Source organism: Perca fluviatilis, chromosome 1 (assembly GCF_010015445.1).
Source record: "Perca fluviatilis chromosome 1, GENO_Pfluv_1.0, whole genome shotgun sequence".
Lineage (NCBI taxonomy): Eukaryota > Metazoa > Chordata > Actinopteri > Perciformes > Percidae > Perca > Perca fluviatilis.
The window spans coordinates 39,254,705-39,315,652 of record NC_053112.1 but is presented as its reverse complement, the minus strand read 5'-3'; the positions used below and the strand labels follow the sequence as shown (position 1 = coordinate 39,315,652).

Genomic DNA, 60,948 nt, shown 5'->3' with positions numbered 1-60,948 from the left:
GGCCTGCCATGTTACACCATATTCAGCATGTAGCTTGCTATCTCAAAGTTTTTTGTTGTTTCCCAAAGTGAACAGAGTTTGAGAACGGCAACACACAGAGAGCGGAATGTGAGGAACATCTGGAAATGTACTTCCGTTGATCCAGACTTTAATTGTACGAGGTACAATTCCAGTGCTATCTTATCCCATCAGCCCCTTCAACTTGTGCATGATTCATCATAAAGCAGTCTGCTGAGCAGTCAGACCGGCAAACGAGTCACCCAGTTGACTCCAGGATCCAGCTTGGCGAACGGACACCACTGCTCCCGACATCTCGCTGGAAACTAATGGGGGCACGGAGGCCACCCAGATCACCGTCCGACGCCAGCACATTGGCTACCAGGTGCCCAGCAGAGAAGTCGCAGTCATGGTTCCAGAGAAATTCTACCACACTTTCCTCGGTGCCCCCTCTGATGTATGATGGATGCAGAGATAGTCTAGCTTGTCCATTTAGTTGGGATCACAGCCATAGATCGTAGTACAGCCATTTACTTTTTCGTCTGTGTTCCTCTGATCTTGTTAACATTTAAAAACCTCGAACATCCAGGCTAGCAGAGTTAGTCTCATATGCCATATCTAAGAATAGCTTTAACTTGTCTGTGTTAAAGCTGAAGCCAACTGTATAAAATATATGATGCTGTGAGGCACTTATTTGTCAACTCTGAACAACTGTTCAGGGGGTGCAGAGCTCTATTAAAGCTATAGTGCATAGTTTCTGCTGCCCCCATGAGGAATTCTAAGTAATGACAACAAAACTGTCAGCACGTCCACGTGATACAAGCCTTCCATCACCGCACATATATATATATATATATATATATATATATATATATGTCATATCTTCCAGTACCTTTACGACAAGTGGCCTATACTACGAAGCAAGATTTCAGGTTACAGAGGTAACTTCAGGTTCAACCCAGGGTTTTGTGTGTCATAACTCTGGGTCACTAACGTATGCTGAACACCTAAAGTGCTCGGGAGCAGGTTATGTTAGAGATTAGAGATTAACCAGTATAAAAGCACCACCTTCTGACCAATTAATCCTTGATTGATAATGGCGTCACCATTCTTAGAAGATCCGGTGGAACTCGGTGCGCAGATAGCATGGATGTATTAAGAGAATGGTAGATAGTGAGCAGACGTGTATAAAGTACTAGAGACCCAGACTTGAGTAAAAGTACAAGTGCTCTATCAAAAAGGTGACTTGAGTAGAAGCTGAAGCGCTCTTTAAGCACAACACTTAAGTGGAAGTACTAAAGTATTCAACATTTTTTGTACTTAAGTATTGCAAGTAGTTTATTTAAAAATGTACTACTCAAGTACTGAAAGTAAAAGTACATGTGTGATGTACAGGAAAGTTAGCAAGCTAGCAAAATGCAGATAAACTAGCAGCTTCACATCACAGGGTTAACGTTCAGGACTCACTGCAGACTGAAACAACTCAGGAATAGATTAATCTGCTGCAACAATAGCTAAATAGAGAGAGTACAAACTTACATCGTCTCTGACTTCTGAACGGGCAACTGTAATGAAAAGAAACACGACGCGATCTCTGGGATTTCTCACGTAAATTACATCATTGGCGTACGTAACTAATGTACACACACTGTAACCTACACAGTCTCCGTAGCGTGAGGAATTCACAACAGTAATGAGTAACGATGCAGCACATAAAAAATTTATCGGAGTAAAAGTATCTCATTCATCGGAAATATGTAAAAGTGGAAGTAGGAGAAAAAAAGAATAGTCCAGTAGAGTACAGATACAGCCTTTTAGCACTTAAGTAGAGTAGTGAAGTAGTTCTACTTCGTTACTATACAGCTCTGATAGTGAGAGGTGCGATCTGAAAAAATAGAACATTTAGAGACCGACAAAAGGGTCACAACTGAATAAATAGGTTACAGCAACGAAAGTTTATGGAATGCACGCAAGTGTAATTATGGTCAGATGTTGTTGTGCCTGATTGATGGAGCAGTGCTATTGATAAGCCTTGTAATTTACGCATTTGCAGCGTCAGCTGTAGGATCATAGTTTGCTCTTTTTTTGTAAAATCCTCTGGTAGACTTGTCCATGTTTGCGATGGTCATATTGAGAAAACACCGCCCCCTTTTATGGGAACACGCTCGTCGCAAGATTGGGAAAACCTGGGTTGATTGAACAAGTTGATAACCGTTTCACAACTTATGCAGGTTGATGAAGCTGGGTAATGGAAGTAAATCCTGGGCATGTTGATCTTGCTTCGAAGTATAGGCTTCGGGTTTATGTCATTGTCTGTTTTATGGTTTATAACAATCACCTTTTTTTTTTGAGAGTATGATACCAATCCAGTCATAGAAGTGCTTCTCCCCCAAAGTTCTTATGTACACAGGATAGTACCTACAAAGATCCAGATATTTTCTAACATAATTGTTCACCCAGGAGAGTTTGATGCCAATCCAAGTCGTAGTGCTTCAACTGTGAGTCCGTGGGACTTTTACTTATAACTAATCTACAGAATCTCAAACTCTGACAGTGAGCCAGCATGCACAATACCAGGACCCTGAAACCAAAGCAGCTAATTCTCATTCATTTTATTATTTACACTTTTACTATTGTTACCATTCAAAATGTCTTCTGCGAAGAAGGATTATTGCTGAAACCAATTAAATACTAATGACAGTTATGTTTAAGTCCACCTTCAATATCTGTTTTGTAAAGCACTTGGCTGCATCCATCGATCTGTCAGCTCTTGCTCTGCTGAGCCCTTCCCTCCTTTCTTTGGCAGAAGGGTTATTATGTGAATTACAGCTTATTAAACACTATACCAAAAGTCTGTTCCCATCGCAGCTTTTTCACAGTAATTCAAATTCACAACAAATCAAATCAAGCAAAAGGTTCTCCGGCGGGTGTCATCTTTCTTTAACAGATAAGATTAATTTGGTAATTGGCAGTTGCGTCTATAAAGTCCTTTATTCAGGAAGCGCTCAGCTATTCATGGATTTGTTTCTGATTTGTGCTTGTTAGCCGGACCACATTTAGTACAAGCATTTTGTGAGAAAAAAGTGGTAAATCTACCACGAATTGCAACAGAAAATGTGACAAATGTACATCACTCATAAAAGTCTCCTCTATAACATATAAAAAGTCGTAAGAGATCCAAGTGTTGGAAAACCATGAAAAATATTGAAATTGGTGATGCCAATTTTCCATTGGCACCCATCTTAAGGGGAGAGAGTGAGGGTGAATAGGACAGAACAGAACAGAAATCACCATGATTCTTCACTTCACTTCAATCTGACACTATTTTTTACTACAATACCCATGGGCCTCGGCTGGCGTTGCTACGGAGATGCCAAAGATGCCAGTTGCAGATTTGTTTTAGGCACAGATTGTGTTATCAGTTTTCTCAACACTGTCATCTTTAGCCTTCCCCCGCGGTTAGTGACAAATTCTTGCATAAGCTGTGTAATTGAAATTTCATGGATGCACAACACCAGGACCCTGAAACCAAAGCAGCTAATTCTCATTCATTTTATTATTTACACTTTTACTATTGTCACCAGTCAAAATGTCTTCTATGAAAAAGGCTTGTTGTTCAAACCAACTAAATAATGAGTTATGTTTGTTACCTTCACTTTCACTATATCTGTTACTGCATGAAGTTCTATCGACCTGTCAACTCTTGCTCTGCTGAGCCCTTCCCTCCTCTGTTTGGCAGAAAAACTGTTCCCATACCACATATTAACAATATAACAAAGTTCTCAGACTGGCATTGTGTGTGTGTGTGTGTGTGTGTGTGTGTGTGTGTGTGTGTGTGTGTGTGTGTGTGTGTGTGTGTGTGTGTGTGTGTGTGTGTGTGTGTGTGTGTGTTTTACTAAGGGGAGTGGTCAGCTGTCAACTCTCTCCTCAGGCTGATGTTTAAATCCAGCAACTTAGAAATTCAAACAACCACACCCCTACCAATTACTAAACAGGCGAGTTCAGGCCCAGGGGCCTATGGGGCCTAGGGGGCCAGGGGCCCTGACTCACAAAATGCTTCTGAAAAAAACAACACAAAATGACTACAGAAAAGCAGACGACCACAAAGGGACGCTAAATGACTTAAAAATACCAAACACAAAATGACCAAAAATACATACAACCACTAGAAAGAACTCTGACTACAAAGATACAGAAAGCGACTAAAAGTAGATGCAACACGACTATTCAAAGAGACACAACACAACCTTCAAATGACACCCCCTCTGCACTTTGTAGCGCTTCCCATTGCTTTCACCAAATGATACCCCCACACACACACACACACACACACACACACACACACACACACACACACACCACCTGTTCCTGTTTTAACATTTCTTAGGCTCTCCGTCTGCTGGCTGTATGTGTGCATGTTTATGTGTGTGTGTGTGTGTGTAGGGTGTATCATTTGGTGAAAGCAATGGGAAGCGCTACAAAGTGCAGAGGATTAAAAACCCAAAAGTGTGCCATGTAAAAAGACAAGATAGGTGTTCAAGTGCCAGACACTTGTTTTGTTTATTTATTTTATATCAATTAAAAAGACAGCTAAACATTTTTTCCTTGTGCCTAAACACGTGTGTCTTAATGAACTAGCATCTGTGTGTGATTGCAATATTTACAGGGGGAGAGGCCAAGAGAAGAGGGGGATAGAAGCCGACAGATGAAAAAGTGAGTGATGGATGCAAATATAGGAGGAGGGATGAGAGAAGGAGGGGCAACAACAGTAGGAGATATGCCTCAGATTATCAACCAGTGTCAGATGCTCCAGAGACAGATAAAGAGGAGTGGACCAAAGCGTGACAGCAGGAGAGACGGAGAGAAAGAAAGAGGTCGTCTCTGTGCATGCAAGCTACGCTGAAAAGATGACAGACTCCAAAAGCGTATTATCGGTGGAGGTGCCAGAGGGGAAGTTAGTAAAGAAGGTCAGTGGATGGATGCCAAAATATGACTTTGCAGTGTCCTAAAATCTGCCACTGGTGCTCTTACAAACTCAATGTGATGTACTGTGGGGACCGAGCATTTGTCTTCTGAGGCCTGGCTGGCACAGACATTATTAACTTTTCTATTAACAAAATAAAAGATTATGTTAAATGATAAATGCTGTTTTTGTGGCTCCAACTGCGCCTTCAGTAGGTGTGTGAGTGTATCTGTGCTGCTGTGGCTTCTTTTACCTCAACCGTTTTCTGATGCTGTCCTTTCCAGGAATTCATTCATAATCTCTTCTCATCTCTCACTCAGTCCTCTTTCTCTTGCATTTCTTGTGAGACAACGTTCCCATTTCATGTTCTCTTTGTTCATACACCGTTCTCCAGGGTTCCATCAAGAAGAAGATCGAATCATTAAGGCGATGGAGTTCAGCTAGTATAAAGAGGCCTCCAAAGCCTAAGGCCAAGACCTTGAGTCTCTCCTCCCCCGTGGGAGACCCTGATGACGTCTTGCTGCCAGAGGGAGACAAAAGGAAGCTGCGACCCATCGTCGACTCAGTCTTCGGACAGGTAGGACACAGAGCCGGGCGTAACATGTACCCCAGGTGTCTTTGTATGTGAGTGCATGTCTATGTTGTGGTGGCGTTCGCACGTTTGGCTGACACACGTTACACTATGATTAAAATGTTCTTTTGAATACTGCTCGCTGCTAAAAATACATTTAAATAGCTACGAGCACAGGGCCACATGTCAAGGTGTCTCTGACCAAGACACCCAGCTAGAGCTGGGCGAAATGGAGAAAATCAAATACCACAATATATATATATGATTATTTTTTTAAGATTATTTTTGGGGCATTTAAGCCTTCATTTATAGGACAGCTGAAGACATGAAAGAGGAGAGAGAGAGGGGTAATGGTATGCAGCAAAAGGCCGCAGGTTGGACTCGAACCCACGGCCGCTGCATCGAGGAGTGAACCTCTGTATATGGGCGCGCGCACTACCATGTGAGGCGCCCAAAACCACAATATTTTTGACCAAATACTCAATGTCAGTATTGCGGCGATATTGTAGGGTTGACTATTGGTGCTTTCACATAATATTGACATAATGAGATTTTTGTCAAATAATCATAAGTAATGTGGATATAACTAAGTGGTTAAAGGCATATAAAAGAGCAGCTGGAACAGTCTGGTAAGTTTGGAAATGACATCACTTTATGGTAATGCAGCCTTTAAAAACAGGAAAAGACAACACTTGTGTCATATTACAATATCCAAAGTATCAGATGATATCTAGCCTCATATCTATATAACATCGATATATTGCCCAGTCCTACACTGAATCCCAAGTTGGTCCCTGGATGCTGTATGTATAGCTATCCATTGTTCCTACCGCTTAGGATTGGTTAATTGCAGTAATTGAATTTCACTACATTGCACTGTAAATTGTATGTAATGATTAAGAATAGTTTTTTGTTTTTTATTAGAGGAAGTTCACACTGGACATTGGTTTATTTTTATCCCAGAAAAGGTGTGTGTGTGTGTGTGTGTGTTTTGATGAGTGGGTTCCCATTTTGTTTGTATCTCGTGAGCGCATACGCAGATGCACATGCACACATGTGACACAACACATACTGTCGTCCAGCTACCAGGTTCATGCTCTTCCACTGTTAAGCCCCTTTAGACATGCACTTCTTTTATTTATTTTTTATTTTAAGATTTGTTTGGGGGGCATTTTAGGCCTTTATTATTTAGAACAGCTGAAGATGTGAAAGGGGTTAAAGAGGTGGAGTGACATGCAGCAGGTCAGAGTTGAACCTGCGGCCGCTGCGACAAGGACTGAGCCTTTGTACATGTGGTGCACGCTCTACCAGGTGAGCTATCCAGGCGCCCCAGACATGCACTCCTTTACGTAAATGGGATGGCAAGTTTACATGTTGGTCTCATGTTTGAATAAGCACGTAATTCACTTCTACATATAAATCACAATGGCAGTCTCTCTAGGTTGGCCTAGTAACAGCACGCCCTATTCATTCATCCACTGAGCTGTAAATGAATATCCAGTAAAACACTTTACCTACAGAAATTACGTGTAATGTTTGTGCACTGTCAGATGTAGAACAGGCAGCAGAATTTTCTCTCTAATAACTTTAAATAATGAAATGAATGTATCAGTGAATTCACTGTGAAAATGGGTGATGGTGGTCATACAAATCCATCAGTGATGCACCCTGCGAGAACAGAAAATGGTCTTCTTCTTTGCTATGATAAGATCTTTAAGATCTCACCGCTGCTGTCTCTTGCACAACTGGGCACTTTATTAAATGTCTAAATAAAGCCTTAAGGAACATTAACGTAAAGAACAACTGTATTTGAATGACAAATAGCCACAAAATTAAGCCAGAAATGTGACCTATTCCGTGTCTGACAAGGGCTATTGAAATTCATAGTGACCTGCCAAGAAATGCAAATGTTGTATGGGGAAGGAGACACACTTAACGTGTTAGGCGTCACAAATACACACAATCGCCTTTGTTTATGGCAAAACATTGCAGGTTTTTTTTATCCCAAAGAAAATAAGAGATGAGAAATTGAAGGATTTTCCCTTATTAAACTTTTTTCTCATGTCTTGAGAAGAAATGAGCTCATATGGGACCCTTAAATATGAGAATGTGAGAATATGATGCACCCAAATACAATAACGTAGCTTTCTTCAGTTTTCCAAGATGATAATCCAGAATGATTTATGTAATAACAACAGCACAATAAGCTATGATTTGTAGATCACAGTTATCACAAGCCAGCAGCAATGAGGAGTGCAGGGGTATGAACCGTAATGTCCTGACAACATTCCTGTGCCCTGAGTGTGATCATGTAGAGGGAATAAAAACATACGAGCGGTAAGGATTATTTTTTCATTTCAAGTCAAGATCATGTTAAGAGCTGAGGGGATGAACACGTAATTAGATTTCTCATAGGCTGACGCAACAAAGCCATTTCTGAGGATCAGTCCTGCGTAATACGGTGAAAGAGGAAAAAGGAACAGCAGAAAGGGGAAGTTCATTCTAAATGTGAGTCAGAGAACTGAGCGTTCACACACTCATATTTGCAAAATGATTATTGCAATATTCAAGGACGTCATTGTATATGGCATATTTTCCTCATATTGTGCTGCCCTAATCCCTGCGCAAGATAATTTTAAATCTTGACATATATTTGCAATAATGTAGTCAGCCCCATGTTCCTTTCTCCTGTGTGTGTGTGTGTGTGTGTGTGTGTGTGTGTGTGTGTGTGTGTGTGTGTGTGTGTGTGTTGTGTGTGTGTTGTTTCGTCATTTCAGCCTTACACACCTGGCCACTATAATCAATCAAATTTATTTATCACATGATGTCTTAACACATTTAGAAGAAAGTTACTTGCTAGATTTAAAGAAGAAAAGGTTAAAAGATATCTTGTAAAGACCAGGTCTTTATTTTAAATTGTTTTTAATTATAACAGGAATCTTTCCTCTGGCCCTTGAGTTTGGCAGATTCTGTGTTGTCTTCTGTATTATCATTATTATGAGTTAACAATATCTTTATTAAGTGAAATGTCTTTTAAAAAAAAAACTAAATTGGTGCGCTGACGCTGATAAAATGGAATGGTTGTTTAATTTGAAAGCAGTTGGCTACCTTTCTTTTTTTTGTCACAGGAAATCGTGCTGGCTGGCAGAAGGTACCGTAGTTTAGGGCTGCACAATTAATCGCAATTTTATGGAAATTGCAATATGGACTAGCGCAATATCCAAATTGCAGGCGGGCACAAACTTTAAGGGCAAAATATGTGTCAAACCATTCTGAATTAAGTATTGTGGTGCTGCAGAGACGTTCCGGCCTACAAATCCACAAATCCTATCCTACAGACTACATGGACAATCTTTGTTTGGTACAGAATACATGGTTATTAGTACTTTGTTTGTATCCTTCGTTTACACGCAAACGGAGAATTCGCCTCTGAAACAATTATTTCTAAAAACTCCGGCCACGGTGGAGATTTTGGAAAACTTCTTTTGCACGTTTGCATGTAAACTGAGAAAAACGGAGGTTTCATCTTTGTTCAAAAGAGAAAGAGGAAGTGATTTGTTGCTGTTGTTGCTATTTTCGGGATTCTGTTTGGCTAACGTGGGCTTGAGCTTCTCGTTACACTGCCACCTACAGGTTTGGCATGTTCTTGATGGCATATACTGTACATGGGTTCGTGTAAACGAACCCTTTTCTGAAAACTGACAGGTGTGCATGATGTGAGGGTGAAATGTCCGTTTATGAAAATAGCCGGCCACGTTTACACATAGCCTGAGTGAGGCGTCACACTTCTGTTCCATCTTTGTTGGGAGTCGCACATGCGCAGTACGTAGGTAAGGACTACTAGCCAGTCAGAAGCAGAGTATGAGGGCGTGCCCTGACAGTAACTAGGTAAGGACTACTAGCCAGTCAGAAGCAGAGTATGAGGGCGTGCCCTGACAGTACCTAGGTAAGGACTACTAGCCAGTCAGAAGCAGAGTATAAAGGCAGGCCCTGATAGTACCTAGGTAAGGACTACTAGCCAGTCAGAAGCAGAGTATGAGGGCGGCCCTGACAGTAACTAGGTAAGGACTACTAGCCAGTCAGAAGCAGAGTATGAGGGCGGCCCTGACAGTACCTAGGTAAGGACTACTAGCCAGTCAGAAGCAGAGTATGAGGGCGCGCCTGACAGTACCTAGGTAAGGACTACTAGCCAGCCAGAAGCAGAGTATGAGGGCGGCCCTGACAGTACCTAGGTAAGGACTACTAGCCAGTCAGAAGCAGAGTATGAGGGCGCGCCCTGACAGTACCTAGGTAAGGACTACTAGCCAGTCAGAAGCAGAGTATGAGGGCGTGCTATGCTAGCAGCTAGCATTATAACGTTAAAATAAAAAATTTTTTTTAATTTTTTCTGTTGGAGATGGTAAGTCCCTTTGGGGGGGACGTTGGGCTTTTCACTTTGTAAACCTATTACATGCACAAAAAAGATATATAACACAATAAAGGAAAGGGGAAAAGCCAAAAAGCATAATATGAGCACTTTAATATTTTTCAATGAAAATGAGAATAATGATACAAAAATGATCATTCCCTCTCATATAGTGAATCATATCACAATCGCAATATCAGTAAAAAATGATCACGATTAGATATTTTCCTCACATTGTGCAGCCCTACCGTAGTTCCTTTCCTGCTTCTTCCCAAAGTCCATTAAGATTTATCTCTTTATTCTTGCTGACATGAGTAGGTTGGTGTCCTGACACCTGAGGGTCAGATCCTCTACTTCCTTCAGCTATAGCCCTTCCCCTGACTACGTTCACAAACTACGTTTTTTGCCCTTATTCCGAAAAAGACGATTTTCTGACTAATCGGTTTACATGAAAGTGAATATTCCACTAATATTTCCGTTTTACATGCAGCCGTGCAAAATATGATTTTTACCAGCAGTGGTGGACTTGTTGGACCATGCAAACCTTGCAAAGGTTGGCGTAGCGATGTGAGCGCATATCCAAAAACCTGTTGATATCCAAGTCTTTGATAATGTTTAAAAGTAGCTGTGTTTCTCCTTCTTATAGGGTCTGCAGCCTTGCAAACTGTTGGCTGGTTGGTTTGTGTACAACGCACAGAGCTAAAAAATACTAAAACTATATTTTTATTATAGATTTATTAATATATGAATGTCAATTATTTGAATAGCTTGGTGTTCTATAAATTAAAAAGGTATGTAGTCTTTAGGCCGCCCACATGTTATTGTAGGCCCAGTTTAATATGCAACTTCATTTTATACAATATATGTAGTAGGGGGCTCCTGATCCGCTTAAGGATTCACTCTGCTACATGTATGTTTAACATTAAAATATGATTTATTAATATATGAATATGTCAATTATTATTTTAATAGCTTAGTATTGTACATACCATCAAATGGTATGAGTAAAGGCTTTAGGCTGCCCTACACGTTATTGTAGGCCTAGTTTAATATGTGAATCAATTTAATACAATGTATGGTGGGGGTCCCTGCTCCACCTCTCTTTCAGCTAAGGGGTCCTTGGCCTAAAAAACGTTGAAGACCCCTGGTCTAGAATGAAGCATTTTCTGATCTTTTCCGGTGCTCCCAGCCTCATTGTAACGAATGAGAAGGCTGTGTTGTAAAATCTCCAGCACAGTCATTGTGTTAACTGTTTATGAAGCGTGCAATCTTTAATAAGATCGTAATATCAATTTTCTCCTCACAGATGTAAAATAGCGGGCACAAATTGAATTGAATTTATAGACAATGCATACAAAGCAATGGGAACTAAATACAAAAGCAGCTTTAGTAGACAGATGTAAAAGTGGGTTAGTTGATGAACCATTAACACTGAGGCACTCTTAGCAGCAACAGTTGTGCCCTATACTCATGGAGGGAGATAAAAAACCATGCTGCAATTTTCTATCCCTTCATCCTATTTTTGCAGAGAATCTCTCTCTCTATCCATGGACCTCATAGAAAACTTCACTTTTAGTTCACATGAAAATGCTTAAACAAACTCTGGACAGATGCAAAAGGCATTACCGTCCTTTTAGGAATGTGGGACAATCCAAATCTGTCAGGTTGAATTGAAATCCTCCGCTGACTGTACCAGCACTTTTTCTTTAGATAAACTATTCTGTCTGGGGTTTTGATCTGTAAGTTCAGGTCTGATGAAGGTTTCATGAAGTAATATGAAAAAATATGGATAACTATTTCATTTATGGTTCATCTTTCTTTAATGTTTATTCCCGTCTTTCCTCATGGTCTCACTCTCAAACTGTTTCTGGGTCTTACACAGAAAGACCATTTGCTGAATTGATGTTAGATGGTCGGTCCACCTAAAATAGTACTTGTTTCTGATTTTATTTTGAACTTAGAAATTATGAATCAGCTTCTATTTGTCAATGGTTGGCTTTGAATGCATTTTCCCCATGTTCCACTTGCAGTTGGACTTAAAGCTGCATTCATAGATTTGTCTCTGTCCACTTGGGGGGCAGCAGAACAAGCTGTTAACACAACATTGACATATTAGCAAACAATTGCCTATTTACACAGACACAGAGCAGCAATAGCATTCATTTGGTGTTGTGTTTCTAATATTCTCTCTCCTTGTTATGTCTACTTTGGTCTCCACTAAGTCCTGAGTAAATATTTGTCTTGTTAACTTGCGAAATGCTCCTCTATGTTCACCAGCTAGTTGCTAACTGTGGATGGAAACAAGACTGATGACAACTAAAACCAAAACACATCGTAGAGCCAAAGGTTGTCTCGCTTTGGTCCACATAGCATTACTGGATGGGAGAAAAACGTTCTCTGGTTTATTGGCATTTCTTTAAACCATTCACACTCATCATGGGTGGCGCTATGCTCCTCACGGAGCCGCTGTAAAATAGTCGTGCAAGCGAAAACTCAGATAGGACAGATAGTCTATCTAGCTGTCTGGATTTACCCTGCAGAGATCTGAGGAGCAGTTAACCATAGTCCTGATAAATCCACCAGAGTTTAAAATTCCAACACAACATAACACAACACGACATCGGCGAAAATACATGCATCCGGCGGAATTATCGACAATGAAAATAATCCTTAGTTGCAGCCCTATACCCTATATCTCAGATTGGATTCTCTTTGGGCTTGATCACCCTCCCTGCAATTTATCTCACAGATGTCTTAGCAGATATAGTGAATACATGCATTTGCTAGAGAGATCTGCACACGTTCCATGTCAAAAGGCATGGATGGTTTAGAGTATAAGGACAAAGACTAAATAAGGGGATGAGCGCTTTATATTTCTGACGTCAAACAGGCTCAGTAGGCTTTACTACACATAAGAGCGTATGTACCCGTCTTTAAAGCACTGGGATTATGGTAGTGGGAGATGCAAGTTGTGGCCATTTGATATCACTGTGATATATCTGTGCAAGCTGTAACTTGTGCATCATCACAATATAATTATGTATGCAGGCTGTCCTTATTCTTTTAGGTTGTGGTTGGTTGAAGACAGTATCTGCATAGGTTTGTTTGTTACCCCAGTTGTCCGCACATGAACTGATTTACAGCATTTGTGATACATTTGTGTTTGTGTGTCAACGCGCATATGTAAGCATGCAAATACACATGAACACACCCCAACTCAGCCAAATTGTTTCCCCTGGCCTACACCAAAGCTGTTAGCCTTGCATGGCATGCAAAATCCTGACTTTTGGAATGTATCCATGTTGTTTACTGGATTTTCTGTTGGCCTATCTTCTATCCTTGTCTTTCAGGCATCTGGTGTGCTTCCTGTTGTCGAGTAATAGAGCACAAATTCTCACCCAGCTGCCCTGTTTTGGGTTTTATGGCTGAAAAGCTTTGTGTTCACTCCGGGCTGTCGATTGCAAGAGTATCTGCCTGCAGTGGGTTTTTTTTTTTTTTTTTTCACTGAGCAAGACATAAACTATTTAGCTTTTTCTTTCTGTGTCCATGTGCTTTACTGCAAGTGCATATGTCTACATTTTATGTTTCCCTTTGTATTTGTACAAGAAACAACACGCTGCTCTACCACCCTAAGGCATTGTTGTAGTTACATGAAATATGATGAAATTAATGTAAAGCATTCTGGCGAAGTGTGGCGTGGACCGCGGCCTTGGTGTTTGGGATCTCTACTACTTTTTTGTTTATTTGTTCATTTTTTAGCTGTCCCTCTCTGATCACGTACACCAGGGAGGAACATCTAAACCTTCACCACCCACTAGTCAACATTTAGTTGTTGAAGAAGCAGCAGCTCTTTATAGGATTACCAGGAGACGCTGACTGGGGAAATGAGCTGGAGCGCTCTTTGAATTGGGACAGCAGGGATTTCAAACTGCACTACCCTCAATTCATTTGGCGAGACCCATCAACTGGCTGACGACCTGGATGGGTTTTACTGCAGGTTTAATAAGCCAACATTTACACCCTTCAACCACCCTTCCAGTAACTGTAATATTGCATGGCCGCTTAATCTGTAACTCTTAATGATTTTGCGTACACTCAACTGAAAAAGTGTGATCTTTGTGGCAAAAATCGTCTCCTTGGCCTATGTCTTCGTCTTGCTCGGATTACTGCTGCCATTTCATCAGGACGCATATGCGAGGAAACCCGCATCCTGGTTTACACCTGCTTTTAAGAGGCGGAGAATTTTCACCGCAAAATAGAGGCGCACTGTCACAGGCGGTTTTTGTACATACCGCGGAATACATAATAAGGTGCACTTTACGCTATCCCTTCCCATCTCTTTATGGGAAACTCCCACTTTCCCCTTGACCTAACCGTGAATGACACGGAAAAGCGCAATTTGCAATTTTCAGTCTGCTCGTTTACCTCAGTGCGCCCTGTTTGTACATACTTCGCCATTCTTTTACGTGCACATTGCGAAACAAATACGCCTGAAGTGGGAGCAAAAGCGTTAGTACATCTGGCCCTCAGCGTCAGATACCGACGCAAAAATCACCCTTTAGCGTCTGTATGGGATGCACCGGGCAGAGCAGTAGCTCGACCGCTGCGCTGTAAGATTACGTAGTATGAAGAGCAACAGCGGTAGAGAGTAGTATGAAAGACCTAAAACCTGCATAAGGAGGCAGGTTGGAGTGGCGGATGGGTCAAACAACACAGGACTTTCACTTGAATTAGTTGAAAGCCCCGTGCATCTGACTGAGACGCTAAAGGAGACTTTTTGCATCAGTAACTAACGCCAGAGGCCCCTGACCAGGCATCGTTTTTTTGACGCACTGGGAGTGAGGCTGTGTCTTTCGACCAAACAACCAGACACAAGAACAGTTTCTTCCCACAGGCTGTCTCTATAATGAACACCAGTCCACAGTGACAGGATCAATCCCTGTGCAATAACTCTGTAAAACCAACCATCCACCTTTCAAGTAAATGATATATTTAATAGTGTTAAACACATACTTTAAACATGTAAATATCTATTAAATACACTTTATTTACTGTCATATCCACCTACCTCAGATATATAAGCAACCGGTTATATTAATATTTATTTATTCCATTTGCACTATTGCATTGCCCTATTGTCTTACTGATTTATAAACAAACTTATATCTGTACATTGTAGTCGATTGTTTATGTCCACCTTGTCCAGCTTTGGTGTCCTCGTTTGAAGCCGTATGTCTGTTTCTGTGTATGTTCTTTGAGAGCAACGAAAAGCTGGAGTCAAATTCCCTTACTCGGACATTAAAGCAGATTCTAAAGCTGATGCTGATTCTGTGCATGTCTGTGAAATATATAATGGGAAACAGTGCAGGAAAAAAACAACATTACAGGACTAAGGCTTCCATTTGCTAATCTGGTGGGTGTCCAGCTGGATCAGTGGGCTAAGGCACATACTATTACGTAATCGAGACACTGGATTCAAATCCTTTGTTGCAAGTGATCTCATCACTCTCTGTCCTCTTTACTTAATAGATTCTCAGTGGATTTTTTTTTTAATTCCCCCAAGTCTATAGATAGGTCAGACTGCAGGGTCAGGTGGAGAATCATGTCTGTGGAGCTGCTAGATTCAGTGATCGTGCCATCAGCTCTTGAAATCAGTTTCCCCCACCGACTCCTCTTTATTTCTCTTTTAGTGCTCTGTCCAAATTTCAGTTCCTGAAATGGGCCAGTACTCACCAGTACTAGGTACCAGCATCTGTCCAGAGAGTACCCTTACTTCTAATTGTTTTAACAGTATTATTAATAGGCTGACATGTATATCAAAATGGGCTATATATCATGATTTATTGGGGAAAACCAAGCAATTCCATGCAAAATCAGACATGAAATCAGCCCCCCCACATAGCCAAAATGGAATGATCATTTGTTTGTTAACCAGATTTTTAGACACTGCAACGATTCGACTGTGAGAGTGGCAGTCAATACAGGCTGCTTAGATCGAATCATTGAATAGTCGTCTGTTCAGGGTCACCCCTACTAGATATAAGTATGAATATAAATATATCCAAGACACATGTCATGCAACCGCTGAATTAAGGTACTGGCACCTTTTCTGTCCAATTGAGGCAGTGACACAAATGTTTCTGTAACTAAAATGGATGGACTTTTTTGAAAGCAAGGCAATAGGCTGACATCTGGTGGTGGTGCATACGTATTACAGCTGAGCACAAGTTAAGCACCAAGCAAAGCTTTGCTGCACTCTTGTGGTGATACACTGACCGTGTAAAGCAGAGATCTTCAACAGGGGGTCCGGGACCCCTAGGGGGTCTTTAGATTCACTGCAGGTGGGCCTCCAAATTATACATTTTTGAACGTTTTTTCAAATAAAAATGTCTTAACATGAATCTAACGTATTATTAGCAAATATAAATCCCCACTGATGATAGGCTTACTGGCTTATAGGTAAGGTAGTCACTAAGCAGGCTATCCACAGATCCAGTTAATCCTGAGGAGTCACTGTGCCACATGTATGTGCAACATTAAACAATGATTTATAAAAACAATTAGCCTATTATTTTAGTATTATATGCACTAAAGAAGTATGTAAAGGCTTTAGGCCGCCCTACAAGTTATTGTAGGCCCAGATTAATATGCAACTTCATTTTATACAATTTTAGTAGTAGGGAGTCCCTGCTCCGTCTCTCTTTCAGTTATGGGGTCCTTGGTTTAAAATAGTTTTGAAGATCCCTGGTGTAAAGCATCCAAAAGCTGCTCATGGATAAATGTTTATATCCTGCAAAAGTACCCGATTAATTAAAAGGTGTGTAAAGGTCTGCATTATATGTGCTGGCTTGACCTGTGTGAGTTGATTCTGAAAGCAGTGGCGAGCTTGGAGAACAAAGTGACACGAAGCAGGGTTCAGATCACAATGTTCTAAAGGTTTAATGAGACACACAAGGATATATGCATTTCATTGAAAATGAGGCCGCAGTGTTTTAAAGAAATGGAGGTATACTGTAGTAACAGAGCAAAATATAAAGGGGTGAAACTCAGGAAACAGATTAGAGGTTCTGTAGAAAGATATGGAGAAATAGAGAGACACAGAAAATGTGTTAGCTGTTCTAAATATTTAGATTTATTTGAAAGTGTATAACATAATCCTAGCAGTGATTGCATTGCAGCTGACCAGTAATAAAAAATAAAAAAGGTTTTTCATGGAAAAAAGTCTAGCTTTAAAAAAGTAGTGATTGTGAAGTTTAGGTGAAGAGATTAGTTTAGCTTCTGCAGTGCTAGGATGTGAAACCAAAGGTGAAAGAATAATGAAGGTAGAATAGTCAAAAATGAATTAATAAACAACATTTTGATATACAGTCACCTAAAGGATTATTAGGAACACCTGTAAGATTTCTTGTTAATGCATTTAGCTAATCAACCAATCACATGGCAGCTGCTTCAATGCATGTAGGGGTGTGGTCCAGGTCTAGACAATCTACTGAACTCCAAACTGAATGTCAGAATGGGAAAGAAAGGTGATCTAAGCAACTTTGAGTATGGCATGGTTGTTGGTGCCAGACGGGCTGGTCTGAGGATTTCCCAATCTGCTCAGTACCTGGGATTTTCACACACAACCATTTCTAGGGTTTACAAAGAATGGTCTGAAAAAGGAAAAACATCCAGTATGCTGCAGGCCTGGGGGGCGAAAATGCCTTGTTGATGCTAGAGGTCAGAGGAGAATGGGCCGACTGATTCCAGCTGATAGAAGATTAACTTTGACTCAAATAACCATTCGTTACAACCGAGGTATGCAGCAAAGCATTTGTGAAGCCACAACACGAACAACCTTGAGGCGGATGGGCTACACCAGCAGAAGACCCCACTGGGTACCACTCATCTCCACTAAAAATAGGAAAATTATGCTACAGTTTGCAGAAGCTCACCAAAATTGGACAGTTGAAGACTGTAAAAATGTTGCCTGGTCTGATGAGTCTCAATTTCTGTTGAGACCTTCAGAGATGGTAGAGTCAGAATTTGGCGTAAACAGAATGAGAACATGCATCCGTCATGCCTGATTACCACTGTGCAGGCTGGTGGTGGTGGTGTAATGGCATGGGGAATGTTTTCTTGGCACACTTTAGGCCCCTTATTACCAATTGGGCATCGTTTAAATGCCACAGCCTACCTGCGCAATGTCCATCCCTTTATGACCACCATATACCCATCCTCTGATGGCTACTTCCAGCAGGATAATGCACCATGTCACAAAGCTCGAAACATGACAATGAGTTCACTGTACTAAAATGTCCCCCACAGTCACCAGATCTCAACCCAATAGACCCTTTGCAAACACGTGACCACGACCACGTGACGACGCCATTACGGACGGCAGAATCACCGGAAGCACAAGCTAAATAGTGTATTAGACGAGCGGAAAGTTTCATTAGTTTCAAATAAATAACACTAAATAAAATGTAATAATAATAATAATAATAATAATAATACTATCTTCTTCTTCATGGCTTCTTCAGACATTGTTTAAATTCACCTACCCAGGTCCCTGTCTCAATCCTGCCGGTAGCTAGCTTGCCCCGCTAGCCGTTAGCCGTTAGCTGCCGTCCGGTGAGTGTAGTCAGCCAGGCTTCTGTGATAATCATCCCAATAACAATCCATGGAGCGGTGGTGGTGTGGCTATGTCTTCCAGTTACTGAAGGCTAGCTTTAGCTTGCGCTTGGAGCAGCAAGTTCATCTGCCTGTTGCCCCTCTGTCTGTCTCGTTCTTTCCAACTCTTGTGAGGCTAGTTCTTCGACTGTATACTTGGATTCGAATACATAAGGACGACCATATAACTCAAAAGGCTCTTCCCTGTGTTGTATATCTGCTATATTCTCCATAGTTACGTTACTCCAAGCTTCTTCCCTTGTAAACAAATCTGCTCTTCACACACTATGCTCTGATCGGCACACTACTGTTTACCTTTTCTTGCTACAACTAGCAGCTACTACCGCACTACTGTTTGTTTTTTAAGGGGAATACACTTCAATACGTGACATGACCTGTCCTCTGGAGGACAACCTAGCCACCACCGTGGATTGTTATTGGGATGATTATCACAGAAGCCTGTCTGAATACACTCACAGGACGGCAGCAATGCAGCTAACGGCTATCAGCTAGCAGGGCAAGCTAGCTACGCGCACGTGTTTCACATGGCTGGCGCACCGATGTAACTCTCTAATGGATCGACGGCACCCAGCTCAGCTTTGGGAAATAATTCATCACCACGTTAATCCATGCAGTAAATCACGGAGTGTCTATGATTAGTATTAACCACACATAATGTAACATTGCCATCGTATTATCTGTGATTATATTCGCTGTTGACCGGTGGATATTTCGACAGCTAGCTGGTCGGCGCGACGTAGGAGCTCCGCGACCCGCATTTAATTCAGTTGTTTGGCCTTTTTTGAAGCTAGTTTCCGTGCCTGTCATCTTTAATTTAACCAATATTTTTTGTGCGCGTGTTAAGTTAAAATGATCAAGGGAACGGCTTACTTTTTGGGATATGTAGGTCAGTGAATAACCGATGATAGTTATGTGGGACCTGTTAGCAGGAACAGCTGGTTAGCACGGCAGCTAGCTGGGTGAGGAAGTTTTATTATTATTATTATTTATCAGTCATTTAAAACAGAAAGGCAATACATACACATGCTTGTGTTGGTGAGGATTACTCTGCAGATTGTGTATGTGACTCGTGAGAACAAGAACAGCGAACCATACACAGTATATAAGCAGCGAACACGTTCTCGTTTGACTTGCTGTCCGTCTACAGAATAGCTCTTCCGCCGTCCGTCATGGCGTTCATAACTCGCGGGAGTAGAGTGTGACGTCACGTGCAAAGGGTCTATAGAACATCTTTGGGATGTAGTGGAACGTGAGCTTCGTGCCCTGGATGTGCATCCCAGAAATCTCCATCAACTGCAAGATGCTATCCTCTCAATATGGGCCAACATTTCTAAAGAATGCTTCCAGCACCTTGTTGAATCAATGCCACGAAGAATTAAGGCAGTTTTGAAGGTGAAAGGGGGTAAAACACGGTATTAGTAAGTTGTTCCTAATAATCCTTTAGGTGAGTGTATATTTACCAGACGAAAGACAGATTTATCTCATGTTAAAATCACTATGTAAATGACTTGAAATGTCCCTTCTGTGGTGCCATCTGGTGATTTTATGAATATTGACACTGTAGTAGACAGTGATTCATATCTCTACCTTCCTACTAACATTTTTTATGGGTTTTTTTTTCCTTCTTTTTTTTTATACTTTTTAAATACTTTTCTTATTTATACATATCAAGGAAATCATCCTTTCTTCCCACAAATCCAGTTTCTGCATTGAAGTTAACAATGGGGTGACTGTTTTCACCACATCTCTGATGCACATTGTCTTTGATGGAAGGACCTTCGCTATAACAAGTGGTGGAGGAAGTACTGAATCTCAGTACTTACGTAAAAGTACAAATAACAGAGACATATTTACTTTAGTAAAAGTAGAAGTACCACAATGACAACCCTATTTAAGTAAAAGTAAAAAGTACCTGATTTTAAAGGTACTTTAAGTATTTAAAGTAAAAGTACTTGCATAACGATTTATTCTCTTAATCTTATTTGCATATTACCATTTTAAATGGAAAATAAAGTTGGTTAGTTTGTTAGTTTTGACCTTGGTCAGTGAGGGCACTGTGTCTAGCGACCCGTGATTTACAAAGGGCTGGTTCAGTTATTTTGATGCTGAACTTCAACAGTATCCATACTGTCCACTACCACAAGCAAGGCCTGGCTTTTAAAAAAAAGTTTGTATCCTACCCAGCATAAAACGGAAATATGTTGTTAGAATCGGAATGCGGTTGGTTTTATTCATGGATGTATTTTAAGACAGTTTTGTTTCCTTTAACCATGGGAGCGTAAGCAAATAATAAATATATGAATAAATGTGAAGCAGAAGAAAAGGGGGAGCGGATGTGAAGAGGTCCAGCCAAATAAATAAGATATGAGCGCGTTTTACGCAGACTGGCGGAGAAGTAAACGACGCTGTGGAGAGAAATAGATGGCAACTATGATTTAAACAAGCGAATAATAAAAAAAAAACATTTTCACTTTTACCGGAGGCTGTATTACCGAGGGTCAGCTTTGTGTACTTTGTTACATTCCACCACTGGCTATAACCATCAAAAATGACTGTTGCTTTACCATAATGGCATATGGTAAAGTCTGCAGATGACTGTGCAATGGCACCGTAACTGTCACCCTTTTTCCATGCCAAGTGGTGAACCAGGGAGACACCATCAAGGACATAATGCTCAGTTGGTGGGATGGAATTTGTTAGATTTCTTTCTTGAGAACTCAGTGACTGCCTGCGCTAGTTGGGGCTTGTTGGCTTTATGGAAGATTTCCTTGCCTTCGAACAGGGCTGCAGGAAATGAGCAGAGCTCATAGTTCATTACATCTTCCAGTGAAAACTGTCCTGGATTCTGTTAGATTTCTTGCTTGAGAACTCAGTGACTGCCTGCGCTAGCTGGGGCTTGTTGGCTTTACAGAAGATTTCCATGCCTTCGAACAGCTCATAGTTCATTACATCTTCCAGTGAAAACTGTCCAGTTTTCGACATGATCAGGAACTGTTGGAACAGCAAAGCAGCATCAATGGTTCGATCTTTGGCAACTTTGATGGTGGAGTCATATGCAAGGGTTTATATGCCCGGTCTTTCCGTTTGAAGAATATTCCAAAAACGGGTTTTCCAATCATCTTTTCAATGATCTCGTTGCCAACAGTCTCAAACTCATACACATTCACCTCCTCTTTGGCAACAACACCAGTTACAATGTTTCTCAGAGATGGGTCTGGAGAGAATGGTGTGCAAATGCTAAGCTTTTCCTTGATCTTTTCTAGATCAGAGTGATCTCTCTTATCCTTGCTTCTGAGGAATCTCGGTGCTGCTCGCTGGTCATGTAGGTGAGGTCATTGAATTCCTGCATGGTGTTGTTGTATTCAGATGTGATGGGTGTAGACATGGTCCACAATGCTCGCATTTCTTCAGTCATTCCACTTCCATGGGTCAAGCCTCCACTGCTTTTCAAGGATCGCATCAATGTCTGCTCGATGACAAGGTCAGAGCTAAGGCCTGCCCAGTACTGGTTAAATAACTTTTACATTGAATGTCAAGTCTGTGTTTTAGCAAAAAAAGGGTATGTGTCTAAAAACACATACTGAGTAGGAGTTACATGACATAGGCTAAACCGTTTACGTCTCTTGTTCACCCCAAACAAAGATAAAACCTTACAGTAATCTCACAAAATCATGTATTCCATAAGTATGTAATCATGTCAGTGCAAATTAGACAAGTCCAATGGATTCATAGACCCAGACAACATGGGGTTAGACACCAAGATTACTTGGCTAGGTCAAATATTGAAGGACTTAAGATATTTTAAGGGCGTCCGGCCCATCTTGGACGCCATCTTGAAAATTCCACCTTTCTAGTGGTCAAACGTTGGTGAACCTTTAGTATGTTATTAAGGAAACATAATACTACAAAAAAACAGCTGAAAAACCTTTTGTTTGAATTTTTTTAGGGTTATGTGTTTTTTTTTCATATATGCAGCCGCCTACTAACTCAAACTTCCACTATTAATGGAATTTGAAAGATGCAATAGTAACATAACATTTGACATATTGCGACTTTGAATGTCAAATCTACTCTGCAAAGCAAATAACTACAGCTGCGAGACTATGAGGTCAGAAAGCTCTCCTTTGGATTGTATGGGCGCTAATTTATGAAATGCTCCGATGTGTTGTTTTAGAGGGTAGGAAGAAACAACCTATGTAGTCGAATGGTTTGGAGGACTTGTTGGGAGTGAAACAAGTGGTCAGAAGCAGTGGTGGAATATAACTAACTACATTTACTCAAGTACTGTACTTAAGAACAAATTTGTGGTACTTGTACTTTACTTGAGTCTTTTCTTTTCATGCCACTTTCTGCTTCTACTCCGTTACATTTCAGAGAGAAATATTGTACTCTTTACTCCACTACATTCATCTGACAGGTCTACTTTACAAATTAAGATTTGTGCACACAAAACATATGTAGTTTATAAAATACCATGTTTAATTATAAATTAAACTACCCAACAATATAACGGTCTACAAGTCCAGCTGAAATGATTAGCCGATTAAACACTTAGTTGATTGACAGAACAGTTTGGATCATTTCCATTTTAATACATTAAGTACATTTTCCTGATGAAACATACATACTTTACTAAAGTAACACTTTTTTTTTACAATTCTTTACAGTGTGGTATTAGTACTTTCACTTAAATAAAGGATCTGAATACATACGAATTATATTTCTGGAAATGTGGGGTAGTTATAACAACATGAAGAGGAGTTTAAGGTTCTTCATTAACACACATAATCCACATGTTGGTTTGTTATGGAAACGTAATAGTTATTCAAACAAAAAACTGAACATATTCAATTTGAATTAAAGGAATTTAGGAAACAAGCTATAATGTAAGTTAAAAGGGCAATTGTCCAGCTTGTATTGACCCTCACAAAGTGCTTGTTTTGCCACTGACAGGCTCAGATTAATATATTGTAGCTTGTTTTGCCACTGCCGACTGCAGCGATCTTGCTTAATACTGGTATTAATGTCAAAGACTGTTGTTCCCATCAGTCCCTTATACACCAAAACATAGGAAAATAGGGTTGAAAAACAATGGTAGTTACCCTTTAAAGAGTAAGACTAATGAATCAAATGTGATTTTATTTTTTGAAATACCAATTCTAGTCTTTTTTTACATTCACTGTATTTACGCTCCCCCTCTCTAAGTACTTTTCTTAGTCACATATTCATTTCTTTCCACTTCCATCTGTGCCACTGTTCCCCCTGTTTTTGTACTTCAAAGTAATATTTAAATATTCTTCTATTTCTCCCACTTCAAGCCCGTACTCCAATATCCTGTCAACATAACTCTTTCCCTCTAATCTGAAATACCAGGGATTAAACAGGCAGTCAACTCTCCATCCATTAATCTACCCTATCCTAGTCCTTCTCTCTCTCTCTTTCTCTCTCTCCCCCCCACCCCCTCACACACACTAAAAACATTGAGTTCTGCCAGACTAGTCATTTTAAGACCATAAGCACGACGTTTTGGGAGAGGCAGAGAGAGTAAGGTAGTAGCCGTAGTAAGGCGGGATGGATTAGATTAAGTTGGTCCAAATTCAAGGGATCACTGGTGGCGAGAGAGGGTGACAGATACATGGGGGCAAACAAGTGTGTGTTCATGTGAGTGAGAGAGAGAGAGGGGCAGAGAGAGATATAAAGGAATAGAGAAAATGGTCGAGTCATGCAATCAGAGCCCGAATCTGGCAGCAGCAGGATGTTTAGCCCTGATATGACCCGGCTTTCCCACCCCACCCCACCAGCAGCCCACCCCACCCCATCTCCAGCACCCTGCTGCTATTCCATAATATTACACTACACATCTCAAAGCTCATCATTACAGCTTTCAACAAGCTATGGGATTGATAGCGATTTCACATGCCTACCTTGCCTCTCACTTGACCAATAGGATTTCGGATTGCAGCACGTGCACTGCCAGGGATCCTCACTCGTTTTCAGTAGTAGTGGTGCCTTCGCCTCACTGGGTGTGAAAGACGTTGCCCCATGGAATGCACTGGATTGAGTATGGATTTTGGACTGTTATGTGACAATTGAGCATAGAGGGAGAGGGAGAGGGAGAGGAAGAGGAGAAGAGGAAGAGAAACAAGGGAGAAGTGTGGGGACAGGAGGAGAGTAAGACGGGAAAAAAACGGCCAGGGAGATGGGAAACATAAACAAAGCTTCTAAAAAGAACAGTAAAAGGAAGACGGTAAGGATTCATTTAATTCCTTTCAGCTGAGAGAAATAGCTTCATCAAACTGAGTTTGAACTGATTAAGATATGTAAGATAAGGCTTTGTAGATTTTGTTTCTAATAAACAAATACATCTTTTTTTTGTAATTTGACTTATCACTGTCAAAACAAGAATGTATGAGTGAATTAGCCAGTTTCATTGCAGACAGTGGAATTGAAGTCGTAATTTTATCTGGGTCCTAATTCGGTTGGTTCACCTCCTTTAAGGGGGAGTCGCCCATTGGACAAAGCGGCACCCCATTGGCTGCCGCCATGCTGGGGGGCCTGGGGGGTGCAGGTGAGGTAGACACGGATGACGAGGATGAAGGAGGGAGCGAGCGGGACTTTGATGAGCCCCTGTGCGCTCTGGTTAAGAACTGCAACATGCTGCACCACTTAGTGGGGCCTGCTTGTATCTTCCTCAGACAGAGCTTCGCACAGAGCCAGCTTGTATGTATGACACACACACACACACACACACACACACACACACACACACACATACATACACAGTACAGAATTATATCATAGCCAAAATCCCTCATAAATCTCATCATCCATCCATTTTCACAGTGCCGTCAGTGTACAAGGGAAAGTTATCCATAAATCCAGTGTGACGTCATCCCATCTCCGCCAGTGAGAATGTCTCCCTGTGAGCATCAACCCCACCCCCCCCTCAATCCCTATACACACCACCATATCACCACATTTCATAAGAGTTTATGTGATTGTGCTAGAAGACCTTTGTTAAATAATATGATTTATTTTGGGGGGAAAAACCTATATGAAATAATCCTATATAATCAAAGTGGTTCAGTGTTATAGTTGTTATAACTTTTTTCAACCAGAAATTATTTTTACAATACATTTGTCAAATGATGATGACGTTGGCACACAACAACTGTAAATAAAGAAAGAATTGTTAGAAAAGATCTCTTTTCACATACTGTACATCCTATTTGTATGAGCTGCAAGCTGTAAGAGAATGGGTAATATTGTACAGATTGTACTTTAATGTCAGAGTAACTGATTGTAATTTAGATCATAAATTCACTTTCTCACAGTGCTGGAGATATCGTGCTTGCCTCTTATTTCAGATGAATGCCTTATGGAGAGATGGGGATATGGCAGAGATCAATGACAGAGTCATTTCCTGACCGTGCAGCTAGAAGCGCTAATTGAAAAGAGCCATTAGGATGGTGGTGTGTTCACTGATCACAGGTGCTTTATCCAGCTATAGGCTCCTGAGCTATTGGAAGACCTTGGGCTAAGTCTAGAGGAGAAATGTAAATATACTGAGAGATCATAGGGGCTAGATATCATTTATCATGTATTTAATGTCATTTAAATATACTCTATTCTTATACTGTATTTTTGGATAACGGATAAATGTAATTCCATTGGCAAAAGTTGAAAGCATTCTTATGAACTTGGGCCACTGACACTATTCCTGTCTATAGCCTAGGAGAGTTAATGTCCTACTGTAGAGATGAATGTACAACTCCATAGTTCCCCTCAACTCTATTGAGCATTTTAGCATCTTTTAACTCGTTTTGGTTTTACAGCCTGCAACTTGACTGTTTTGGTTTGTTTCGGTTCAGTCCACCGCTTTGATAAACCTAAATGGCAGACAGACTAATGCTTACCATATACTAGAAGACTCTGAAAAGACTAAAGTCCAACACCATATCACATCTAAAGACAACCATCCCACATCTAAAGACAATCAGTCATAATGCCACTGAGTTTTTAGAGTCAGGGCCCTATTTTAACAATCTAAGCGCACAGCGTGAAGTACCTGGCGCAGGTGCGTTTTTGGGCATGTACGAATCCACTTTTGCTAGTTTAACAGCTGAAAAAAGGGTCCATGTGCCAGGCGCATGGTTCAAAAGGGCTGTACTTAATTAATCATAGGTGTATTTTGGGCATAACATGCAATAAACTAATCAGAGTGTCATCTCCCATTCCCTTTAAAAGCCAGGCGGGTTTGTACCTTGGCGTATTGCTATTATGCTGGTGGATTTGCTAAGGAGAACACAGAAGAAACTCATCTGCTTGTGCGTGAAGTGAATGGCACGAGTACTACGTATGCCACCAAAACTCTTCTGTTTGGTGCTGGAGACATGATTTAACTTCACTACTGAGACCCGTTTGATTTTGTTGGAACATCAAGAAGGGAAAAAGACTGACTCGGACTAAGTTTTACAACCACCTTACACCAAACAATTGAAGACGGGATTTCATTCCGATATTGGAAATTTGTCTCTGACAGTGGAATCGCTTGAAAAGTCGTTTGGTGTAAGGTCGGCATCTAGCTGGTGAACACAGTAAAACATTTAGCAGCTAGCCAGATGTTTAACTTAGGAGTTAGTGGACATCAAAAACTGAGCTAAAAGGAGAGTAAACACTTGTCCAATATATTTTAATTTATGATCAAATATCTAAATGAACAATGATCAGCCTCAGCTGGACTTCGTGTTTAGTGCTAATTAGTAAATGTTAAACACGCTAAACTAAGATGATGATCATAGAAAACATTAGGGCTTTCCAACCAGCAGGTATGTTTCCCACTTCAACTGAACAGCATGTTAACAATATTGTCCCTGTGAGCAATATTCAAGGCATTCTGATGAAGGGTTTCATATGATATCATACTAAAATGCATGCACAACAATTCATATGATATCCTACAAAATATCATATGAATTGCCATTAGCATGCTGACCTTAGCCTTTATGTCAAAGCTGTATGGCTTTAGTCTCTAGTTGTTCTCACATCGATCCAGTGAGCCACCACCACAGTTCTGAACTTTCTTGTCTTACAGTCATGGTTTGAGGAAAGAGATGAAATTCCTCGACAGACTACACAGATTATGAGATTGATAGGGTGAGACTGATATCCTTTACTGGTTATTAATCCCATAATCCCCTTTCTTCTCTCAAATGGCAAACTGAAAATAAGCCATATAGGAGCACAGTATGCAATGTGTCTAGTTTGCATTTATATCCTTTTCCTTTGGTGCTGGTGGCATCTATTTTTTGCTAAATAATAGAAATACTGGAATCCTTCCTAAAGGAAATTCCCACTGCGTTGCATCAACCAATGTGTCCCCTGAGCAAGACACTTAACCCCTAGTTGCTCTGCGACCTATGACATATATAGCAATTGTAAGTAGCTTTGGATAAAAGCGTCAGCTAAATGACATGTAATGTAATGAAATTGCGGTGCCAACATGTCTTTTCTTCGAAAATTTTAGTTGATGCTGGGCCGCTTTCGTTTTCTAAAGCAACCAGTGGTACTAGTAGTTTGGGAATGAAAACAGAAAAATAACAAAACAGGAATAACGAGGAACATATTTGCTTCCCTACCTCTGTGTTTGAACTTCCAAGCAAAAAAAAGACAAAATGGTACGTGGTGTTTGCTGCTGCCTTGAGGTGTGTAAATGTCCATTAATCAAGACCTGGCGGTCACACCACATCCAGATTAAACAAATCAGCGGCAGATAGAGAAATGAAAAAGCAATAAGCCTTCATGATTTGTAATACAATTTACAGCTGTAATCTCCCTGCCACCGCTCTCTCTCCCCTGAATCCTCTAATCCAGACCTGTATTATTCCTACTGCTGATGTCACAGCATGTCAAAAACAAACTTCTCCTGGCATCACCTCATGCCATCACACACTGAAGCCAAACAAACTGTAAACAGTTTTTTGTTGTGTGCCTGTAGCTAAAAGTGTTATGGATTTACAGTTGAAACTCATTTTTAAGACATTTTAGGCTATAAATTATAAACTGGGGTGGGTTTCTTTGGGTTACTCAGAATTCTTTCAACATACAAACCATTTCATCAGCTTCGTTGCATGTGTGCATGCATATAGACTAGTGTGCCTTATTCCTGTGTCTGGAAAGGGAGAGAGTTTTTTTTTTTTTTAATGCTTTTTTTGGAGCATATGCACAGCAGACTTTCAAAGCTCCTCTGCCAGTCCAATCAGATTGGACACAAGCTTGTGTAGCAGATCAACTAAAAAGGTTATTAGGGTCAGTCAGATCAAAAATCAAATAATCCAGCAATAGAATCTCTGCTCAGGAGATTAACATGGAACAAAAATGTCACAGGAGCAAAGGAACCAATAGAAGCCAAAGCACTAAAATGTTTCCTGCATGTTTTGTCACTGTGAATGTGTGAGTGGGAAACCGAACAAGACTCACAGAATGAGATTGAAAGTGTGTGTTTAACCTGACTGGCTGTCCATTTTCTCTGTATGTGTGTTCTGTCTTCTATCCGCACCGACGCAGGACAGAGATCTACGACCAGAGGAAATGGAAGGTACAGAGATGTCAAAAGCTTAATCCATATCCTTGCTCCTTGAGTTGTTCCCCGGTCTTCTCCCTGAACTGCCTTCCTTTCAAACCTCAAAACCTTCAGTTTGACGGTAAAAAAAAAAAATTACACGTTGAGAGTGGAATTTAAGAAGACTTTCCTGACTTTGCTGTCCAATTGAATGTCGGTAATTTGTAATTCTTTTTAGCTGAACTGTGGAAGATCAAAGAGAAGGATTATTATTCAAAGGGAAATATTATTATTCACAATGTAATATTATTCCTCAGGTCTGGTTCACACTCTCACACTCTACCTTCCCAGGAACGTAATTTGTGATTTCACTGTGGAAGAAATGACTACCGAAATTTGTAATTTGTAGATATTTGTAAATGTAGAAGCTAAAAATAATAGATGAACTGAAGAAATGACATTGACTGCTTAAAAACACTTTACTTTGGAGAATCGACAGTGACCAAAACAAATTAGGGTACCATATTCAAATAAGGCACATGTTATAACCACACATTCTCACTCACTTGGTCAGGCCCTTTGGCGTCACCTTTTTAACGCTCGGGTTATCCCTTTTTTAACATGCTGGGTAGTCCCGTTTAAACAAAACTACTTGGTTAGGTTTAGAAAAAGATCCTGGTTTAGGTCAAAATAACTACATTAGTTATGTAACTTACATAACCTACGTTATGTAAGGAACGTTGGAATGTTAATTTATGTAGCCTACGTAACTTAAACAATCAAAGAAGCATTGTTACTTAAGTAAGGTCTTATAGTGGCTTTAGTGGAGGTAATACATTGTTTAGCAACACTATAAGCCATTCCTAAGAACAGATTTGGTACGCCAGGTTATGTAAAACCATATTGGCATGTGTTTATTTTTCCTATTTGATATTAATGAAGTCCAGCGATTTTAGCATTGCACTCCTATAGAACTGTCAGACTCAAGAAGAACTTTTAAAAAAGAAAGCACACACACACACACACCACACACACACAGAGAGACAATGTCTATGTCCCAATTCAGGGGCTGCAGCCTTCGGAGGCTGCATTCGTAGACTGATTGCGTCACACCGGCGTGACAAAGGCTGTCCCATTTCATTTAGTTTCGAAGGCTCCTTCAAATGCGCTCCACAAATGCGGCCTCCTTTTACAGAATTCGGAGGACCCAGCTGTTGTATCCTTCGCAGCACCAGGATTCCCAGCATTCATTTCGGCATTCAATCAGAAGCACAGGCAAACACAATTATTAATTTCATTATTAAATTCACTTCTGAGAATGTTTTAGGCGAGAATTTAACTGTGTAGATGTCAAATATAGGCAGAGTTATGAAAATGTATGGCAAATTAAAAATTTGCTTCTCCATAAACTGCCTGACGCCAGAGTAGCTAGATATGTGTCCGGCCAGTCATGCTGTGAGCTGACTGGAGCTCTGGGTCTCAGAGATAAGAGATGTTCGTATGTAGGCTACATCAGTTTTTTTTTGGTTTTTTTCCCTCTCTTTGAGACACTTGACCAAATGGTAAAATACAAAGAACAACTTCTGGCTCTATTTCGGTGCTGTAGTTATCGTTTTGATCACTTATCAGCTACAGCTGTCAAGGTTGCTAGGCGACAGAAGCGGCGCTTTGACGCAAACAGGAAATGCTCTGCAGACCAGACCGCCTCATTTCGGAGACCACTCGGTTCAGCCTTCGTGGGCTTCGAAGGCTGTGGCCTCCGAAGGCTGCAGCCCCTGAATTGGGACAGAGCTAATACCATTATCACCAGGATTGTCTCATTTACCTACAAAAACTTAACCATCAGCTTCATTGAAAAGATGCGACAATCAAGTCCAAATTCTAGAAGGCTTTAACATAAGACCTATAGAGTATACACGTGCAATATGTCTCTGTCTCTAACTCAGTCACTCTTCCTCACACGCGTGTTTCCTGCAGAGCTGCGTGAGGCATTCAGGGAGTTTGACAAAGACAAGGATGGCTTCATCAGCTGTAAGGACCTGGGCGAGTGCATGAGGACTATGGGATACATGCCGACAGAGATGGAACTGATAGAACTCAGCCAGCAGATCTGTGAGTCCTGCATGCAAACATCAGCACACGATAGACATAGAGAGGGGATGCACAAAACAGAAGGAGTGCACCCTGTATGGCCATAATGCAGGGCTCTTTAGACACAACAACTATTACTTCCTATGAACACTGTGCATTAGAAAAAAGTGTCACATATCACCTTGGACAATAACTGATCAATCTGGTTATCAATTTGTTTGCTCCTTAAAGACACAAAAAGATCACTTAACAACGTTATTTGTGCGTACCCTTTAGGTGGCGGCAAAGTGGACTTTGAGGACTTTGTGGAACTGATGGGTCCCAAAATGCTCGCTGAGACTGCAGACATGATTGGAGTCAAGGAGCTGAGGGACGCCTTCAAAGAGGTCTGCAATATAATTTGTTAACTTATAGCCATAGTCTGTATAAAAGAAGTGGACGTCATACATTGGCCTGGACAGAGGTAAAGAATACAACTGATCGTTTTGTAACCAATAGTTTGTAAAAATGGGCTAACTGCCTGACCAGCCTTTCCTCGTCTCGCTGGCCCGGCTCAGCAGTTCTGTTGCTTGCAACCTCCACGTAGGAAAATATCTATTTGCATTACAGTCTTAGCTTTTAGTTAATTTGATTTCAAAAAATGCATTCACAAGTTATATAGGCAGGCACAAAAGCATTGCTTTACTCCAAATAGGACCATACATGTACCAAATGAACACAGACAGAATGAAGGTTTAAGGCACATTGGCTTCACTTTTCAGACCCAAAAGCTATGTCCACTTCTTTTATACAGTCCATGCTTATGTCCAAATTGACCACCATTTTGTCTCTGAGGTCCCCTGAATCACCCCTTTTACTCAACTTTCACTTCTAATGCATTTCTTTTTATATGCTTTCAAAAAAATGATCTCTACCCCATCCAACATGTTTCCCAGTTTGACTCTGATGGCGATGGCCAGATCAGCCTTGGGGAGCTGAGGGAAGCCATGAAGAAGCTAATGGGGGAGCAGCTAAACCACCGCGAGATAGACGAGATCCTGCGAGACATTGACCTCAACGGGGACGGACAGGTGGACTTTGAAGGTGAGCGATTAATACTTTAGCTAAGGGAACTGAGGGGGAAAAGAAAAGAAAAGAAACAAGGGAAAGTGTCTGCAAAGATCACCTGAAACTGCTTTCAGGTGCTAGTAGGGCTCAATAGAAAATTTAGTTCATAGGTGTTCAGGTTAAGGGGAGAAGGAAAAGAAGATGGTGGAAGGACGAATACAGTTAAAGGTGATACTTTACTTTTTCCTTAACCAACAATAACAACACATCTTTTCTTTCTACAGAGTTTGTGCGAATGATGTCTCGCTGACTCAATTGCACTAAACAGAACATGGACCAGGCTGCACACTGTTAATGTTCTTGTAATTCTTCTAATCTTGATGTACACAGACTTATTGGTGTCTGTAGTTTTTTTCAGTTTTCAGTTACTTCCATCATCTCTCAAGTATAAGAGAATCCCTTCAATGTGTTACTGTTGTATGAAATGTAATATGTATTTAACATGTAATGAGAGATTATAGAGTCATGACTCAGCAGGGAGATGGTTTAAACAAAGTTTCTCTTTGGAAATGATTTAAATTTGAAAATATTTGAACTGAGAAATAGTAGCAGTATATATTTGGGATTGGAACACGCACTGATAGAATTTGGGATGGACTCGCGATGCATCGTTTCTAAAGTCTTTGCATCGGTTAAATCTGATTTATTTATATTATTATTAGTAGAAAGCCTGTGCCTTTTATTATTCTCTCTAAACTGTTTCACTGTCTCGGGTGAGCTGTTTCATCTCCGCTGCTATGGCCAACTGCGCTGGGGCCGATGTGTGTCCGACAGCGTCACATTAGAGATTAACAGGGAGCAGCTAGGGCTACATGTTCTAACAAATTCCTAAAAATCACTGCCAGCTTCCCTTTACCTGTACACTCTGCCATTTCTCCTCTACTCTTCCCTTGTGTCACTGAGCGCTGAGTGTCAGACCTCCCTGCACACACGCACACACACGCACACACACAAACAGACATACCTGCATTTATGTTGTTTTGTTACTAAGACTATCGCACATACACACATCGCGTTTTTGTCAAGCTTCACATAAGCTTACATTATGAAAATGACCTGGCGACGCTGATTCCAATAACTATAGTAACTCACAGCTAAAGCGTAAGCGCAGAGAGTGAGACGCTGTGCTGCTCTGCTCACAGTGATATTTTGGATGTCATCGATGACATGACATGACATGAGGACAACTGTGAGAAGGTCCACTTTTGGTAATGCATGAGACTGAGACAAAGTGAGAAACCCTGTATGCAGTGGTGGCTAAAGTAAAAGTAGCCTACAAATACTCAAGTAGAAGTCAAAATTACCATTTGAGAAACAAACAGTAAGTAACAAGTAACAGTAGACAGGATTCAGATTAATTGATATACGAAAATAAATTCTGTTTCAAATTTGTTCTTTATAGCCCAAATATGCTTTTAATACGCTTTCAATGGAAGTGTATAGTAGTATTTCTGCCAACTGGTCAAAGCGCTATGAAGGCTGCCGGCAGGAAGAAACAAAGAAATAAAATCAAACTCTCTGTATCATATTGAATTGCATAGCATTATATTCTTTTGCATTGCATCATATTGCATCGTATCGCATTGAATCGCGTTGTGTTGTATTGAAACAGTTGAATCCCACTGCATCACAGTAGGGCTGGATCGTATCGCATTGGTATTTGCTGCATATGTAGCTTTAATGTATCGGATCGTTGGCAATGCATTGAGATGTATCACATCGGCCTCAGACCCGGAGATGAACATCAAGTTAAAATTAGGAGTTAGTTTTAGAATGAGACTCTATTTCAGGTGATCAATTGCCCTGTTAAGATTTCCGAGATTTCTTTTCCCAAGTAATTTGTGCAAAATGACCTTTTAAATATGCAGTTTACTACATTACCTAACTTGAATCTGAAGTTGCATGTAACATTAATATGAGGATTTATTATCAAGATTTCAATAATGCCAAATCTAAAATCTTCAATTCAGACTTGAATTTTAATGCTATGACTGTGTGTTGTGTAATTGTAGTGTAGATAGCAGAAGTGAAAGGAGATTATACATACACCTTTATTGTGCAAACTACCATGTAAGGTCATAGCAATTACTGTTGCATTACATTCTGTTCAGCACATTTGATATAATTTAAACAATGCAGTCAAATAAAATTCTTGCAGATACTAAGAACTTGCAGACATTTTCAGAATCAAACATCTTTTTGATACAGATTTGATAACACTTAACAGGATGATGTTTGGTGTCTGCGACATATCTGTGCACATTATGTTCTGTTTCCCTATTCAGGTGGACTTTTATCGACAGACTTTAGTCTGTCGATAAAGACTATGCAGACATAGACTATGCAGTCATATATACATGTTCAATGTTTTATTTGGACAGGGTTCAACGAGTCAGATCTTTTAAAAATGCATTGTAAATATAAAAAAGTGACAATAAAGAGTGACAATAAAGTTTTCACTGACCAGATACCTCTCTTCTTTATTTATTTGTTTCAAAAATAATTTGATTCCATTGTGTTGATCAAATTGAAACCTGCTCTTATGAAATGATTGTTCGTCAACTTGTCTGTGTTTACATCAATTTCCTGCATCATCAGCGTTCCCGAATCAATCTACACTGCTGATAAAATACATCAGATCTCCTTTTTCCTGGTCGTTTTTTAGGTCCCCTATCTATTTTTCAAAGCATGCGCAGTCTCACTGTAGTTAGTCTATATCGACATGTTTCATTTCCGGCATTGTTCAGGTGCCGCCGGAGGTTCTGCCGGATGCCCCTGATTTTGGGCTTTCTTAGTGTTGGAATTTTAAACTCCGGTGGATTTCTGAGGACTATGGTCAACAAGTTCCTTCCTGAGGCTATTTTGCAGAGGCACCGTTGCACCGTCCGGCGCTTAGCGTTTGGATGATTGTGATTGGTTTACAGAAATGCCAATAAACCAGAGCACATTTTTCTCCCATCTGTGTGGACTAGCCAGACCCTCCTCCGCAGCACTGTGGAGGAAGGTCTGGCAATGCGAAACTACACTGTAGTCAACACTGAAAGGTGCCATCGGTGGAGTCCCATGCCAAACTGGAGGAATGTAACAGCTGCAAGTGTCTGACTTAAACTCCATCACATCCAAGATCTTCGTGATGTTCCATCAAGTCTTTACGCCTCTTCTTCCTCTCTACGCCAGGCATGTCAGACATTAATACAACATTGTGCATTATATAAGTTATTGATCACAGCATGATATAATACAAACTGTCCAATATGGGTAGTATATATGTGTAAAATGAGGGGGAGGATATGCAGTAGGTTTTTTCTCTGTGTGTGTATGTGTGTGTGTGTGTGTGTGTGTGGGTGGGTAGGTGGGGGGGGGTGCGTGTGGATTATTGAATGTTAACTGTGGTTGATTGTATTTGTGTGAGACAATTGTATGTTTGTTGTGTCTTTATATGCTATGTGTCGCCATTTTTTGTTCTTTCAACTGCCCAAGACAAATTTCTCCTATAGGAGACAATAAAGGCGTATCTCATGTTATCTTATGTTGGTAACCACAAAATGACACAGTGGCTTCTTGCCCACGCCCTTCAACTTCGTCAAAGCATGAAGCGCCATCTCTAAGATGTCTTTCCCTCTGGAGTTGTCCCTGGAAACCGTGACGATTGCGGCGTCACTACGTGCCACAGCGCTTCGTCCTTATCACGTTCATGGCTGTGATCATCTTGAACCATCTCATGTGGTTTCAGACCCTCGGTGTCGATGATCATGATGCAGTTGCACCCCAGTTCCTTTCTGAGGTCTTTGTTGACATTAATAAGCCCCTATCATACTTCTTTTCAGCGTTTGTACTCTCGGGGTCTACTATAATAGTTTTACATGCTTTGATGTTCAAAAATCATATCAAGTTTCAAAGTTTCTCATATTGCCCATTGCTACAGTGCCTCCACCTGAAACACTCTGGGGTCTCATTTATAAACCTGTGCGTAGGATCCTTACTATCAGTGTATGTGCGCCCAAAAGCCCAAAATGGCGTACGCCGGAAAAAAGTCAGATTTATAAAACCGTGTGTACGCACACCTGTAAGCAATGTTCCCTTTATAAATCAGAGATTACCTACAAGCGTGCGTACGTGGATCAGCCTCTTATCCCGCCCTGTACACGCCCATTTTTAACCATAAATAGTCAATGCAAAGCACCTCGTGAATGCTGATCAGTATATGAATGACACTGGCAGTTGTTACACCGTATCATAGTGACTGGCAGAGAAAAAGCAAAAAACTTCTCAGACGTTCAGGAATTGCTGCAAATTGAATTATAATTTCGGTCTGTTCTTGCACAGTGTATGGAACCCTGATTTATAGACTACATATATTAATAATACGTCCAAAACAGCAGACATTACGGCACTCGGGGACAGCTTCGAAATACCAGATGTATATAAGATTTAACAGAACTATATATTATATCCAAACAAGCCTTAGTGATAAAGTTGAAGATTATATATAATATTTTTAAAAAAACACTTAGCTGTCAGACATTTCCCTCTGGAAACAGCCGGTTTCCCCCGCAGTGGCGAGGACCTGTATTTGGACCGGGATGGCACGGTTCCGACGCGTTGCCCTCTCTAATGGACCCAATTCAGTACATAGATCCAAGAGCTCAGCTTTAGAAAATCTAAATCGGCATATTAGAAAATCTAAATCGGCATATTAGCCAGTCATCATCATGGTCCCTGAAGCCTCTTTTTCTCCTGATTCTTCCATTGGCGTAGTCCTCCTGCAGGGCCAGCAGTGCCATCATGCAGCATTACGCACGGGTTCACCGCAGTATTTATATGTTTACAACAATTTGTGATTGTTAACACCTTGCCAACACAGCATCAACTAGTGGTATCCACCAGCCCGAGATATAATTTGAAGACGAAATAAAGTCTAATAGGCAAACGCACTTTTCTTCATGCAGGTTTTGTCAAAAAGAGTATTAAAGTTTGGACTGATAACGAGGATATTAAGGGTAACGATACGCGAGAGCTCAACGGCTGTATTTTTAGACTTTGACATTTGATGATATATGCAAGGGTTAATGCCCGACGAGGTGTCCATTGTCAGGTATTAATGGACGACGGCGAGGCGTGATCCGTCCGACGCGAAGTCCATTAATACCTGACAATGGACACCTCGAAGGGCATTAACCCGCTTATACCATGGTCACTTGCCAAATAACATATTTTTAAAACATTAGTTCATATTTTAATTAGTTTTACAATCGAAATCTAAAGTTTATCCAAACAATAACTCCGTTTCCCTGGTTACGCCTGACGGTTTGACTAATACCTGGAACAATCATTCCCATCCATCAGGTTCTTATGCAATGCAAACGTTGTTCTCTCCACCAGAAATTAGGAAGAACCTTAGATATGACTTGCCTCCTTTAGCAACCGGAGATATTTATATAGTCCGCTCAGCTGATAGAACCCTTCAGTTTAGCTACTAGCCAGAAAGCTAACGCTATGCTAGCAAGATCCAAAGTCAATAACATTGTGTACAGTTGGCAATCAGTAAAAATAATTTGACAGTATGTTGAACAACAAGACAAGCTAGCTATCCAGCCATGTCATTGTCCCCAAAACAATATAACGACTTTTACAAAGAATTTGATCCGCGATGTGTAACGTTACCGTCGGCTGCAGTGGCGCAGCCTGAAGCAGCGAGCTGAACAGTGAACGAGATGTGAGATAACGTTATTCGCTATGAAACAAAGTCAGTCCAGAGGGCCAGTAGAACTTACTTCTTGCAGCCTGTGTGTTTTAGCGCCATCCTGTGGTGTTCAGAGGACGATTTGGAAATAATAAATCCACATTTCCTTTTTGATTTAATGTAGCGCATTCATATAGAACAGTAAACAGTCAGTTTCACCGAACTCCTTTAGTAGGTGTCCTCTATCACTTTTTAATGGACACCCTGCAGCCAATCAGAATCGAGCATTCACCCAGACCATGGTATAACACTTTTTAATGGACACCCTGCAGCCAATCAGAATCGAGTATTCACCCAGACCATGGTATAAGCCGTTTTAAACAGTTTTTACACTGTATTCTGCAGTTATCTAATGGTAGGGTATTTGATTCTAGCCTGTATTCCATGCAGTCGGGCCATCTCCTCCTCCTGCGCTCCGTAGCGGACAATGTGACAGCGAGATAGCTGCGATTAAATATTAAGAGCAAATTTTTATTTAAGATTTGAGTTGGAGGTGTTTATGGAACAGTTATCACTCAGTACAAGCACAAATAACACTGCTGGATTTCATCTTCATGTTAATGTGGATGATATGGAGTGAAAGAATGTGTGCGTGAAGCATCAATAGGCCTACTAGAAAATTTTACGAGTAATCTTATTCCCATTTACTCTCTGCAATCTGACTTCAGTTCACCACCTCACCATCTGCGTCGCCAATTCCTATTTTGTCTCCAAAATGTGTGTACGTATGGGTCAGAGTTTGCGTGGAGGACCGCACATTCTCCTGTCAAGTTTGTTGTTGTGGTTATATAAATAAAATTGCTTTGCTTTGCCTTGCCTTGCTGACGGCAAACCTGACCCCAAACATGGTGCAGTCTCCAGCACTCAGTTTCCAGCCACGAATGCTCTTTCCAGATGTGTCCCTGGGGAGAGGGTTGTTTGTCTTTGAAATTTGGAGGTGTTATCACCGTGTTCGGTGATTTTACCGGCATTCTTCCACGCAACTAGAATCCCACACAATCCCGAGCTCTGTCAGCCAGATCTGCCACCGAAACTTTGTCTGTGCAGTTTTTTTGAGCATTCTAGAGATTGATTTTTGGAGGGCTTTTATCAGCTCTGGATTGGTATTTTTCTGCTGGCTCACATTAGTTGTCTTTAAACTTGGTCTCATCATCATCATTTTAGGTGTAAAGGTTTTCCCCTGTGCTGCTTATCAAAATTACCCTTGCTTTCTAACGTTTCCCTCCAGATTCTTAAAGTAATCAGCTTCTAAATTATCGCAGAATATGTAAACCGCTGGAGATGTCTGGCATAGGAATGATAATTGCTTGTCAAAGGTTCTGATGTCTCCCTTTTGAGGTTGGCGACAGCCAATGGCTTTGAATTTGTGTTCCTGTTCCCACACGGTAGGTACCAGGTGATTTCAACTAGCCCATCTGAAATCCACACTCCATTTTACGATGATAAAATATGTCATGGTACTCCTTAGTGTTACTGAGTAGTTTGGTCAGCGTCTGAGACTCGGATGAGATCATCCTCCCCAGCCTGATGAACAAAACCAGGGGAATATCAGAGAGCAAGATTCTTTCTTCAAAGCATAGCTTTCTGAATGCCTGAGTGGAGGGTCTGAATGTTTGAACAATTTTGCTCATGGACTACAGCATCATTGTGGGCAGCAGGAGTGGACAGGACACTGGCACAGTGCCATTTTCACAATGTCCTGCTGAAGAAATCCATCCAAATAGCATTGCGTTGTGTTTTTCTGTGGACACATCGCTGCTGACACTTCTGGCATTTGCGTATAACATCATAAGTTTCTTAAAAAAGGCCTTAGGAAGTGACTGCAGTTTTAAGTTGGTTCTCTGGTATATTTTGATTCATCTCCAGAACAGTGCTGAGTGTGAGCTTGTTGTCATACTGGTCTTCAAGTCCGCTCTTCAACAGCACCTCCCTGACACATGGCACTATGAATAAATACGGATAGGCCAATGAATGTACAGGATGTTACATTTTGCTCTTTATCTATTAGTTAAATGGTCACTCCATACAAAAGTAGGCTATCCCATGAATATCAAATCACTCATCATGGAGAATACTACTCTGCCTGTCAAAACGTATAATGTGGAATACAATATAATGTTTTCTGTGGCTCTGAGGAGCTTTCTTGCAGAGCTGCTAGCTCATTTCCTAATACAGCTACACATTGACCCGCATAAGCACAATAGTTTCAGCCGACAACAGACTTTTAGCGTAAACTTTTGAAATACCAAAAACCACTGCAGGGGTGAGGGGGAGGGTGTGTTCCGGTAGGTAAGAGGGGACCCTTTAGGGTGATTGTCCTGATGGGACCATCGTCTCATTGCTAGTCCATGGTAGGATCCAGCATTTTTTAAGATTGACTCCATGGAAGTTTTATATTAAATCCCTGGCTTACACCTTTAAGGCCCTGTTTACACATGGTTTTTGAAATGCGTGGTCCTAACAAGAGTGGACAGCCGAGACACATCGCCGTTCACACCTGTGTCTATAATACATGTCCAGTAGACCACTTGTGTTCGGATTTCATCACTGCCTACGTCACTTCCACTAGAGGGTCAAAGGGCCCCGTGCACAATTTTTACGTCCATACATGTTAGTGACGTTAGCAGTTGTGTTGGTACAACTGCAGATATCCAACACATCTCTATCCATCGGGCAAAACGATGGACAGTCACACAACACCTTGTCCAACTCGTCGTAAAATAGGCAATTTATATAGTTACGTCTTTGTCGGGGACTTGCAGGACAAATAAACTTTTAAACAACAAAATATATGTGGTCAAATGCGTCCCGGACCAGCTCTGCAAGTGGTTTAAGTGATCGGATCACAATGTGTCTTGGTGATTGTTTACACCAGTCTTTGGTTTACACTTGTATTTAGCGCTGTCCACTTGTGATCCGATCACCTAATACGCATTGTAAAACCAAATGTGAACAGGGTCTGAGTCTTTCACTTTCTACTGGGTTCTTATAATAATAAATATAAATTATACTTATTCAAGAAAGCCCTTTGTTGTAATTAAAAATATGCTTTTTTTTCACACTATAAGATATATTTCTAATAAAAACAATTTTCTATATACTGGTTGATATAAAAATCTAATGCATTTTTTACATTAAGTGTACAGTATTTGTTTATGATATTATGAAAAGTTACCTGTAGGCGATATAAGCTCTCACCAGTGCGTATCGTTATAGAGACTCACTGCACTGATGGTTGAGCACTTTTGAGACCGAGATGATGTACTCTGTGTCTCGAAATCAGAGAACATCTTGTAGCAGTACTCGGTATATATTGCTAGCGAGTTTTTCCCTTGACTTTTTACAGTTACAAGGAATTGATGTGCAATTCCCTCCATGTTGTCCCCTTTGGTCCATTTCTGGGACACAGATGTGGCCTCTGAATGTGCTTTTTCCAATTGTCGAGGGGCTGGCACCACTGCAAGAAAGCAGTCTTTGAAGTAAAAATGTTAATAAAATGTTAATATAAACACACTACAGTGAGAGGATTATAAAATGTTTCTACATCTCTAATATTACCTGATTAATGGCTCGACCCTCCTCGTCTTCTGTGGCCGACTAAAGAAATGCTGTTGTCCAAGTTTAAGGTTGTTTATTTCCATTTTATTGGACACCTTAATGGAGGAGCTCTACTTCACTCTGAAACTCAAGGGACCCTTGGCCATCCCCAGCTCCGGACCACTGAGTTTGTCTTCACTGACAGGAACTTTATCTTTCCAGGAGGGGGCACCACTGGCAAACATAAGACAGCATAAGAAATCATTTGTGCCACTTGTACAGTCATTTTAGACCTAAAAACATTTCAGCAACAAGGTAATTGGATATGCTGTGAGGATGCAGATTTTTTTGTATCTGGGACATGCAGCCTAAGCTTTAGTCTTTTATCATGAAATCATGTATGATGCTGTTAAGGGCATATTTAAGACCCCTGCAACAAGATTGTCATTTCTAAATGAGAGCCGGATGCGGGTGCCAAGCAAGAACAGAAAGCATCTAAAGGAAAACCACTGTAAAGTTGAACTAACCCCAATCATGTTTCTCCCTGGAGAGACAGTTCTTTATTAGAGTTGTGATAATAAGGTCTTTTTTTTGCGTTGAGCGGAACAGCCAACAAAAAGTCAGGCTGTACAACAGAGACTTTCAATACTTTCTTTCAGTACTGTTGGGCCAAATGAAGAAAGGATTAAGATTTTAACCAAGTGGGCCATCTAATAATTAAAAATGTGTTTTTGGGCTATTGTCCTTAATGTGCTCATATTATGCTCATTTTCATGTTCATAATTATATTTGGAGGTTGTACTAGAATAGGTTTACATGGTTTCATTTTCAAAAAAACTATATTTTTGCACATGGCTGCAGCTCCCCTTTTCACCCTGTGTGTTGAGCTCCCTGTTTTAGCTACAGAGTAAGCCATCTCACTTCTGTTCCAACTTTGTTGGGAGTCACACATGCGCAGTACCTAGGTAAGGACTACTAGCCATTAAGAAGCAGAGCATGAGGGCATGCCACGGTAGCAGCTAGGCGAGCATTATAACGTGTGTTACAAAGTGACGCACGTTCTACTCTGAAGTAAAGGCTGGACTACAGTAGAGCTGTTTGGAGCAGTTTGTGAACAGTGTTTTCCTGTTGGAAATGGTAAGTCCCTTTGGGGTGGACTTTGGGCTTTTTCACTTTGTAAACCTATTACATGCACAAAAAAAGATTTATAACACAATAAAGGAAAGGGAAAAAGCCACAAAGCATAATATGAGCAATTTAAATAATGAGTGAAATATTAAAGATGCACCATACTGTTTTAGACAAATTGAAGAATATACCTGAAGAGCAGATGAAGTTGTGTTCTTGTGAAATACCTTCACTATAAATCACAGCCATTACATATTTTACACATTGACAACAGCCTCACCTCTCTCAGCATGTCAGTCGAAGCAGTGTGCTTTTTCAGTGACATAAACATACACAGGGACATGCAAATACAGTAAGATGAATGCATTGTTATTATAAATGTCTCATGCCACCACTCTACAAAATTATGGATTATCCACTTGATATTTAGATCAAAAGAAATTCTAATTCAGTCTTTTGTGATGCTGACACATTTTTTATGTATAAGTGCGTGACCCATTTTCTTTCTTCTGTTACATGTCCACTGGCAATCCTCATATCCACACTTCCCATTCATTGTCAACATGTGCAGCCGTGCAATGCATAGCATCGCAGCGACTTTTTCGAGAAGCGCAGCGTCGCGTTGCCCGCTCCTCATTTGCATTCCTATTTATTTTAGGTCCAGGCTATTTTATGCAAATCAGGGGAGCCCAGCTCCACTAGCCACCTCTAGAATTTCTCTGTTGTCAATCTAAAATGAAGACAGATTCAGCAACTGCATAGCTTATTTCTCACATTGAATGTTTTTTGAAACACATTTTGGTGAATTATTTTGTTTGAGTTTCCAAACGAGCCGCCATGTTGGTCTGTTTTGAAATCCGGGAGCAGATAGCCCACGAGTAAAGCGTATATCCAATCAGGTGCAGCCATCATGGTTGTAGGAGGGTGTAGCCTGTTTTCTTTGCTTGTCAGTGGTCATTGAAGAGAAATTAATAAGTGAATGATACATGTTTCTCAGTTGATGCCAGTAAGAGGGGATCAGATCTTAAACATACATTGTGTAATTTTTTTGCGTTGATTCTTAGCAAAAAAAAAACTTTGTTCTTTTACAAATATGTACTCATTCATGTGTAATTACTTCCACCAACTAATCAAAGTATTCTCGTATGTGTATAATCTGCCATTCAGAATAATTTAGAATACATCCATGTAGCACCTCCATCTCTAAAATACATTAGCCAAAGAGGGACATACCTCCGCATTTCATGCTTTTACACTCAGTGGCACCGTGACGAATGTCAGGGAGGGGGAGAAGATTACTCGCAACTGCGGGCAGATTTGAAAGCCTGTTGAAGATGGAGGATAATGCCTATTCTCGAGAATATGTAACGTAAGTTAAAAAGAGAATTAAAACCAAAGTTGTCAAAAGTATTCACATTCATTACTCAGGTAGAAGTATAGATACTAGGGTTTAAAAACACTTCTGTAGAAGTTGAAGTATCAACTCAAGCTTTTTACTCAAGTAAAAGTACTGGTTTCAAAACTACTTAAAGTATTAAAAGTAAAAGTAATGTAAGGGGAAAAAAATAATATTATCAGTATGCTTTTTCATGTTAGACGTCGAGTTTTGGAAACAATTAGCTCGTGGTACTTGGGTGCGCAGAGCTTGCAGCGCATTTGAAATGAGTTGTTTTTGCATCCAACCATTTCAAAAAATTCTTCCAGGTACGGCCAGGGATGTAGAAGGGTTGGCTGGTCTTCCTGGCTACCAACCTCCTCGCTGGCTCTTGGTTGGGACATTTTGCTCGAGTTCTCTTGAGTTTCTGCTACGGACATCTTCGTACTAGGCTACATACGTCTAGGAGTAGAAAGTACAGATAATTGTGTGAAAATGTAAGGAGTAGAAGTAAAAAGTCTGCTGTAAAATAATTACTCCAGTAAAGTATAAATACCCAAAATGTCTACTTAAGTAAGGTAACAAAGTATTTGTACTTCATTACTTGACACCTCCGATTAAAACAACAACGCGACCACACAACAAGACCCAAGTTAATATTGGAGTGGCTTTTCCAAGATGGAGAGAGCTCATAAGGAGCAAGGATTTTAAACATAGACTGTTAATATTAACAGTTCAGGATTTTAAAAGGGACGCCGAAGTTGCCTGTTTTCTTCTCAAAAGTTAATTCTGCCTATTTGTGTAAATTCAAAGTTTTATAATTGCTTGGCTAACTATAGCATGGTTGTGCATAACGCTAGAACGACGTCTAGGATACTTTTCCTGGCGTCAATGATGAAAAAGGATTGTCTACCTTGTAACATAAACGTAATCATATGTGTCGTGATTTCCCTGGCAGACAACTTACGTAATGGAGTTTTAACACAGACTGGCTACAGCTAGAATAGCTGCGTGTAAACGATGGAGATCCTAAGAGCTAATTTTGGTTTCATTGACACTGTTCATACTGCTCAGAGAAATATATTAAAAACACAAACCTCCGTTGCTTCTCTCCTATGCTGTAAACATTGCCTTACACTATTATCTCGTACAATATACTTAAAGCGCCCATATTATGCTCATTTTCAGGTTCATAACTGTATTATAAGGTTTTACCAGAATAGGTTTACATGGTTTAATTTTCAAAAAACACCATATTGTTGTTGTACTGCACAGCTCTCTCTCACTGCTGCAGATCCTCTTTTCACCTGGTTTCTGTTTTAGCTACAGAGTGAGACCTCTTTTCATCTTCTTCTTCTGTACTATCTTTGATTGCACTCGCACATGCGCAGTAGCTCAGATGTAGATCATGTCAGCTAGCTAACTCTAGAGACAGTAAAAGAAAGCCTGTTTCTCCAACTTTGGTCAGTTACAAGGCAGGATTAGCTGGGAGACTTCTAAATGAGGGCGCACATGTAAGTAGTTCTTTTGGAGATTATGGTGAACTTGTGTGTGTTGTAGCAGTGCTTTGCTATTGAGAACGACGTAGCATGCTAGCGTTAGCGTTAGCCGGCTAACGCTACGAGCTAACGGTTGTGGTTAGCCAGCTCATTTCGGACTGTGACGTCACAGTCCAAGGCCGATTTTGAACAGCTCACCAGGAGACTGAAAGCAGGACACATTCAGAAACTGTATCTCACTCAAAACAGCATGGATGGATTTTTTTCAAAGTTTGTATGTGTGTGGAAGCGCCAGAGACACAAAAGAAATCCCCAAATCACAGAAAAAGTGTTTTTTTCATAATATGGGCACTTTAATAACGATAGCTTTTATACTTTACTAACATTAGCTTGCATATGTTTGGGAACCTGGTAGCTGATGTTAGCAATGAAATGGTACCAAAATAACGTAAAACTCAGTCCCCCCAGGAAAACGCGATTATGCGATCGCATAATTCAATGCATAATCAGCCAAAGTCCGCATATTCATGCGGGGGCCGCATTTTTTCAAATATGCCGCACTTTTGCCGCATAAATTGCCGATTTCCGTGCAAACTATGCGGTGCTTGCATGATTTCATAATCCCCGCATTTTTGTTGCAAAAAAGTCACATATATCTTAGCAGAAAGTTGAAAAAAGGTTGCGTTTACTTCACACAAGAGCAGCCATTTTCCCCCGTTTCCATGGGAACGTTATGAAGTGATGTAATTACGCGACGTGCACATCATCGAAAAGCAGGTGTTGGAGGTTGATACTTTGAGTCTCTTAAGTTTGTATCCAATAAGAAAGCTATCTTAATATCTGATGTCTACTCAAATCTCTTTGTTTAAGTGCTCCTCTGTCTATATTATTAACGATTTTTGAAAGTCTGTCTCTTTTGTATCTTGTATCTTTTTTGTATCTTTTATTTCCCTCTGTTTAGACTATTACTTTTATTTTTACTTCAATATTATATTATTTGTATATATTTTTGTATCTTATTTGTTTACTTATTGCAATGACTGAATATCTGTAAACTATTTTTGGAAATTAAGTTTAAAAAAAGCAGGGTGTTGGGGGAATCACTTTTTCTTCTCTTTTTCATCAAACCGCAAGTTCCCGCAATTTTTGCAAGTTGCCGCCTTTTTTGCAAGTTCCCGCAATTTCATTGCATAAAATTGCATAAATATACCGCATATTCCATCGCATTTTTTTAAGAAAACGTGCCGCATAATCAAGGATTTTTGCCCGCAACAATCACAAATAAACTCTGCGTTTTTCTGGAAAGACTGAAAACTATTATTACACTGGAAGGAACACTCACGGACGAAGTCGTACTTCATGAAATAATACAGCCACCATAGGAGTTAAAACACGCTCGGGATGGGAGGAGCTAGAAAGTAATATTCAGTTGGTTGTCGTATACATTTTCACCGCTAGATGGGAGAAATTCTTACACAATGTAGCTTTAATTATCCAGACAATATTGTGTTTCTGATAACTGACAGTAAAACGTTGGAAAGAGAATGATTGAGCACAAGTTGTGTGTCAAAGTGTTTTAGAAGTAAGTTAGATGGAGACAGTTTTTACCTTTCTGAGGAGTGGTGTCAGTGTACATGGAGCTGCACCCACACAGCAGTACTCTATGGCCAAAACCGAGAACTCACCACCTACCTGTTTGAGTGGGTGGGGGAGTACACATTCTAGATAGACAGACAGATGAATACACACCAAACAGTGGGAAAGCGTGTGTGTGTGTGTGTGTGTGTGTGTGTGTGTGTGTGTGTGTGTGTGTGTGTGTGTGTGTGTGTGTAGGCTGAAGATTACATCTTCTACACCCTAAACTGACCTCTGAGTGTTTATTTGAGTCCACACACATAATACCAAATCTGGGAAAGATTATCTCCTTACTTTTTGAGAATAAAAGTTTTAGTTTTGTTTTCCATTGAGGTAATGGGCCAGCCCTTTGTGAGGGAAGTTTGGAAAGTCTTGTAAGCTACAATGTAAGCCACACATCCAACGCGTGGCTCCCTTGTTTTATTTGTGTGCACCACTCTCAAAATCCCTTCGCTAAACAACAACAACCTCCGAGCTCCCAAGATACACGCTGAAAATGGAAAGTTTTGGAGAAAATTTGGAATGTGCATGAGGCAGGCATGTTTTTCTTCTTTCGCTGATTTACAGATTTATAGCAATTACTTTCTAACAGGGACGTGCTAGCATGTTTGCCCACCAGTTATGGCATGAACTACTATTTCTGGTCATTGTTCCATTATCTTTATTGTGACTATAATTGCCACTGTTCATCACACCCCTCGCCGGCACCGTCAGACACCACCGCCTACCAAGAGCCTGGGTCTGTCCCAGGTTTCTCCCTAAAAGGAAGTTTTTCCTCGCCACTAAATGCTTGCTCTTGGGGGAATTACTGGAATTGTTGCGTCTTTGTAAATTATAGAGTGTGGTCTAGACCTACTCTATCTGTAAAGTGTCCTGAGATAACTCTTGTTATGATTTGATACTATAAATAAACTTGAATTGAATTGAATTATGGGAGAAGCTCATTATGCAGGGCAAGATAAAGATGCTACATTTTCCACAATGCGACACATTAATGTCTTTTATTAGACTTTTCCTGCCTCGGAAATGTCCACTTCTCTCAAACATCTTCAGTTTTCACCGAAATTAAAAAGCTCCTAAATCTAATGTATTATAGTTAATAGGTGATGATTATTGTAAATATGTAAGAACATTTGGTGTGTGTGCGTGACTGTTCATTATAATTATAGTGTTTATTAATACTATATACTAATATACTATAGTGTTCATTAATTTTCAACTAGTGTGCACACTAGGTGAAACATTTCATTTAGTCTTCCAAATGGATTGAAGGAGGAAGGTAATGGAAGGAACACCTACAGCACTCACAACACACTCTTCGGCTAGTGTGAAGGCGGTCTGAAGAGGAACATGTAGGATTTATGGCTATGGGACTCATGCTCTTTGTAGTGTTTTACTGGTTTATTGTGCAATGCTGTAACTGGTGATCCTCTCATGTTTAAAAAAAAAACATATTTGGGTATTTAATGAGAGTTTAAGAGAGAGATTTAAAAACTCAGCTGCTTGATAGGGACTGGTTTGATCAGATTTGACCGTCAGCTGTCATCATATGTTAAGTACATTTTTCGAAATCTGGTTGTACAATAAAAGTACAGTATGTGACACAACCTTTATCGAAATATGTGTCACCTTGTATAAACTGTATTATATACTGACTAATTAATAAACTCCACCATTTACTAATATATTACTGAGTGTAATCTGCATCATGAGTTTTCTTTCAAATCAAACGTCTTAAGACATGACTGGGAAGTATTTTTTTTCTTCTTGTAACATTTTTTGACGTGATATGTGATATTATGCTACTTCGGTACACTAAGAGCATCTATTACTGGGACAACTACAGACAATTCAAACAGGTGGACATTTAATATCCATTCACATTGGCACTACCACTGACTAACCGTCACTGACGAATCAATATCACAATGCATCACCTCCTCATTATTATATATTTCTACACATGGTTTTCATCGCCAAATTTAAGCAGTCAATATGAAATCCCCTTTTTATTGTATCTTCTCATGAAAAAGACACTTCCTGAATGTAGCGCAGGCTGAACACAACAGTCAACAGACAAAAGGCAAAAACAAAAAAAGCAGCGAGCGGACAATCAACAAGCAACATCAGTAGGCAATAACTGATTATGGTCTGTCACTGCATCCATGCAGAATCATCCACGTCCGTATCCCACACATCGATACAATGATTAATTTCGATGCCCCTACTGTTTGTGTAACAATTTGCCCACAATTTAGCACATTAACCAGCCACATATTAGGTTTTGACTTAGTCATGTTATAGAAACGGGGCAACCATCCAAATTACTGGAGCATACTGACAAACTACACGAGTGTGATCCATTACACTAGTGGCACTTCATTATGCGTTTACATGAATCAATATATGAAAGGTGTTTATAAGAATAGAAAATAAGCAACAACAAAACATTTCCGTTAAAAATTAAGCAGCCTTTTTTCACTTTCACCATGTATGCCTATCTTTTAGCTGTTGGCAGACCAGGGCCTGGAGCCAGAAGACAAATTTTTCGATTAAACTCCATAAATGAGTTATACCACTAAAATAATTGTTTCTACAGTATTTACAGATATTTTAGTCCCCTTTGAAGCCAGCTGGTTCCACATCACCAAGATAGTTTGCTCCAGCACAAGATAGGCCATCTGCTAAATTTAACTTGATAATACAATACTCATCACAAAACAGTACATTTCAGGCTTTAGCTGTTGGCAATGCTGTGTGTAATTTTGTGTAAATTAGTCATATAAATTGGTCATATAAAATTGGCATAATGATCATTAGTACCAGACAGTGGCCAGCATGTACAGGAAAATTACATCTCACAGATAAAATTTTGTTCTATGTTACAGTTCTCGTCATTCCAGTCGCCGTACCCTGTCGCACGGTGCCAGAACTCCACACAGTCCTGGTTCCTCCCGCTGTAGCTGTTGGGCTGGCCTTTATCCCAGTACCTGCCGGACAAGGAGAGACATCCAACATGAAAATAAATACTGTTTTATCCTGTCCTTACAGGTTCTAAGAGATATGAGTTTATTTTCTTACGCTGTGGTCAGTGGTGTCCCATCTACCCATACCCAATGCCCTTCTACTCCTTCATCAGTCAATCCAATCCAGACTTCTTTATCACTGGAATACAAGCCATTGATGAAGCGCTATAAGGAAACAAACAAAACATTAAGTTTTTGCTCAGGTTTCTTACACAAAAATTCACAATGTCATGAATGCAGTTATTATTTGGGTATGAGCAGAACAAATAGCCTAAAGCTGCAATATTTCTTTATTAACAATGGATGAAATGATTTGGCAGCAAGCTAGTAAACATAGTGGTGATATTTCCCTCAGGGTTGGTGGAGACCAAATATTGAGTTTGCTATTTATAAAATGTTTCCAAACACTTTCACCATATACACTTTATGAGGTTATGTCAATACTGTGGCTGTGGAATACTGGCCCCGAGGTCTAAGCTATTTTTTTCAATATTTAGTTCGCCTGGCTTCCTTGTGTAATAATGCTTGTATATCCTCAACCCTTTCATGCAGAATCAAGTTATAGATAGCATGTTTTTCAGGGCAACCTGGGCTATCTGGATATGTATGTTGGAGGGAGGTCACGTAAATGTATAAATTATTATATGACTATAAATTCAAGTCAAGTCAAAAGAAAAACTAAACCGAAATAGAATCTCATAGAAATGTATTGTAATTACACAGAGAACAATACTAAAGAAGGCTTTTGGAAATTATTATCTCAAATATTGGCAATCATGGGAAAAAAAATAAACACAGTAGCTAACACAAATATAAAACATATTTATATTTTTCCCCCAAAACAAGTCCATACTCTTTTATCCAAAACATTAGTTGACATCTCCACTGAATTTTTGCTTTGAGACATCAGGAGGCCAAATCACATTAATTTACACATCCAGGGCTGACTGAATGACCTCCCGGATATATGGGAGATAACGTGACTTAATTTTTGGATTCATAATGATTTGTTTTTTTTTACAAACCTGAGAGACACTATAATTCCATGATAGATTAAACAGTTTCTGGGCGTTCTACAATTGCATGGAGGACCTTGTTGACTTTGTTGCTACAAAAAGTAAGTGATTGCACTGTATTGATCTGGAGATATTCAATATGACATAAAACATGTAGTTTGGACTCAGGGTAGCAGCTCTAACTTAGTTCCAGTAGTGTACCTTTCAAGTTATTTTTCTAATAAATGAATAGGTGATTGAAAACTGTATTGCATTGTTTAAAAAATGTTGATGTTCTGCCCAACGTCATTGTGTTTAAGGAGACATGAACCAAAAGAGTAAAGTTGCAGCTTGTAAAGTCAAAACTATGAGCAGAAAGATGCTAAAAGGCTTTGTGGAGCTGCAGAGTTGGGTAATAATTATTTGTGGCTTTAACACTACAAGCGACCCCTTTTCACATTATACATCGTCGAGTGATCCATTGGTAATGTGAAAATATCATATATAGTGAAGCTTCGAATAAGTAAAATGCCTTGAAGAAGGTGATTCATGGAGCTTTCATGGCCATTTCTCTGGTGACACATTCACATACAATCATGCAGAAATGCACAAACCCTTTCCTCTTGGCTTTTTATGATTGCCAGGTCTGCGCCTTTGCTTTGACAGTATTCTCTGCTCCGAGTCCAGTTTTTCTTGCCAATTGAGGTGAAGTAGCAGCTGTACTCGAACCTGTTCCAGCCAGTGGGGCACTTCCTACCTGAAACTGCAAAATATCCACAATCATTTAGTTGGTGTATACTTTTAAAGTGATGGTTTGTTTGTGGTAAAAAAAAGGTTTGGAGTTTGGGTTACAGACCTTTCAGTCACATAAGACATTATGCAATATGAAACATACTCAATGAGTATGTTTACATGCACACCAATATTCCACTATTATTCTGAATAGGACAATATTCCGAATTTCAGTCATGTAAACAGCATATTCCGCCTTTTTCTGAATTTAGCATTTTCAGATTAAAATGTGGGACATACTGTTATTATTTGGGTTTTAGAGGCATTCTTTGGACATGTGTACAGCACATTTGGAATATGTGTCTCAATCTGGGTTTTTACTGCAGTTTACAGCCTCTTTCCTGTTTACAGCTTATTGCCAGTTCTGTGCATTGCTATGGTTGTTGTACACAAACCAACTAGCCAACAGTTTGCAAGGCTGACTTTTAAACTTTATTAAAGACTTGGATATCAACAGATTTTTGGAGATGCACAAACATCGCAACCCCGACCTCTTCAAGATGGTGGTAGAAGAACTGAATTAGCGCTGCTGTGTTTGCATGGTCAAATAAGTCCCCTACCAGTGGAAAACTATCAAAGAATCCTATTTTGCACGGCTGCATGTAAACGGGAACATTAGTGGAATATTCACTTTCATTAACCATGTAAACAACTTAGTCGGAAAATAGTCATTCTTGGAATAAGGGCAAAAACCAGACTATTATGTGCATGTAAACATAGTCAATATGTACTTTTTGTCTTAAAGTGCTCATATTATGCTTTTTGGCGTTTTCCCTTTCCTTTATTGTGTTAAGTATCTTTTTTGTTCACGTTATAGGTTTACAAAGTGAAAAAGCCCAAAGTCCCCCCCAAAGGGACTTACCATCTCCAACAGAAAACACTGTTCACAAACTGCTCCAAACAGCTCTATTATAGTCCAGCCTTTACTTCAGAGACAAACGTGGGCCACTTTGTAACACATGTTATAATGCTCACCTAGCTAGCGTAGCACGCCCTCATATTCTGCTTCTGACTGGCTAGTAGTCCTTACCTAGCTATGTCAGGGCACGCCTTCATACTCTGCTTCTGACTGGCTAGTAGTCCTTACCTAGGTACTGTCAGAGCACGCCCTCATACTCTGCTTCTGACTGGCTAGTAGTGCTGACTTAGGAACTGCGCATGTGCGACTCCCAACAAAGATGGAACAGAAGTGAGATGTCTCACTCTCTAGCTAAAACAGAGAGCTCAACACAAAAAGAGGAGCTGCAGCAATGTGCAGTACAACAAAAATATGGTGTTTTTTGAAAATTAAACCATGTAAACCTATTCTGATATAACCTCTAAATACAATTATGAACCTGAAAATAAGCATAATATGAGCATATAAGTCTTTTTGCTTACCTGAAGCTATTTTCTTCAGTTTCTCAAGCTCCGCCCTCAGCTCGTCTCTCTCAGCAGTCAGGTTGCCATTTTTCATCTGCAACAGCTCTTTCTCCACAGTTGCATTCTTGCAACTGCTTTCAAGCTCGTTCTTTTCCTGAACCTTGGATGTGTAAGAAGTGCGCAACTCATCACATTCTTTCACCAGCAGGTTGTACGTGGCCTGCAGAGTTTCTTTCGATATCGTCAGGTTTTGGTGACTGCTTGCTATGGTGTTTTTCTCATTGGTAGTGAAGTTGTATCTGTCTTGCAAATGCTCTACCTTCTTAATCATGTCGTTATATCTCATCTGCAGCTGCTCCTTTGTTCTGGTTACATTATTGAATTTGTTCTGTATATTGTCCCTGTCTTTGGTCATTGACTCATAATTGGCCTGTGCCTCATTTTTGCGTTTGAGCACTGTATCGAAATTCTTTTGTAACAAGTCTTTGGCGGCAGTCAAGGCATTGTTATTAGTCTGCAACTGGTCATTACTGGCTTTTAGCTGTTCTAACTCTTTAGTGGCAGCAGCATTACTGGTCTGTAACTGGCTTTGGCTAACCGTAAGTGTACTTAATTTTTGGGTAAGTATATTGTTATTGTACTGGATCCGGTCTCTGCTTATAATTAATTGATCATAACGTTGCTGTAACGTGTTGCGGTCTGTCTCAGAAATCTTTTTATCACTTTTCACCATCTTCAGGTTCTCCTGTAGTTTCTCTCTCTCAGTATTCATGGCTTTTAGGTTGGTCTGATGGTCTTGCTGTACTTTTCGGTCTGCAGGGAGATGGGGGATATCAGTAAAAAGAAATCTGTCATTTTACCATGAACTTTCTCAAACATGTGAATCTTTGACAGAATAAAACAAAGAGGTGGACTCACTGTGCACACTCTGACCTATGACCCCAGCCAACAGAAGAACACACAGCAGCCCAAGGCCCACTGTAGCAGCCCTGAAAGGGTTGTTTCTCAGTGCATACACTGAATGACAGCAGAGGTAGAAAGAGAAAGTTAAAATGAATGAAGTGTTCTGAGGAACTTGTGGTTCATTTGCTTCATCTGTATTACTGTATGGAGTGATGTTGCGAAATACTATACAAAACATTCTTTCAAGCGCTGACCAATTAATTATTGTAGACATAATTCATTATTATTTTGAAAACAACATATACATTATACCAACATAAATCACATAATTTGTATAATGTATAACACACCAGAGGACTTATCAAATTTATAAAAATGGTGGCTGAAAATAAGTTGCTGAATCGTTGGGTGGAGTTTGGTGATGCAGACAAAATCTTACTTCGTAGTATATTTTGTTTTATATTGATTTATCTATTACGTTAAATTGAGAAAATGGTTATGGATTTATGAAACAAAACTCGAGTGTCAATTACCTGAACAATCATAACACTTCATCACATTAATGCAACAATTATATAAATCTCATAATGTCATTTATCAGTCCTGCTCAGTGATTTGCTCAATATAAAGACATATTTGGCCCTTATTAATTATAAGTCCAATATTCACTCTCCTTTTAGCTCTTTTTTTGGTCTGCACCAACTCCTGAGGGAAATATCACACTTTTTAGCTGCCAGAAGCTCCACTGTTTTAATTAACTTTGTCTATCTGCTGTGTAGTGCTGGGTAGGTAGTGTGCAGTTGGTTTATCAGAATCTTTCTACCTGCCTGGTGCTGGCTGCTGCCATTAAAATGAGTCCAAATGGATGCCAATGTTGCTTTGTATTGGCTGATGCACGATGCGCTTCAGATATCAGATATCAGACCATTACTGACTCAAATAGCTGGATCGATGACATTGAGCCATCTGTTCAATTGTTTATGTTTATATTATCTATAATGTAATTTTAGATACTGTTTTTAAGTTTTGATCATTTTGTTGCTACATTTAAAATGTTTCATTTGAATTGGAATTGAAGATTTGTTTTAGCAAGTTGTATTTATGTGTTACATTTTGTTTTACAAAGTTAGGAAAACAATGTTTAACTTAATCCTGATGTTGCCTTACACATACAATAATTTGTTATTATCTCATGGTTTATATAGTTAATATTGTCAGCCAACACTATTTGGAATGAAGTTCTTATTTTATTACCTGATAACCGGAGCTTGCTGCCATCTCCTAAAAGTTGCTTATAGCCAACTTTACTGTTGTCAATGTCCATGTTTGTCACTGTAGAGGCACTGTACTGAACAGACATCTTTTCATCTGCTTAAAAAAAACAGTAGTATTAGCCTCTGAAAGAGTTTTTCAATAAGGTTACTAAAAAAAAAATCTGTCCCCTTTTAATTAGTTCCCTGTAAGTAAGTAAGTTCCTATCTTGAAATAAAGAAGATCTACAGACCTTGTATTAACGTTACCAGCATTCAAAAATCTGCATATGTTGTTAAGCTGCTGAAACTCCTACTTCTTTTTTGCTCATTGCATAAAAAAGTTGGTTGTCTAGGTTTAGCATATTTGTAGTGTAGTAATACCAGATTTACATAAAATGAATGCAACAATATGTATATATATATATAAACAAAAATAAATCTTACCTCTGCTTGTAGACACGATGATACAGTCAAAGAATTGGAAATATGAAGGAATTTTTTTCTGAGCAATCTCAAAGAGAAAAACCTAACCTATTAACTCCCTGTAACTTCACTCCTTTAAAGTGTTGCAATTTGATATGTCACACCAACTTTAAATGGGTTTCTTCACACTTGTGGCCAGTGGAGCAGAGATTGAGGGTTGGTCAGTAGGCGGAGCGAGAGTCTCCTTCCTTTCTAATTGTGAGTTAGTCAGAGAAGTCCGATTAGGTTGAACCTAACAGTTGAAATTAAACTCAGTATACTCTTGGCCCCTCCTAGATTGATCTTAACACTGATTGTGCCTTATAAACACACTTTGACACACAATTAACTCATTAGTGAAATCAGACAGTTTGTGTGTCTGGTTGGAATAAACACTGGCCTCCTGCAAGGCCATGTGTCACGTCTCGTCCAGTGTCAAGTTTCTGTGTTTAGTTGGTTTCATGTTTGTTTTCCATTTCCTGTTTTATTTTGTAGTCTCTCTGTTCTCCTATGTGTTGTCTTGTTTTACTTCCTGTTTTTTGATATTTCCGCCGTTGTGATTGTTTGCTCCGCCCTGATGTCTTTCACCTGTTCCCTAGCCCTAGTGTCACCTGTCCCTTGTTTGCTCGTTAACTCTTGTATTTAGTATCTGTGTTTCCTTTAACTGTTGTCAGGTCATTGTATTGTTTTTCTGTGAGAGTGTGTGTAGTCTACCCTGTTGGTCTCGGTGTTCTTGGTATATTTGTGATTCCTGTTTTTGTATTTTGCCTGCCTATCTTCAGAACTCTTTTTGTATGGATTATTGTTTATTATATCCTTAAGCTCAACACTGCCTGTCTGTCTCTGCATTTGGGTCCGACATTCTCTGATTCGGTGACACCATGACGACATGGAGACTGTTGTTTGAGATCATGGAAAATAAAGCACTTTCAGTTGGTGTGATTTACGTAGCAAGACAAGGGAAGTTTATTGATATAGTCATTCAAATCATAGTCATTGCTTAACAAGCAAAAAGACAACAACAACCACAACAAAACAAGTATGAAAAGGGATAAATAACAGACACATTTTATAAAGGTACAGACAAGTTTAAAACTTAAAATAAATAAAAGTAAAACGTAATCAGTTAAAAGCTTTGGAAAAGAGAACAGTCTTGAGCTTAGTTTTAAAAATGGCTTCAGTTGGGAGAGCGGATTCCAGCTGTGGGCAGCTTAATGGCTAAAATCCGTTTCCCTGCACGTGGATTGAACTCTGGGCACCATTAACTGCAGTCAACTGACTGCAACTATTTGCCAATTTCACAACACAAACCACATGTTGACATGAACGGATATGAGGAAGAACAGATTTCACAAAACATGCATTCACAAGATGCTGAACGTGCAGTTTTTGTGTCAGCATACTGTGGAAGTCTGAGTCAGGTCGATTACTTAAGTTTGGTTCTAAAATGTATTTTCAGCAGAACTTCATGCACTGGGCTAATAAATCCATGCTGCATGCATTCTATTCAGGCTATTCTCATGAACCATTCACACATATCGCTGTGAAAAGTAATGCGCTGTAATTCGTAAGCTTTCCACGTAGTTTTTTGCTGCATGCACCACAATGACTGTGGAGGGAGGGAGGTCAGTGTGGATGTGTGGGTCATAAAACACAATGCTTTGAAGCCAGGGAGCGGAGTTCAAAACTAAACACTTTCACCAAGGAAACATGTGTTTGTTCTTCGGGAGTATTTTAATCCAAACCACAATCTTTCTATCTTTCGTTTTGGTGCCTAAACTTAACTGCCGCCGCATGACGTTCACTTTTTGTCGGCTAAACTCAACTGTCACGACCCCTGAAAGGTCCGTCATCTGGCGATGCCTGTTCCCGGCTCACAGTCGCCTTATGTCGGCTAACTCAACTAGTAACTGCCGGTGATACGAGGGAGCTCGGTAGCCGGCGTCACGTGACCAGCCGGCGGTCGCCTATTTCGTAGTATATCATCCCATATATCACATACCATTAACCCTTGTGTTGTCTTTCCATGTTCTCTTGGGTCAAAATAGAAAATGAACACTTTTTTCGATGACTTTGACACTTTTTCTGACGTGTTTGTCCCTTTTTTTCAATGTTTTTGTCGCTTCTTTCAACAAATCTTTTCACTACCACCACCAATACCACCAACTTCTAACCACTATAGTTTTACATTTATTTTTGGAATTCATTGTCAATAAACCTTGTTTACATGAAATTATGCCTATTTTTTTTGTTCAAAAAGCTGAAATTATTAATTATTTTGACTAGAATTACGTATTACGTATGTTGATGGATAATGAGAGACTGGTGTATGTCGAACTTTAGTCAGGATACTGTTAAACCATTTAAAAAAAAATTCAAATGCTATAAAATTGAATAAAACACGAAAGTAGTGATCATTAATTGTACTTGCGAAGAGCATTGTAGGGAACCATCAATGTTATTTGGGGTAATTTGGTTAAAATGAAACCCATATTTCTGATAGAGATTTTGAAAACGGGTCAAATTTGACTTGAGGACAACATGAGGGTTAACCTTATTTTGATTATAATGAAAACAGCATGTGTACCCTCCAAGCACTGATTCTAGATCTACTTGAGTGGCAATTTAGCAGATTTTCATATAAAATCATAAAATTCTTTATACTCCCACCTCATTCTTATTGTTACACACTGCATATACCCTCAGCAGCCATTATATTTTTAAAACCTCCCGGTTAAGCTCACTTTTGTGGATCACAACAACAGCAACTGGTCCCATTGGAACAATGCAAGCTGAAGTGAACAATTCAAAAGCTCTAATGGGTCCATTGCTTGTCAGCCGTTCAGGAACTCTGCATAGTCAGGTTCCTGTGTGAATATCACATGCTGTAGGTGATACAGCAAATCAGCATTCTCTAAATGACACAAACCATCCTGAACATACAGCATACAGAGGGAAAGGGCCAGGAAACACACAGCTGCCCTGGGGAATGTGGGGGTGCGATTGCTGTCCCAACCACAACCCCCCAGAATACCCTGGACCACTGTGCCAGGGTATGTGACCTCCATTCATTTTCATTTTTACACTTTTCGGTCTGATACTTAATAAAATGCATTTCAGAAAAGTAAGGCTGCAACTAACAATTATTTTCATAGTCAATTAATCTCGATTAGTTGTTTGGTCTATAATAGGTCAGAAAATGGAGAAAAATGTCAATCAGTGTTTCTCAAAGCCGTTCTAAAGCTGCTATCTGACAACATAACGACCACACTGAAAGGTAAGTATTGACATTCTGTTGAAAATATCACAGATTCATGCCCCCCAGGTATTGATCCTAATGGCACTTTACAAGTGGATTAATCTGAACATGTTTTCTGCAGAGTAACATGTAGTACCAGTACTATTCCAGTTATAATCAACAATAGACCATACAAAGTGGTGAATCCCCTAAGTAATAAGAAGTTGACTGCAAACATAGTCAATTTATCATCCAGTTCACGTCAGCCACATGTCCCAAAAAATAAGACTGTGTCTGTTCCTCGACTCAGATCAGTTAAATCAAAGGTAACCAAAAGAGGGGCAATACTTAACAGCCTAATTGGAATTAAAACTACCACTGCAATGATAGAACAGGATAGGAAAATTAGATGTGGAATACTAAATATCAGATCTCTGTCTTCTAAAGCAGTACTAGTAATCAAATTGATATCCGATAATCAAATTGATCTATTCTGTCTTACTGAAACATGGCTGGGCCATGAAGAACATATTCTAAATGAAGCGACTCCTCCCAGTCATAATAATACTAAAATTCCTAGAGGCTCAGGCCGAGGAGGGGGAGTTGCAGCCATCTTTGATTCAAGCCTGTTAATTAATCCTAAAACTAAACTAAATTATAACTCTTTTGAAAGCCATATTCTTAATCTTCAACATCCAACATGGAAAACAGTACAGACAATTATATTAGTTGTTGTCTACCGAGCACCAGGTCCATATTCTGAATTTTTATCGGAATTCTCAGAGTTTTTATCATGTGTAGTCCTTAAATCAGAAAAAGTACTTATTGTAGGTGATTTTAATATCCATGTGGACGTTGACAGCAATAGCCTTAGTACTGCTTTCAACTCACTACTAGATTCAACTGGTTTCAGTCAGAGTGTTCATGAGGCCACGCACTGTTTTAACCACACCCTCGACCTTGTGCTGGCATACGGCATCTGACAGTGCTATAGCTAAATTTAAGGAAGATATTCCAGCAGCACTAAACTCATTACCGTGCTTTAAAGGTCCCATGGCATGAACATTTCACTTTATGAGGTTTTTTAACATTAATATGAGTTCCCCCAGCCTGCCTATGGTCCCCAATTGGCTAGAAATGGTGATAGGTGTAAACCGAGCCCTGGGTATCCTGCTCTGCCTTTGAGAAAATGAAAGCTCAGATGGGCCGATCTGGAATCTTGCTTGTTTTGAGGTCATAAGGAGCAAGGTTACCTCCCCTTTCTCTGCTTTGCCCGCCCAGAGAATTTGGCCAACCCATGAGAGAGAGACATCATGGCTTTTAAATGAGCAAAGTAGCAGTTGGTCAAGGCCACACCCCCACTCTCCACCTTGCCCCTCCCTCTCTCCTCCTCAATAGCTACAGATAGCTACAAGAAATGGCACGTTCTGAGGAAAGCTCATTGTGGGACTGGCTCTAGTGGCTGTAATTCTGCACCAAGGCTGAATTTCGGGAAAGAGACTTCAGATACAGTATTAAATAAAATAAAATTGAATTGAACTGAATTGAATAGATGACATCCTAAAATGTCTTGTTTTGTCCACAACTCAAAGATATTCAGTTTACTGTAACAGATGTGTTGCCCTGATGTGT

At 40.0% G+C, this 60,948-nt stretch overlaps 2 protein-coding genes across 5 annotated transcripts; one reads left to right on the top strand and one right to left on the bottom strand.

Moving 5' to 3' along the window:
- Window positions 1-4,782: 4,782 nt before the first annotated feature.
- On the top strand, window positions 4,783-34,836 carry cabp2a (calcium binding protein 2a). 3 transcript variants are annotated; one of them, XM_039810905.1, is made up of 8 exons: window positions 4,783-4,964; window positions 5,355-5,537; window positions 25,108-25,329; window positions 29,176-29,206; window positions 31,148-31,282; window positions 31,538-31,647; window positions 32,197-32,344; window positions 32,593-34,836. In XM_039810905.1, exons 1-8 carry the CDS (start codon window positions 4,905-4,907, stop codon window positions 32,616-32,618), a joined length of 915 nt encoding a protein of 304 aa, XP_039666839.1. In that variant the 5' UTR covers window positions 4,783-4,904; the 3' UTR covers window positions 32,619-34,836. The 3 variants fall into 3 exon arrangements, with proteins under 3 accessions (XP_039666839.1, XP_039666833.1, XP_039666825.1); XM_039810899.1 differs by lacking the exon at window positions 25,108-25,329; XM_039810891.1 differs by lacking the exons at window positions 4,783-4,964; window positions 5,355-5,537 and adding an exon at window positions 24,441-24,856.
- A 14,430-nt stretch (window positions 34,837-49,266) lies between these two features.
- LOC120565968 (CD209 antigen-like) lies at window positions 49,267-56,219 on the bottom strand. Of its 2 annotated transcripts, none has more exons than XM_039812130.1 (7): window positions 56,061-56,219; window positions 55,618-55,731; window positions 54,379-54,477; window positions 53,479-54,273; window positions 51,921-52,069; window positions 50,367-50,476; window positions 49,267-50,275 (listed from the first exon to the last, which is right to left on the bottom strand). In XM_039812130.1, exons 2-7 carry the CDS (start codon window positions 55,721-55,723, stop codon window positions 50,137-50,139), a joined length of 1,398 nt encoding a protein of 465 aa, XP_039668064.1. In that variant the 5' UTR covers window positions 55,724-55,731; window positions 56,061-56,219; the 3' UTR covers window positions 49,267-50,136. The 2 variants fall into 2 exon arrangements, with proteins under 2 accessions (XP_039668064.1, XP_039668072.1); XM_039812138.1 differs by having other exon boundaries at window positions 55,618-55,734; window positions 56,061-56,202.
- Between the last annotated feature and the right edge of the window lie 4,729 nt (window positions 56,220-60,948).

Excerpts from the sequence above, each read along its gene's own strand:
- cabp2a (XM_039810905.1), top strand. The coding sequence starts at position 4,905 with ATGACAGACTCCAAAAGCGTATTATCGGTGGAGGTGCCAGAGGGGAAG. Across the intron at positions 4,965-5,354 it reads AGGGGAAGTTAGTAAAGAAG|GGTTCCATCAAGAAGAAGAT; the intron begins GTCAGTGGATGG and ends ACCGTTCTCCAG. Across the intron at positions 31,283-31,537 it reads AGAACTCAGCCAGCAGATCT|GTGGCGGCAAAGTGGACTTT; the intron begins GTGAGTCCTGCA and ends CGTACCCTTTAG.
- LOC120565968 (XM_039812130.1), bottom strand. The coding sequence starts at position 55,723 with ATGTCTGTTCAGTACAGTGCCTCTACAGTGACAAACATGGACATTGAC. Across the intron at positions 54,478-55,617 it reads CAGCAAGCTCCGGTTATCAG|TGTATGCACTGAGAAACAAC; the intron begins GTAATAAAATAA and ends GCTGTCATTCAG. Across the intron at positions 50,276-50,366 it reads GGGACACCACTGACCACAGC|GTACTGGGATAAAGGCCAGC; the intron begins GTAAGAAAATAA and ends CTTGTCCGGCAG.